At 45.6% G+C, this 72,089-nt stretch overlaps 1 protein-coding gene across 1 annotated transcript; it reads right to left on the bottom strand.

Annotated features, from left to right (window-relative positions):
• Window positions 1–14,448: 14,448 nt before the first annotated feature.
• On the bottom strand, window positions 14,449–61,022 carry LOC137547015 (vomeronasal type-2 receptor 26-like). The gene is made up of 4 exons (XM_068270541.1): window positions 61,017–61,022; window positions 57,261–58,043; window positions 19,346–19,469; window positions 14,449–15,341 (listed from the first exon to the last, which is right to left on the bottom strand). Exons 1-4 carry the CDS (start codon window positions 61,020–61,022, stop codon window positions 14,449–14,451), a joined length of 1,806 nt encoding a protein of 601 aa, XP_068126642.1.
• Window positions 61,023–72,089: the final 11,067 nt, after the last annotated feature.

The raw sequence follows: 72,089 nt of genomic DNA, 5'->3' as shown, positions 1-72,089 counted from the left end.
TGGCCGTCCATAGGTGGCGATACATGCTGCCGGACACTGCCATAAACTGTTTCCGTTGAGCTCCCCCTGCTTCTTACAGCAACTCATCTCCTCCTCCCCTCTGACTCCCTCTCTGAACTGTCCCCCTGTTCATCTTGTCTTCTGGGATCCCACGGGACATCCATGTCATGATCATCATCATCATCATCATCATCATCATCATCCACAGCTTCACTTGTATCCGACACCTCAAAAACTGCACAAACAACAGGTACTTCATCATCATCCTCACACCTTACGTCCATAGTGATGTCACCTAACTGAGACATATGAGTTGGTGTAACATCCTTAGCACCTTCATCTTGTAACAATAATGATTGTAAATCAGTAAATCCCCCACAAACATGTGTAAATAACTCCTGTGATATCTGATGTGGAGTGGATGTGGTGCTAGTAGCAGTGGTGGTGGTTGCCGGCTGAGCGTTAAGAAGTTGTGGAGTGCCCGAATCAGAGCAGGAGGAGGAAGATATGTCACGGCTCCATGAGGAAGCTGAGGAAAATGAGGTGTTCAGTGTTAAATAGACAACTACGGGGGCGTGGCCAAGATGGCGCCGTGAGCGGTTGCACTTAGTGAGAGCTCCGAGCACTTTATTAATCCTGCAGTTATCCTGCCGCTTACCCCTCCTGGAACATCGACCAACTTGAGGTGGACTGTGTCTCTGGCATCCCTGGCATTTATGTCCTGTTCTAAGACCAAAGGTACTGGCACAATGGACAAGTTTTTGTCTGGAGCTGCGCAAGAGGATAAAGGCCTCCCTCCGCGTACAAGATCCTACTCGGTTTCCCGTCAAGGCCTCTCGGACCAACAACAAGATAGAGCAGAGAGCGCTGGTGGCGATGATTGGAAGACATCATCCAATGCTTCCTCTCCTGAACTCACTTTGCAGGAGTTGCATGCCCAACTGCTCGCCGCCATTATGGATAGTCGCACCGCAGTTACCGGTATGTTGGAGGAGGTGAAGACGGACGTAGGGCTACTGCCACAGGACCTCCAGAACCTCAGAGAGAGAACTAAGGCAATAGAGACACGAGTATCCGACATAGAAGACAGACTTGTACTGCTTGAAAGAACTGCGCAACGAGTAACTAATACTTCAGACGCCACGAGGTCTAAAATGGACGACATGGAGAACCGATCAAGGAGAAATAATTTATGTATCGTAGGTATGCCAGAAAAGTCTGAAGGGGAGAACCCTGAATCGTTTATTGAAGCGTGGCTTAAAAATACATTTCAAGATGGTAACTTTTCTGCAGCATTCGCAGTTGAACGGGCGCATAGAATTGCAACTAGGAATCCTCCACCTGGAGCCGCGCCCAGGCCCTTCATACTTTGTTTATTTAACAGCAGAGATAGAGATATCATACTACGTGCAGCCATATTGAAGAAAGATCTTACTATTAATAATGCTGCAGTATCTATATTTCCTGATTTTTCTGCTGAAGTCCAGAAGAAAAGTGCCTCATTTATTGAGGTGAAAAAGAGGTTGAGGACAAAAGACATTGAATACTCTATGCAGTACCCTGCACATCTGTGAATTGTGGATGATAATAAAATCCTATTCTTCCAAACACCACAAGAGACCGTGGACTGGTTGGATGCTCGTCCTAAGCGTTAAAGTTGCAAGTATTATGTTTTCACTGATGGCCTGAGGGGAGAACTGTTGTACACAAAATGGGGGGAAAAGGAAGGCGAGATTGGGAGGGGGGTTTGAATATTTTCTTTAAATTTTTTATTGTGACTCTTGGCAGCTTGCTGGATAATTTGAACCCTGCAATAATATAGGAAAGAGTGCCCTTAAAGTGATATAGTAACAATTATTGCGTACTTATAAGATTAGAATATTCTACTATCACTAGTGGACTAAATATCGGCCAATAATATGCATCTGCAAATACTGTATTCAGTCTTAGGAAGTAACTATGTGCTGCATTCTATACTGGAGCATTGGGACTTTGCTCTTGGTGTTATTGCTAATTATCAAACCGCTGTCTATACATACTGACTATGCCAATTAATGTTATGTCAATGGTGAATTAAGGGGATGTATCTATCCTATTATGCCTTTATATGTTGTGGGGGTTCTGGGGGGTTGGGGGCGGGTGTTATAATGAATACGATGCTGTGCTCGGGGGTTAGAAGTTTATACTGTGTATATCTGATCTATAACTTATATCAGATGGATTCTTCCCTAAAGGGACAGTGTAGGCTGAGATGAGGATGGTTTGAAGTGTCTCTGCTCATTGCACTTAGTGCCAAGCAGTTATCACTGCTAGGTTCAGGAACTCTGAACTATAGCCCTCGTGTATAGTTTGTTGGGATCTAGGCCCATGTGGTTAGTTTGGTTCAAATTACAGGACCACTTGGGCAGGGTAATTGTTGTATTATTATTGTTTCTTCTTAGGCTGGTCACTCTCTCTCTAATGAAAATAGCTTTAGTGGACTTCATTATTTCTGTCGTTGTTGACCCCTGTCTAATAACTTTTAAAACATTGAATTATGGGTAAACTAAATATTGTGTCCTGGAACGTACGCGGTCTTAACGATCCAGTTAAGCGATCCCTTGTTCATTCCTATCTAAATAGGTATAAGCCTGATATTTTGAGCCTTCGAGAAACCCATTTGATTTCAGAAACCTGTGTCAGATTACATAAACATTGGGTGGGCACCCAATACCATTCTACATTTTCCACATTTTCCAGTGGGGTTTCAATATTAGTGCATAAACGGTTGAATTTTTAAGCAGGACGGGTGTTAACAGACGACAGAGGTAGATATGTCTGTATAGCAGCGCGTATAGAAAGCATGCCAATAGTAATCATTGGTCAATATAACCCTCCACCTGCAGCCAAGGCCCTATTGCATCAGGTGGTTTCCTTTGCTTTAAACTATCCTGAGGCAGGAATAATTTGTTTAGGTGACTTCAATATGCTTATGGATGCACATTTAGATAAATTTGGATCACAGAGCGGTGTTGCTAGAACATATTTGTCTAGATACATGGAGGAATTAGATTGGATAGATATTTGGAGGTTTAGAAATCCTGATATTAAAATGTACTCTTGTCATACAACTCAAAAGAATATGTTATCTAGAATAGACTATGTATTTTTGACTAGACAATTGATACCTATGGTTGTTGACGTCCAGTATTTGCCTAGGGCCATCTCGGACCATTCACCCATGTTACTACAACTAGAGGTTCTAGATGTCCCTAGACATATGCAGTGGAAGTTAAATCCATTTTGGATGTCTCAGCTCCCTGATCCGGACCGTGTGGCTGCTGAATTAGTGGAATACGTGGGTAGGGATCCACAGGTTGAGAATAAACACATTATTTGGGAGGCTCTTAAAGTCTTTTTACGAGGATCATTTAATTCTGCTATCTCTGGTATTAAAAAAACTAATAGACTTAAAGGAGAGGAACTAATTAAACAAGTGCGCAAGTTAGAAGAGATATATACAACACAACCTACAGATGAGAGTTGCAACTCTTGGAAATTAGCAACTAAATGCCTTAACGATCATTTAAAGATGCACGTGCAAAGGACACGTTTTTTCCAAAAGCAGCTATTCTTTGAATTGGGAAACCAATCTGCTAAGCTCTTGGCATATCTTGCACATGGCTGCAGGGGAACCACGGTGATAGTTGAAATTAAAGCCAGTGATGGAACTATTAAAACTACGACACCAGAAATATCTACCTGTTTTCTCGAGTTTTACTCTGAATTATACAGAACCCGTTTGAATAAAACCCCATTACAAATAGAGCAATATGTTCAAAATATTTCTTTGCCTACCTTACTAAGGAAGAATTTCTTCTATTAGACAAAGACATCTCTCTTGAAGAAGTGCAGGATGCAATTAATTCTCTAACTAGTAATAGGTTCCCAGGCCCTGATGGCTTCCCAGCTGAAGTATTTAAAAGATATAGTGACACTCTTGCTCCATTGTTGTTAAAGGTATTTCAATCAGTTACTGAGACAGGATGTTTGCCACATTCCTTTTATGACGCGACAATTATATTGCTTCCTAAACCAGGTAAAGATCTCCTAGATTGTTCTTCTTTTCACCCTATTTCACTATTGAACAGTGATTATAAAATATTTGCCAAGCTTCTTGCTAATAGAATTCAAAAAAATATTCTTAAACATATACATCCAGATCAAACCGGATTCATGCCGGGTAAATCCACCTCTGTCAATATTCGGAAAACTTTAGTTCATATGCAGATTGACCATGATTTTGGGGGAGATAGGGCAATTTTATCATTAGATACGGCGTGTGCTTTTGATACAGTGGAATGGCCCCTTTTATGGGAAGTTCTTAAGAAATATGGCTTTAGCTCAAAATTTATTAGTTGGATAAAGGCGTTGTATGCACACCCCCAAGCTAAATTATTAGTTAACGGATGTACTACAAAGGCATTTGATTTATGTAGAGGTACACGTCAAGGGTGCCCCTTGTCGCCATATCTGTTCACTCTTACAATAGAGCTATTAGCTGAACGTATTAAAACTCATGCTGATATTAAAGGGATAGGAATTAATTCATATACAGATAAAATTGTGTTATACGCAGACAATATGATTGTATATCTTAGAGATACCAATCAGTCCCTCTCTTCCTTGGTTAATACCATTGAGGAATTTTCTGAATACTCAGGTCTTAAAATAAATTGGCAAAAATCTGCAATACATTATTTAGATGGACAGAGTTCTCAAAACCCAGATGTGGCTGGAAGGTTGATAGAGGTGGATTCATTCAAGTACCTTGGAATATATATAGTTAAATCCCCTTTAACCTTTTATGAACTTAATATAGCACCACTATTGGATTTTGTTAAGGCTAAAACTAAAATTTGGCGTCACTTACCTCTCAATGTTATAGGTCGTATTAACCTGATTAAAATTATTATTTTGCCTAAATTATTATATACACTGGAGCATTCTATGACATGTATCCCTAAAAGATTTTTTGCTAAGCTAGACTCATTTCTATCCTCCTTTATATGGTTTGGTTCTAGGGTGAGGGTAGGGATAAAAAAGCTTCAATATCCAAAGGCACTGGGTGGATTAGCACTACCTAATTTTAGACTATATTTTCTTGCTGGTCAGTTGAGATACCTTCAATATTGGACAACACAACAACCTGCTATGCCTATATCAGAGAGTCTTTTAGCTCAATATGTACATGAAAAAGACCTTACTGCTTATTTAATGGCATCTAAATTACAAACTCTATGTACTACTACAATTCTTCATATTTTGGCCATTAAGGTATGGAATGCCACGAATGCTATTTTAAAATTCACTGATTTGCTGAGTACTGGGTCAATATGGCATAAAAGGTTGTTTGAGCATCTATACTCTTTTTCGGGATCAAGGGACTGGGAATGCAAAGGGGTGGTTAAACTATATCATATTTTCCAAAATGGCTTATTTAGAGAATTTGAAGATTTAAAATCAGCTTTTGATCTACCACAACACTATTACTTTAGATACCTTCAATTGCGTCATTGTGTAAGTGTTCAATTTCCTGGACATACTGTTAAAATGTCAGATCATCCACTCATAGGGATATTAAGGACACAAGCCATGCAGCGTTTAATCTCAGCTCTATATACCTCTTTAATTCAAGCTTTATCAGAAACACATTCAGATAACCTTAAATTGAGATGGGACGCTCATATTTCAGATATTGATGATGAGGAGTAGTGTTGGGCGAACACCTGGATGTTCGGGTTCGGGCCGAACAGGCCGAACATGGGCCAGATGTTCGGCATGTTCGGCCCGAACGCCGAACTCAATGGGAGTCAATGGGACCCCCGAACATGCCCATTTTGGGGGCCCTATGGGGTCGCAGGCATAAGGGGGGAGCATGCCCCGGTCGCGGGGGGGGGGTCGGAAATTCCCCCCACCCCCTCCGCTAGCGCTCCCCCCTCCGCCCGCTTCCCCATAAAAAAAGTTTAAAGCAAGTTCAATAGTACCTGGGCTGGTGGCACTGGCTGGCAGTGGAGTGAGGAGGAGGAGGAGTCCGAGTAGCAGAGTGACGTTGAGGCCGGGCAGCGGGCGGTTCAGCGCTAGTACCCTTGTGGTACTTCCGCCCTTTCTCTGACCTCACGTCCTCTGCGTGATGACGCATACGAGGACGTGAGGTCAGAGAAAGGGCGGAAGTACCACAAGGGTACTAGCGCTGAACCGCCCGCTGCCCGGCCTCAACGTCACTCTGCTACTCGGACTCCTCCTCCTCCTCACTCCACTGCCAGCCAGTGCCACCAGGTACTATTGAACTTGCTTTAAACTTTTTGTATGGGGAAGCGGGTAGAGGGGGGAGCGCTAGCGGAGGGGGTGGGGGGAATTTCCGACCCCCCCCGCGATCGGGGCATGCTCCCCCCTTATGCCTGCGACCCCATGGGGGGCAGTATTCGGCCGAACAGGGCCCTGTTCGGCCGAACAGGGGCCCTGTTCGGCCATGCATTCAGCAGTTCGGCGAACCCCGAACAGTTTGGCCGAACACCACCAGGTGTTCGGCCGAACTCGAACATCACCCAAACAGGGTGATGTTCTGCAGAACCCGAACAGTGGCGAACACTGTTCGCCCAACACTAATGAGGAGGAGTGGGAGGATGCGCTATTATCACCCTCACTGGTATCACCAGCAGCTCGAAATAATCGTATACAATTTTATATTATACAGCAAGCTTACTTTACTCCCATCATTCTTTCTAAATTTGGCAGAGGGGTACCCTCCTGTTGTCCTAAATGTAATCCAGTTAATGCAGATTTCTGGCATCTTCTCTGGGAGTGTCCCTTAAAGCGGAATATAACCCTGCATTTCAACTTTGTTCTAAAACATTATTTACAGCATATTATATGCAACCAGCATTTTTTTTTTACTAGACCAGCATTGGAAGGGTTAAACACAGAGGTTTAAAGTTCCGTGGAGAGATATGCAGAAGTTCAGATTGTTACATTCTATTTAGTTAAATGTATCTATTGAGAAATGTTACACACTCTTTGGCTGTCCTCCAGCTCCTTCTCAGTCAGAGAGAGTGAGTCACATTCCACACTTAGATACATTTATGTAAACAAAATGTATTTATTTCAGCTTCGGATGCGTCTGCAGAAATCTCCAGGAACTTTAAATCTCTGTGTAACCCTTCCAATGCTGGTCTAGTAAAAAAGAAAATGCTGGTTGCATATAATATACTGTAAATAATGTTTTAGAGCAAAGTTGAAATGCAGGGTTATATTCCGCTTCAATTAAAACATTTTGGGTACAAGTTACTACTTTTCTTTCCACTATTACAGAGATAGTTGTTTCAGTGGATCCCAAATTATGTATTTTAGGTTTGATGCCAGAAGATTATGCTAATAAATTTCAGAAAATACTGCTAAGAGAGACGTTATTTATGGCCAGGAAGGCAATAGTACTACATTGGATGGCTGCATCCTCCCCATCTCTTCAACAATGGCTTTCTCTGATTAATGACATGCTTCCCTATCATAAGTTGGTATATCTTCATAGAGGTTGTCCTACTAAATTTATCACAGTGTAGAGTGGCTGGATGGATTCACATTTAACAACTGTAGACATATAATTTAGGAATAGCAAGGAAATAAGCAGCGCTACTTAAAAACAGATTAGTGCCTACCTGCAAAAGAGTGCAAGCCCTACTTGTGGGGTCAAATACACACCGAGCATACACGTGACCTGTCTACCACTAGAGGAGGATGTTGGTTTCCATTAACAGCTTGCATGCAACCTATTAAGTACTCGTCCCTCCCACTGCGAAGAAGTCAATCCTCCATGGGAGGGGCCTAACACTAACTAAATCCTAACCTATGTATATGCATAGCCTGGGTGCGGCTAATCAAATAAAATCGAAAATTGCGCAAAAAGGTGGGTCAGCGCAACACCAGGCCGCCTCCGAATGGCCTCCATCAGAGATGCGCTGAGCCCCCCCAGGAACTACAAACGCACCTTGAACCCAAACAGAAGCTCTGCATATACACCAAAAGCATGGCTGTTAAGTGGGAGCAGCTGACAAAAAACGAATTACATTAGTACATAGCAAGGAAATAAGCAGCGCTACTAAAAAACAGATTAGTGCCTACCTGCAAAAGAGTACAAGCCCTACTTGTTGGGTCAAATACACACCGAGCATACACGTGACCTGTCTACCACTAGAGGAGGATGTTGGTTTCCATTAACAGCTTGCATGCAACCTATTAAGTACTCGTCCCTCCCACTGCGAAGAAGTCAATCCTCCATGGGAGGGGCCTAACACTAACTAAATCCTAACCTATGTATATGCATAGCCTGGGTGCGGCTAATCAAATAAAATCGAAAATTGCGCAAAAAGGTGGATCAGCGCAACACCAGGCCGCCTCCGAATGGCCTCCATCAGAGATGCGCTGAGCCCCCCCAGGAACTACAAACGCACCTTGAACCCAAACAGAAGCTCTGCATATACACCAAAAGCATGGCTGTTAAGTGGGAGCAGCTGACAAAAAACGAATTACATTAGTACATAGCAAGGAAATAAGCAGCGCTACTTAAAAACAGATTAGTGCCTACCTGCAAAAGAGTGCAAGCCCTACTTGTGGGGTCAAATACACACCGAGCATACACGTGACCTGTCTACCACTAGAGGAGGATGTTGGTTTCCATTAACAGCTTGCATGCAACCTATTAAGTACTCGTCCCTCCCACTGCGAAGAAGTCAATCCTCCATGGGAGGGGCCTAACACTAACTAAATCCTAACCTATGTATATGCATAGCCTGGGTGCGGCTAATCAAATAAAATCGAAAATTGCGCAAAAAGGTGGATCAGCGCAACACCAGGCCGCCTCCGAATGGCCTCCATCAGAGATGCGCTGAGCCCCCCCAGGAACTACAAACGCACCTTGAACCCAAACAGAAGCTCTGCATATACACCAAAAGCATGGCTGTTAAGTGGGAGCAGCTGACAAAAAACGAATTACATTAGTACATAGCAAGGAAATAAGCAGCGCTACTTAAAAACAGTCTCTCTTTTGCAGGTAGGCACTAATCTGTTTTTAAGTAGCGCTGCTTATTTCCTTGCTATGTACTAATGTAATTCGTTTTTGGTCAGCTGCTCCCACTTAACAGCCATGCTTTTGGTGTATATGCAGAGCTTCTGTTTGGGTTCAAGGTGCGTTTGTAGTTCCTGGGGGGGTTCAGCGCATCTCTGATGGAGGCCATTCGGAGGCGGCCTGGTGTTGCGCTGATCCACCTTTTTGCGCATATAATTTAGGAATACTGGGGTATAATACATGACAGAACTTTTCTTATGTGGTGAGATGTAGCTGGAGGGTATTTCCCTGTCAGGCTTGGAGAGAGAGTGACATGGCTATGTTAAATGTTAATATATGTTGAATTATTGCTACTGCCACACTACAGTTGCCTTAATAGTTTACTACTTACTGGGTAAAGGAAAGGTCTATAATATGTGTTAGAACGTGAGAGGTCCACTGCCCATAGGGTTAAGAACTCACTGTTATTGATGTGTTAACAGTATGTGAAAATGTATACATGTAGAGACCCTTTTTGTGAAATACCTGAATATATATGTATGACAAGGTGGATCTTGTTTAATTGTTTATGTACCAATAAACGTGTTTAAAAAAAAAAATAGTCAACTACATCCTGACAATCTTGGAGGTTGAGGGTACGTGCCTTCTGAACACTGTACTTTGGTCAAGGGCCGCACGAAATCACGCCAGCATGACCTCGAACAGACTTGTGGAGTGGCCTGCCTCTGCCTCTGCCTGTCATTTTTTTTTTTCATATTGGGGGTATGCAGTACTACTAACAATATTCAATAGTGATAGACAGTGTGTGTAATCACACAGAGGCACACAGTCAGTGTCAAATACACAGCAGCTGTTTGTGTATCACAGGGCTGTGTACTTTAACACACACAGACAGATATCCTATAGTACTTTCAATTACAAATATATTTGCAAGCTGAACACTGCTTATGATACACAGTGTGCTGGCTTGTAATAGATAGAAGAGGATGGTAGAACTGCAAGGCCCAGCAGTGACTGTGGCCTGGCCTGTATGCAGTGTGTCTCACACACAAACACAAAAAACAAAAGACTAGAACAATATGAGCCCTCAAAAGGGCTTTTGTTTTGGGGTGCTTTCAGCAATAAAGAACAGCCTACCTTACTGTCCCTGTCTCTCTGTGGGCTGTATGCAGTGTGTCACCCACACATAGAGCTATGCTATAGTGAGTTCAATCACAAATACAGTGGAAAGATATGCACTGGTATAAAATATATGCACTGGTAGATATGCACTGGTGCTGCCAATGGAAGACTACAATTTCCAGCTGGGACTGTGGGGTGTATTTATGCAGTGTCACCCACAAAGAGAGCTATGCTATAGTAGGCTCAATCACACATACAGTGGAAAGATATGCATTGGTGGCAATACATTGTGCTGGCGGACTACAGCAAGGGCCAGCTGGGATTGTGGGCTACGTCTATGCAGTGTCACCCACAAAGAGAGCTATGGTATAGTAAGTTCAATATCAAATACAGTGTGCTGTCAATGGCAGACTACAAATTCCAGCTGGGACTGTGGGCGGTATCTATGCAGTGTCACCCACAAAGAGAGCTATGGTATAGTAAGTTCAATCACAAATACAGTGGAAAGATATGCACTGGTGGTAACACAGTGTGATGGGGGACTACAGCAAGGGCCAGCTGAGACTGTGGGCTGTATCTATGCAGTGTCACCCACAAAGAGAGCTCTGCTATATTAATTTCAATCACAAATACAGTGGAAAGATATGCACTGGTATAATACAGTGTGCTGCCAGTGGTGGACTACAAATTCCAGCTGGGACTGTACGCTGTATCTATGCAGTGTCACCCACAAAGAGAGTTATGGTATAGTAAGGTCAATCACAAATACAGTGGAAAGGCACTGGTGGTAATACAGTGTGCTGGTGGACTACAGCAAGGACCAGCTGGGACTGTGGGCTGGATCTATGCAGTGTCACCCACAAAGAGAGCTGTGCTATAGTAAGTTCAATTACAAATACAGTGGAAATATATGCACTGGTATAATACAGTGTGCTGTCAATGGCAGACTACAAATTCCTTTTCTTTTTCAAATTTATTCTTAAGGAAACATATCCATCGTTGGTTGAGCATAATCAATTGGTCATTGACTTTTTACAGCTGGTTTTGGAAGAGAATTTTTTCCTGTTTGGGGGGAAGGTTTTATCACCAGGTGACTGGTACGTCTATGGGGGCGGTGTGTGCACCATCATACGCTTGTCTCCACCTGGGGTACTGAGACGCAATGTATATGTAACAGAATTTTTCCAATGCCACGTCCCCCTATGGATAAGGTTTATAGACGATGTGCTGGTGGTGTGGAGGGGCAGTAGAGAGGAACAAAGTGAGCTCATAGAATTGTTGAACCAAAATGATCGAAATATCGGTTTAACCTATATCTGTGATGAGAAGGGAATCTCGTTTCTGGATCTTAAAATTGCGATCAGAAACAGTTCTCTGACAAGTTTCACATATAGAAAATTGATTGCAGGAAATACAATCCTCCATGCCACTAGCCATCATCCCGGTCGCCTGGTGAGAAACATTCCATATGGGCAGTTCCTTTGTCTGAGAAGGACCTGCTCTGAGGAGGAGGAGTTTTACAAAGAATCTAGGGAGCTCTATGCACGGCTGAGAGAGCGAGGCTACCCACACAAAAATCGTGATCGAAAAACCCCCCTTGGTCCAAAAGAAGGTGACGAGTCAAACACCGCCCCTAGGGAGAGAACACAGTTTGGGTCCCATTGGGATGGTTTGAGGGAGAGTTTGACCAGGGTCTGGCCGATCTTGACAGCATCACCAGAGAATGCTAAAATCGTGGGACCAAAACTGTCTTTGTCCCTGGGTGCTGAAAAGCCTAGCTACGCTGCTGTGCCCCATCATGATAATACAGACTGTAATGGAGGTTCCTCAACCAACATCCAGAGGTCTTCAGGAGAGGAAGCAGTCTCCTTCTCCAGTTATTGCATGATACATACAATGAGAAACATAACTATTCAAACACACTGCAATTTTGCAAGTTCTCTCACTTAGAAATCATGGAGGGGTCTGACATTCACATTGTAGGTGCATTCCCCCTGTGAGAGACAGCTTTTAAAAAAAAAAAAATAATTCAGGAAATCGCATTGTATGATTTTTAAATAATTTATTTGTATTGCACTGCTGCACATAAGTAATTGAGCAACTGGCAATCAACAAGAATTCTGGCTCTCAAAGATCTGTTTCTCTGCCTTTAAAAAGTCCTCCTCTAGTACTCCACTCATTAATCTAAATTAGTAGCACCTGTCTGAGCTCTTTAAAGACAACTGTCCAACCTGCAGTCAGTCAGATTCCACCTACTACCATGGGCAAGACCAAAATGCTGGCAAAAGACACCAGAGACAAAATTGTGGACCTCCACCTGGCTACGAGGCAATTGCCAAGCAGCTTGATAAAAATAGATCAACTATTGGAGCAATTGTTAGAAAACGGAAGAGGATAAAGATGACTGTCAGTCTCCCTCAGACTGTGGCTCAATGCAGGATATCACCTCGTGGGGTGTCAGATGATAAGAAAGGTGGGGCCTGAGGAATAAGCCCAGAACTACAAGGGAGGAGCTGGTCAATGACATGAAGAGAGCTGGAACCACAATTTCAAAGGTCGCTGTCAGTAGAATATGTAAACCTAAACATTGTAACATTCTGGATGTGGGCACACTGCTTTCACAACTAGGATGGTAGAATGGCTAGTCATTAGTTTATAGAACCTGGTGCCAAGGCCGGTTCTAAACTTTTGAGCCTGAAACAAGCCCCTGATTTGGAATGATTGCACAGCATTTGACAATTTGCACCACTGTGCTTTCAGAAATAAAAATGCCATCAGTATAGGTAGGTAGGTGGCCAAATATAGGTGGCCCCAGTATAGAAAGCCAGGTATAGGTGCCCCCTATATAGGAAGCAAGGTGTAGGTGTCCTAGTATAGGAATCCATGTATAAGTAGCCAAGTATAGGTGCCCCCAGTATAGGAAGCCAGGTATGGGTGTACCTAGTATAGGTAGACAGGTATAGGTGCCCCCAGTATAGGAAACCAGGTATAGGTGCCCTCAGTATAGGAAGCCAGGTATGAGTGCCCCAGTATAGGCAGCCAGGTTTAGGTGCCCCCAGTATAGGTAGCCAGGTATAGGTGCAAACAGTATAGGTAGACAGGTATAGGTGCCCCCACTTTAGGTAGCCTAGTATAGGTGCCCCCGGTTTAGGTAGCCAGGTACTGGGTGGAAGGATATGTGTGACACTGCTGGGGGGGGGGGGGAAACAGCATAATTTTTCCCCCTTGATTGCCCCCCCCCCCTTGCAGAGCTGGAGCAGCTGTGTGCTTTGCTCCATGCGATGATGCGTCTGCTTCGGCAGCCGGGTCCTCTCTGGTTGCCTGATCTCTGTGTGACACATGTAATCACAAGACATGCAAGAAAACAGGAAGTAGAGGGGAGATGGTTGCCAGAGCTGACGCATCATTGTATGAGGTGTGCAGGTAAGTTATTTACAAAACGCACTGCAGCATCAGTTCTTCAGGGGGGCACAGGAGGGAGGGGCTCATGGAGAGGGAGGGCAAATGATGTCTGCCCCCCTCCCCACTTCTGCTGGATGGGCACATCTTCCATGCGTGTGTCACCCCTTCCACATATGTGCCCTCCGAGTCCTAGCGCTCCCCCAAGTAAAGGCAGCATGAAGCAGGTGCTGCTGGCCGGGTGCTAGGGACAGAGTTCCCTCTGATATCCCCAGGCAGCTGTAAGGACTTTCACAGACTGCCTATCTGAGGGTCATTTTACAATTCATCCTTTACGTTGCATTGCAGCAGGTAAAACCATTGCATGGCACAGCACATGAGTCCTATGGGCCAATCACAATGATTGTTATGCGTCGGGATAATGCAGTGGATGCACTTGAGTTAGTGTAACACTTGCACTTGCCTTGTCAGTGAAGCATACTTTCATTGCACTGTATGCCTCACTGTATGGTTGCACTGCCCAATAAATGTGTGATACAAAGTTTTTGATACTCTGGAATGCAATTGAAGAATAATCACAATGCACTCTTGATAGTGTGAAAAGAGCCTACAAATTGACATAACATCAAATATTTATACAAAGTGAATTCAAGTGAATTACCAAATATCTCTTGTTTTAAAAAAAATCAAACCATATTTTACAGTGCTCACAATAAAGATGTTTTATTCCTTCTGGTCTACTTAATATGGTGTTAATACAAATAAAGCAACAATTCCAAACTATCAGTAAGGTATAGGAAACATTCATGAGTTTAGTTTCCTGTTATTTATTTTGAAAACTGTCTGGTGTTTAATTCTGGTTTTAGGAGAATAATGTATAATTTAGGAAGAAATATACAGCCCAGTACTCCAGCACTGGAGGTCAGTATGGCAAATACCTCCACAGCCACCATGTACTTCCCTCTGGTGCTCACATAGGCCGGGATCATGGCAATCCAGACACTGCAGAACACCAGCATGCTGAACGTGATGTACTTGGCCTCATTAAAGCTGTCCGGTAATGTCCTCACCATGAAAGCCAGGAGAAAGCTCACAGCTGCCAGAAACCCCATATAGCCCAACACAGAGTAGAAGCCAATCACTGACCCCTCATTACACTGAATGATGATTACACCAGGAGAAGAGAACATGTCATACTCCTGAAAGGGAGGAGATACTGATAACCAGATTATACAAATCAGAATTTGTAAAGAAGAACATATAAATATAACATAAGGAGATAAGTTTGGGCCAATCCATTTTTTCCAGGGGCTTCCAGGTTTGGTGGCTTTGAAAGCAATGCAGACTGTGATTGTTTTAGACAAAACACAGGAGACAGAAACTGAGAAGATGATTCCAAATGAGGTTTGTCTCATCATGCAGGTTACATCTACAGGACGTCCGAGGAACAAGAACACAGAGAGGAAGCTCAGTAGGATGGAGGCCAGGAGAATGATGCTCACAGTCCGGTTATTGGCTTTCACTACTGGTGTATCCCGATAGGAAATAAACACTTTCAATACAATGGCAGTGATGGTGATGCCCAACAGAGAGACTACAGAAAAGATGAGGGTCAAGTAATCTTCTTCAAATGACAAATACTCGAATGTTTTGGGAATACATGATGTTTTCTTCTCATTGGGCCATTCTTCATCAGGACATTTCTGGCAATTTTCACTGTCTATAGATGAGAACAAGTAGTGGCTGAACAATAACTCTCAGGTAGGGTAACTTGCCTTCAAGATTGTAAGCTGTGTGTTTTCTCCCATTTTGCATGCATTAAAGAATGAAAAGACGTGATAGAATTAGGCTGTAGAGAGGACCCGAGAAGACAAGATACAGATGGAGGGGAAAGGTCCTTCCAGTCAGTGGCATAACTAGAGATTATGGGGCCCCACAGCAAAACTTTCATTTGGCCATGAGATGTAGGCACTCCTGAGCAATGCCGCCTGCCCCTACCCTATGCATAGGAGGTAACTGGGCAATTTACATTCTCATTCTACACTGCATATAGTCAATGGGCACAGAGTCATAGGATGGAGGGACACAAGAAAATTAACAGTGAATACATCAAGTACCACCGGGCCCCTTCTGCTCCAGGGTCCCTTAGCAGCTGCTATGGCTATTGCTACGCCCTTGCTTCCAGTTTATTCTGACAAATAGGAGATATGGTTATACCTAGAATCTGTAAGGTATTCAAAAATGCTGCTAATGACCTCAGTTGTACCAAAGGTGCATAATAAAACATACCAAATGAAACAAGCTTTTGTAGAGATGTAATATTTTCTTCAGTCATCCACAAGCTTTGTGATCTGGATGCAGCTTTGGAGGGGGAGGAACAGTTAGAAGGGTGGAGGTTATCTTAACTTATGGTTGAAGGAGATGGCATGATCAGGGCCAGATTTAGGCCAAGGCCACCTACGCCATGGCCTAGGGCACCATGGGAGAAAGGGCACCAAAGCAGCAGGTTCAACTGATGCAGCATTTGCAAGCTTTCAAATGCTGCAGTGCAGGGAGATCAGGCAAGCACCTGACTGCAGTACTCTGCTACTAGCTGCTTTCTGTGCACGTTTGCATTGTGGCCGGCGGATATGGACTTGGGCAGCATTAGAGACAGAAAGGAAGAGGAAGCTTCTGCACTGGAGAAGAGTTGAGAAATGACTGACACAGATGGCTGCTGTGGTGTGAAGGCGAGCTGGCTACCTATACTGTAAGGTGGGGGTGGAAAAAGGAGGCATTAAGGGAGTCATCTGGCTACCTATACTGGAGGGAAAGGGGTAAGGGGTCGTCTCGCTACCTATAATGGAGGGAAAGGGGTAAGGGGTCGTCTGGCTACCTATACTGAAGGGAAAAGGGTAAGGGGTCGTCTGGCTTCCTATACTGGAGGGAAAAGGTAAGGGAGTCATCTGGCTACCTATACTGGAGGGAAAGGGGTAAGGGGTCGTCTGGCTACCTATACTGGAGGGAAAGGGGTAAGGGGTTGTCTGGCTACCTATACTGAAGGGAAAGGGGTAAGGGGTTGTCTGGCTACCTATACTGGAGGGAAAGGGGTAAGGGGTCATCTGGCTACCTATACTGGAGGGAAAGGGGTAAGGGGTTGTCTGGCTACCTATACTGGAGGGAAAAGGGTAAGGGGTAGTCTGGCTACCTATACTGGAGGGAAAGGGGTAAGGGGTCGTCTGGCTACCTATACTGGAGGGAAAGGGGTAAGGGGTCATCTGGCTACCTATACTGGAGGGAAAGGGGTAAGGGGTCGTCTGGCTATCTATACTGGAGGGTAAGGGGTCGTCTGGCTACCTATACTGAAGGGAAAGGGGGAGGGGTCGTCTGGCTACCTATACTGGAGGGAAAAGGGTAAGGGGTCGTCTGTCTACCTATATTGGAGGGAAAGGGGTAAGGGGTCGTCTGGCTATCTATACTGGAGGGTAAGGGGTCGTCTGGCTACCTATACTGAAGGGAAAGGGGGAGGGGTCGTTTAGCTACCTATACTGGAGGGAAAGGGGGAGGGGTCATTTGGCTACCTATAATAGAGGGAAGGGGGAGGGGTCATCTCGCTACCTATACTGAAAGGGGGCAGCTGGTGACAGTGGCCTAGGGTGGTAAAGACTACAAATCCGGCCCTGGGCATGATAGGGATACAGAGAGAAAGAAATGCACATAAAGAGTGTGTGAGAGCAGGGATTAAAGGTTTTTTTTCTTTTTTCTCCTTTGTTAAAATTCAAATTTGTAAGAAATATTATCTGTTTGCTTTAGTTCATTTAGAATAAAAAAAAAACAGCATTCAGTGGACATTACTGAAGCTAATCCACCCATCCTATAACTACTGTACCTGTTCTATTAATCAGTAGCTAGGGAAGATCAGGGGAGTCAGTCCACTATGTTGGTGGTGGCTGGTGTCCTCTTGGACACTATGATCACGTATGTACAGAAAAAAAGCTGTATTAGCTTGAGCACTTTTCTGAGTCTCACTTACGGTGCCCAAACGCGGTACAGGAAAAACTTTCAATTTTCCAGTTTATTCGACTAAAACGGTCGAATTGAATGAAAGTCAAAATGAATCTTTTTTTTTTTCGATCAAGGAATACAAACAATTATCTTGTTGTTTTCAATAAAAATCTGTTTGGACATATTAGAAAAATCTTTATAATCGATCTAATGGAATAATCAAATTAAATTATCTAATTGAAAAAAACGAAAACAATGTACCATGTACGGACACCATTAGATAGTTGTGAATAAAAGCGTCTACTGCCAGTGATGATCCTAATCAGCTAATTATGATGACGTGAAGTTTAGTGTAAATTTTCACAATTACACCTAGACAAGTTGTTAATTGAAATGATTTTATATGATCATTCGGAATTACGTGTAATTTACGCATAATTTCATGCCGGCGTTGGCAGTGAATAGGAAGCCTCCATACATGCTATTGCTGCCAAAACTGCTACATATGTTAGGGATATGGTGGGTACAAGTCCACAAGAATTATTTTCAGAAAACCTAGTAGATTTAGAGAAAATTGATTTCAAATATGCAAAGAAAAAATGATTTTTAAACTCAGGAAAATGACAGTTTGAAAACCATTTTTCTTTGTATTTTTAAAATCGATTTTTGACCTGTACCCACTGTTCTCCTTAACCTATGTAGAAATGTTGGTAGCAATAGCATATATGGGGGCTTTGCTATTCACCGCCAAGTTCACAAATGCTTGCATTTACATCTGAAATGAATTACGCTTTTCCCCTGAAATTTTGGATTGCGGTTATGATGCGTAAATGCGAATTACGATGTTTAAGTACACTTTGGTGTAAATTCTGCTCATCACTTTTTTTCTGCTACTGATTAAATAATTAGTGCAGACAGGGTATGTGACAGGCAGAGTGGGACTAGAGTATCAACCTTATTATAATTGTTTTGGATAAGGATGGGCATGAATATTTTTGTGAGTAGTGAAATGGATCAGTGTGTATGAGCAGGGGGTCATGGCAGAGAGGGTTAGCTGACCTGTATTGCTGCCTCTTGTAACTGTGCTGCACGCTGCTCTCCATCTCCATGACACTTCCACCTTCACAGCTAAAACTAGCAATGAGAATGAAAAAGTGTCAGAATGATGGGGAGCAGCATTCTGCGCAGTGGTAAGAGGCAACACTACAGTTAAAGAGAAAGTGTAACCAAGAATTGAACTTCATCCCAATCAGTAGCTGATACCCCCTTTTACATGAGAAATCTATTCCTTTTCTCAAATGAATCATCAGGGAGCTCTTTATGGCTGATATTGTGGTGAAACCCCCTCCCCCAGTGTGATGTCAGTACCGGGGTGCTGACATCACACTGTGGGAGCCTTGTTGCATTGTGGGAAATAACAGCTGCGCTCTTCTGTGCTTTGAATCCGACAGGAGAAATGTGCTATACAAATGTTCGGATTATTAATATTACCCCAAGCACAGTGCGTTAAGCGCAGTGCCTGTGATAATGCGCTGCAGCCCTTGCGTTGGATCGGATAAACCCGGCGCACCGCAATTGATTGTAATCAGTGTGAAAGTCTCCAAAGACTTTCATTGCTTTTGCGGCCCCTTGGGGTAAAATAGGGTAACACAACGCAGGTTTACCCTGCAAGTGTGAAAGGGGCAGGATATTCTAGTTCCAGCCCTGTTGACGTAACAAATGCAAGTAAAAGCTTCTCACCTGTGATATTGGATATTTCCCCTTCTGAACACGGCAAACACTTATAGCAGCAGACATGGTGACTATTGCCAGGAGCTACTCTGAACCCAGGAAGACATCTGTCATTGCATCGGGATACTGGGACCTTAAAGGGAATGGATAATTATGTTATTTGTTATATTTTTATTTTTTTTTACAACATTTAAAGAAAAAGTACCCTCACTGAGTAAATACCATGACACAACACCATGGATAAAGTTGCAAAAATGGTACAACATTTATTGATACATGACTAGAGATGTCGCGAACGGTTCCAGGTGAACTTTGGTGGTTCGCATTCGGCAAGAGCAGGCAAACTTTTCCGGAAGTTCGATGCGTCCCATAATGCTCTATTGAGCAGAACTTTGACCCTCTACATCACAGTCAGCAGGCACATTGTTGCCAATCAGACTACACTCACTCCTGGAGCCCCACCCCCCCTTATAAAAGGCAAGGTCCTTGTGCCATTTTACTCACTAGTCTGCCTGCACTTATTAGTTAAGGGACAGCTGCTGCCAGACTCTGCTAGGGAGAGTTTAGTTAGGCTCTTATAGGCTTGTCCCTAGCTAATTGTTATTACTTTCCTTCCTCCCTTTCACCTCACTCCCCCTGGAGGGAGGAGGGTCTCATCTTCCAGGGAATTGTAGAACTTCAAAAGCCAGCTTATATACCTTGGCCAGGAATTGAACCCAGGTCTGAGTGCTTGGTAGTAAGCTCTCTTAACCACTATACCACCACCAACACTACATGTGGAAGGCAGCCTAGCATGTACCATTATGATCTATCCTAGAGAAAAATGAGCTTGCTTAAAGATTTGTAGGCTTTTAAAAGCCAGCTTACATACCTTGGCCAGGAATTGAGCCAAGGTCTTGGTCGGGAATTGCACCCAGGTCTGAGTGCTTGGTAGTTAGCTCTCTTAACCACTATTCCACCACCAACACTACATGGTGAAGCCAGCCTAGCATGTACTATTATGATATATCCCAGAGAAAAATGAGCTTGCTTAAGGATGTGTAGTATGTCAAAAGCCAACTCACATTGGCCAGGAATAGAACACAGTATCTGTGGCGCAATTGGTTAGCGTGTTAGGCTGTTAACTAAAAGGTTGGTGGTGCAATTACACCCAGGCATGGCCTTACCTTTTGTGTTCAACAGTTTTCCGAAGAGAACCCCAGATAGCCATGTAGATTCCTCTCTCTCTCTCTCTCTCTCTCTCTCTCTAGTAGGGATGGTCACCGCTTTCAGCGGAATTGTATTTTCCGCAATTTTGGGCAGAAATTGGTCATTCCATTCCGTTTGGTCGGAACGGTATTGCTTTTTCAATCCGGCAGAATTCCGAAATTGCCTGTGAAATTCTGCTGGTATCCGTTGATGCCATTGAAGTTAATTTTCAGCTTAAAACCATCAAGTCCTAGAGAGAGAGAGAGAGCAAGCTCATTTTTCCTCTTGGGTATATCACAATGGTACATGCTAGGCTGGCTTCAGCATGTGGTGTTGGTGGTGGTATAGCGGTTAAGAGAGCTGACTACTAAGCACTCAGACCGGGGTTTAATTCCCGGCCAAGGTATGTAAGCTGGCTTTTAAAAGCCTACAAATCTTTAAGAAAGCTCATTTTTCTCTAGGATAGATCATAATGGTACATGCTAGGCTGCCTTCCCCATGTAGTGTTGGTGGTGGTATAGCGGGTAAGAGAGCTGACTACCAAGCACTCAGACCTGGGTTCAATTCCCAGCCAAGGTATATAAGCTGGCTTTTGAAAGCCTACAAATCTTTAAGCAAGCTCATTTTTCTCTAGGATAGATCATAATGGTACATGCTAGGCTGCCTTCTGTATGTAGTGTTGGTGGTGGTATAGCGGTTAAGAGCGCTGACTACCAAGCACTCAGACCTGGGTTCAATTCCCGGCCAAGGTATATAAGCTGGCTTTTGAAATTCAACAATTCTCTGGAAGATGAGACACTGAGGGATACAGAGGGATACACTGTCTGATAATGTAGTGTAGGCCTGTAATTGAACATTGAATGAGATTTGTGACCTTAAAATAAGGGTTTATGTGAAATCTAGATTTTTGTCTGGGACTTTTGATGTGTACTTCACTCAATCATGTCTTCCTCCAGATATTAGATCCCTTGAAACATGTTTTCTATCATTTTTCCAGCCGGTAGAAATGTTTCTAAATTTTGAAGTGCGCCTCCCCATTGAAGTCTATTGCGGTTCGCAAACTTTTCCGTGAACCGAACCTTCCGCGGAAGTTCGCGAACCGAAAATCGGAGGTTCGTGACATCACTATACATGACACGAACTGAGGTTTAAAAACAATTAAAAGGTTCCCCAAATGTAGGTTATAACCATATGTCCTGAAAACATCAATACCTCAACAAGTGTATATGATATAAATATTTGCATAAAACATGAGATTAAATTGCTCTGGTTTAGCACAAAAGTATATGTGAATACCAAGAAGTGACCACAAAAAAGGCTTTAAGCTTGGATGCAACAGGATTGTGAGGGATGCAAAAAAGTTCCCCTAAGTGTCCAACCTAAATACAGTTGGCATATAAATTGTGCAAAGCTATTTCTCCAAGATTGAAGATAGTCTGTATCAAAAAAGGTAGGTATGCTTTAACAAGCAAATAGTGCACAGAGAATATCCGTGTCAAAAAATCATCCAGGGAAAACAGCTGTTTGTGAAAACCTCATAAGAAATGAAACACATCAATCATGTATGTAATAGTGCCAAAGAGTGACCTGGTGAAAACGATATGAGTGAAACAAAGGGCTTACCAGAGTGAGGGGGGTTAACCAGGACCGGGGAGCTCTGCCCTACGCACTCGCAGACAGCGTCTGCTTCAATGGAGGCTGCTGAACTAAAATCAATGCGTGCTTATAAGGAGGAAATGGAAGGTGGGGAGGCGCTGCGCAATTGCGTGCGGCCACACGTATCAGTTCCGGTCTGTGGAGCGCCGACATCAGTGCTCCAGAGCAGAATCACGTGACTCCCAGGCATGCGACCATAAGGTCGCACACCACAGAAAAGGATTACGTCCGGCTGTGCGACCATAACGTCGCACTCAGATAGTAAAAGAAAAGCGGTAAATTTATAAAATAATAAGCAGGTCACCCCACCGCACAGTTCAATAATATATTACAACTTTTCATTGGTAAAAACAAGGAACACTAAGAGCCCCAATAGTGTTATATGTACTGGTAAATGGTTACTAAATAGAGTAAATATTACTACTTACAAAAAAAATGTAAATATTAAGATGGTGTTCAGCTTACCGTCCCAGTTTTCCAAATGATTTCATTGGGCTCAATGGAAAAAGCATTTTCTCCCGTTGAAGATGCATTGAAAGACCCGGCAACTCTCCTCACAGCTGTTGTACCATTTGGGGTATCATGGAAGGTCCAGCTAGTCAGGATCAATGGAAAAGACAAGTCCCCTTTTTTGTTATGAGTTATGTGTTCTCCGAGTTGCATGTCAAGAGTTTTTCTCAAGTACTTCTGGAACTTTTAGTTTGTGAAAGATAGAGATTTTATTCTTTAATCTAAAGAGACATTTGTGTACATGTGTGTTATTGTATCCCTAAGCTGCACCATTTAACAAGTAAGAATCTGATCATCATGAATATTTCTTTATCCCCCCACTGAAGAAAAATCTCTTTTCTTGATGAATACATTCTAAAGTTTACATAACAATCTGATGGTAAAGTGACTAAATGCACAAAAGAAAAAAGGAGAAGGTAACCCCCCCCCCCCCCAAAAAAAAACAAAACAAAACAAAAACATGGGCTAATTCATATTCCTTTGCATTCTACAGTCAAAGTTAACTATAACATACAACTAGCACAGGACACGGGGGTTCTCCAGGGTGCTGAACTTCTGCTACTATTTGTGTAAACACAAATGAGGGCAGAACTGCTGGCACAGTTCCCCAAGCGTATAATTAACCCAAAAATCCAGATAATAAGGGATGGCCAGGCATAAATATACCAGACCCCATGTCCTTCAGCACAGGGGGCTTTCTAGCAAAGGATGCTAGAAAATAATCAAATCCCTTCAGAAAAGCACCCGAGCCCAGTGGAGAAGGGCCCCAAGCTGCTCAGCAGTCAGCACATCCAGGGCCCTCAAGGGGCCCCACATTCCTACACAGAAAGGGAGAGTGTAAGTGTTACCTACATTATGGGAAAGGAGCTCCAGTGGGGTAGCAATAGGGGTTGCAGAAGTAGTGGCCACATCAGGGCCCTTGGACCAGAGGGGCCCCGAGGGACCTACCCTCAAACACAGTATTAGCTCTTTATTGGTCTTGTGCTGACAATATACTCTTATATAGATGCTTTAAATAGCAGTGATCATTAATACACAGTTTCCCATCCCCTTTTTGCACCTATGACACTGTGTTGTCCTTGCTTGGTTTTGGTGCGCTGTATCCATTTTTATGTATAGAGTGTTTGGAGGGCCCCAATATAAAACTTGCACTGTGGCCCACAGCTTCTTAGCTACGCCACTTAGGATCTCCCTTACAAATGAAGGGAAAACCATTATAAATAGGTATTTTTCAGAACCCTTATTCATTCAAAAAGATGAAAACTATAATAGAATCAATAATAATAATAATAATAATAATAATAATAATAACAATAAAAAAATAAAATAAAAAAGAGATTTATCTTCAACAATGGACACTGCTTTGTATAAGCCACCTCTTACCAAATGCTGATATCAGATTCTGTTAGGTATAGTCACTGCACCTCGGTAAATGTCACATGAGCAGGCAGTGGACATAAAGTTTACTGCCAATTATGTAATGCTTAATCCTGATTGTTCAGGCAGTCATAGACATCACCGCGCCTGGAACTATAATTGGCAGAGGGTAGGGACCTCCAATCCAGCCCGCCCATTCACCTCTCTATGCCCCGGGGATGGTGACATCAGTGCTGTTCCAAGCATGGTGAGCCACAGGAAAGGGAGAGAGGTGGCAGTGGGGGATTTTATTAGTATATTGCACCTAAGGAATCCATCATCAGTGACTGCTAAAATACATTGGGCTTGATTCACTAAACCGTAATATCACACCTTATCAAAGATCACACCTTATGAAAAGACATCACACCTTATGAAAAGACATCACACCTTATGAAAACATATCACACCTTATCAAAGATATCACACCTTATCAAAGTCAACAAGCCTTATCAGAGTAGCATATCGAGCGCTACAAACGTATGCCTGCTAATTGGCAATGGCCCCCGTCCTGCCCTGAGCCCCTGCGGGCTCGTATCGCTCGCTGTGCTACTCTGATAAGGTGTAATATCTTTTCATAAGGTGTGATATTTGAGTTATCACGGTTTAGTCAATCAAGCCCATCGTGTAGAAATAAAAAATATTTCTTTCATCTATATTGTGCTTTGGTTAGATGTTAACCACTTCCCGACCGCCGTATAGACAATTGGCGGCCGGGAAGTGGTCCCCGCAAGGACCGCCGTATTGACAAATGGCGGCGGTCCTTTTACGGGCATGGGCGGTGCGATTGCGTCATTCGTGACGCGATCGGCCGCCGGGGACTGTCTCCGCCCACCTCGCGCTGTAACCCGCCGGCCATTCGGAAGCGCCGGCGGGTTACTAGCACCCGGATCGCCGCATACAAAGTGTATAATACACTTTGTAATGTTTACAAAGTGTATTATACAGGCTGCCTCCTGCCCTGGTGGTCCCAGTGTCCGAGGGACCACCAGGGCAGGCTGCAGCCACCCTAGTCTGCACCCAAGCACACTGATTTCCCCCCCCCCTGCCCCCTGATCGCCCACAGCACCTCTCAGACCCCCCCCCTGCCCACCCCCAGACCCCTGTTTGCACCCAATCACCCCCCTAATCACCCATCAATTACTCCCTGTCACCATCTGTCAACGCTATTTTTTTTTATCCCCCCCTGCCCCCGGCCCCCTCCTGATCACCCTCCCACCCCTCAGATTCTCCCCAGACCCCCCCAGACCCCCCCCTGTGTACTGTATGCATCTATCCCCCTGATCACCTGTCAATCACCTGTCAATCACCTGTCAATCACCAATCAATCACCCATCAATCACCCCCTGTCACTGCCACCCATCACTCAGCCCCTAACCTGCCCCTTGCGGGCAATCTGATCACCCACCCACACCAATAGATCGCCCGCAGATCCGACGTCAGATCACCTCCCAAGTGCAGTGTTTACATCTGTTCTCTACCCTAAACACCCACTAATTACCCATCAATCACCCATCAATCACCCCCTATCACCACCTGTCACTGTTACCAGATCAGACCCTAATCTGCCCCTTGCGGGCACCCAATCACCCGCCTACACGCTCAGATTGCCCTCAGACCCCCCCTTATCAATTCGCCAGTGCAATATTTACATCTGTTCTTCCCTGTAATAACCCACTGATCACCTGCCAATCACCCATCAATCACCCCCTGTCACTGCCACCCATCAATCACCCCCTGTCACTGCCACCCATCAATCAGCCCTTAACCTGCCCCTTGCGGGCAATCTGATCACCCACCCACACCAATAGATCGCCCGCAGATCCGACGTCAGATCACCTCCCAAGTGCAGTGTTTACATCTGTTCTCTACCCTAAACACCCACTAATTACCCATCAATCACCCATCAATCACCCCCTATCACCACCTGTCACTGTTACCAGATCAGACCCTAATCTGCCCCTTGCGGGCATCCAATCACCCGCCTACATGCTCAGATTGTCCTCAGACCCCCCCCTTATCAATTCGCCAGTGCAATATTTACATCTGTTCTTCCCTGTAATAACCCACTGATCACCTGTCAATCACCTATCAATCACCCTCTGTCACTGCCACCCATCAATCACCCCCTGTCACTGCCACCCATCAATCAGCCCCTAACCTGCCCCTTGCGGGCAATCTGATCACCCACCCACACCAATAGATCGCCCGAGATCCGACGTCAGATCACCTCCCAAGTGCAGTGTTTACATCTGTTCTCTACCCTAAACACCCACTAATTACCCATCAATCACCCCCTGTCACTGCTACCTATCAGATTAGACCCCTATCTGCCCGTAGGGCACTCAATCACCCGCCCACACCCTCAGAACGCCCTCAGACCCCAGCCCTGATCACCTCGCCAGTGCATTGCTTGCATCTATTCCCCCCTCTAATCACACCTTGAGACACCCATCAATCACCTCCTTTCACCCCCTAGCACACCAACCCATCAGATCAGGCCCTAATTTGCCCCGTGTGGGCTCCTGATCACTCGGCCAAATCCTCAGATCCTCCTCAGACCCCCTTCCGATCACCTCCTCAATGCATTGATTGCATCTATTTTCCCCTCTAACCACCCCCTGAGAAACCCATCAATCACCTCCTGTCACCCCCCTAGCACTCCTATCCATCAGATCAGGCCCAATACAACCTGTCATCTAAAAGGCCACCCAGCTTATGACCGGTTCCACAAAATTCGCCCCCTCATAGACCACCTGTCATCAAAATTTGCAGATGCTTATACCCCTGAACAGTCATTTTGAGACATTTGGTTTCCAGACTACTCACGGTTTTGGGCCCGTAAAATCCCAGGGCGGTATAGGAACCCCACAAGTGACCCCATTTTAGAAAAAAGACACCCCAAGGTATTCTGTTAGGTGTATGACGAGTTCATAGAAGATTTTATTTTTTGTCAAAAGTTAGCGGAAATTGATTTTTATTGTTTTTTTTTTTTCACAAAGTGTCATTTTTCACTAACTTGTGACAAAAAATAAAATCTTCTATGAACTCGCCATACACCTAACAGAATACCTTGGGGTGTCTTCTTTCTAAAATGTGGTCACTTGTGTGGTTCCTATACTGCCCTGGCATTTTAGGGGCCCTAAACCGTGAGGAGTAGTCTAGAAAACAAATGCCTCAAAATGACCTGTGAATAGGACGTTGGGCCCCTTAGCGCACCTAGGCTGCAAAAAAAGTGCCACACATGTGGTATCGCCGTACTCAGGAGAAGTAGTATAATGTGTTTTGGGGTGTATTTTTACACATACCCATGCTGAGTGGGAGAAATATTTCTGTAAATGGACAATTGTGTGTAAAAAACAAATCAAACAATTGTCATTTACAGAGATATTTCTCCCACCCAGCATGGGTATGTGTAAAAATACACCCCAAAACACATTATACTACTTCTCCTGAGTACGGCAATACCACATGTGTGGCACTTTTTTGCAGCCTAACTGCGCTAAGGGGCCCAAAGTCCAATGAGCACCTTTAGGCTTTACAGGGGTGCTTACAATTTAGCACCCCCCAAAATGTCAGGACAGTAAACACACCCCACAAATGACCCCATTTTGGAAAGTAGACACTTCAAGGTATTCAGAGAGGGGCATGGTGAGTCCGTGGCAGATTTCATTTTTTTTGTCGCAAGTTAGAAGAAATGGAAACTTTTTTTTGGTCACAAAGTGTCATTTTCCGCTTACTTGTGACAAAAAATAATATCTTCTATAAACTCATTATGCCTCTCAGTGAATACTTTGGGATGTCTTGTTTCCAAAATGGGGTCATTTGGGGGGTATTTATACTATCCTGGAATTCTAGCCCCTCATGAAACATGTCAGGTGCTCAGAAAAGTCAGAGATGCTGGAAAATGGGAAAATTCACTTTTTGCACCATAGTTTGTAAACGCTATAACTTTTACCCAAACCAAAAAATATAGGCTGAATGGGTTTTTTTAATCAAAAACATGTTTGTCCACATAAATTTTACTTTATTTGAAAAATGTCAGCACAGAAAGTTAAAAAAAATCATTTTTTTTGACAAAATTCATGTCTTTTTTGATGAATATAATAAAAAGTAAAAATCACAGCAGCAATCAAATAGCACCAAAAGAAAGCTTTATTAGTGACAAGAAAAGGAGCCAAAATTCATTTAGGTGGTAGGTTGTATGAGCGAGCAATAAACCGTGAAAGCTGCAGTGGTCTGAATGGAAAAAAAGTGCCTGGTCCTTAAGGGGGGTAAAGCCCACGGTCCTCAAGTGGTTAAAGAGGAATTCAACTCTGACATAATATTCAGTGTGTTTTCCTAATTGTTATTACCGATACAGTTATCAAATTTGCTTTGGGTCACAAGAAGTATTGTTGTCTGTCTGCAAATTACAAGTTCCCAAAGTACAGTTTATCCACTCTGAAAGTGAGCATGGCATTGTATTGCATAGCTGCTGTATTCATGTATTTAAATCTATCTAGTGATCACTTCTCGTCTCTCTCTGCTTCTGCTTTGTGTGCAGCTCAGTTTCAGCACTGATGCTAATGTATACCAACGGTAGCTAACAAAGGAATGTAAACAAAATATAATGTTATCATCTCTGCAGGAATGTAAACAAAAGATAATGTTATCATCTCTGCAGCAGGATCTTCAGTGTAGCTTTCCACTGAAGAAAAGAAGTGCTGTGTTTAACTGTCCTTTATCTGTGGGGTACCTCCGGGCTCTGTCCATGGCCCCCTCCTCTTTTCCATTTACATTCACAGTTTCAGCAACACAAAATGAACCTAAACTGAAGTAAAAATAAAACTTTAACTAACCTGACCGCAAAAAAAAAATCTCTATTACGCATGTATCCTGGCGACGGGCACGTGAACTAGGAGGCACATGGGCATAGCAGAGCATGCGCAATGACTGTCAACCCATAAGTCGGCTGGCCAAAAGAGTGTTATTGCCGGGGGGGGGGGGGGGGGGGCTTGGAGGATTACTTTAGTGATAGCGCAGTGTGCCTGCAGGGGGCTGGTAGATGTCCCAGTTAAGTTATATATATACATTGTGAGAAAACGCGGAAAAGCCGCCGCATATGCCAAGAACGAGGCGGCTGATTCCGCGTCCAAAGCGGCGGTTTGCACGCATGGACACGCGTCTGGTAGTATGGTGGAATGCGGAAAAGCCGCTGCATGTCCCGACAGCAAAGCGGCTGCTTGCATGCGGCGGCGTGTGCTTGGTGTGGCTGGGTCTGTTAGTGCACCTAGACAGATGGAGAGCTATGCACGCGCGGGCCTGAATGCAGGACCTTTATACCAGCAGGGGAAGTGTCAGCTGATCAGGAAGGTCAGCTGATTCCTGTAGGACTCATGATTGGCTGAAAGGTTCGGGCGGGGTAGCAGAGTCCAGCAACTATATATTCTGCTGCTTGTCAGTTGCTGGTTGTCTGCCATTGCTAACACTTGCGTGAAGGCACTCAGACCTTAGCTAGACCCGACAGTGTGCCAGAACCGGCTGGAGCTGGGAATCCACACTGAGTCAGATTCTTGATAGCTTAAAGTACTAATTGTATGGTATTATTTGTTAGACCAGTTCCAGGGTGTTGAGATCAAGGCCCTCACACCCCAGACTAGGAATACTGTGTATCCTCTGTGTATTCTCTAGACTAGTTCCAGGGTGTTGTGAATACGGACCTCACACCCAAGACTAGGGAACTGTATTATCTTTTATGTTGTGCTCTAGACTAGTTCCAGGGTGTTGTGAATACGGACCTCACACCCAAGAGTAGGGAACTGTATTATCTTTTATGTTATGCTCCAGACTAGTTCCAGGGTGTTGTGAATACGGACCTCACACCCAAGACTAGGGAACTGTATTATCATTTGTTATGCTCCAGACTAGTTCCAGGGTGTTGTGAATGCGGACCTCACACCCAAGACTAGGGAACTGTATTATCATTTATGTTATGCTCCAGACTAGTTCCAGGGTGTTGTGAATACGGACCTCACACCCAAGGCTAGGGAACTGTATTATCATTTATGTTATACTCCAGACTAGTGCCAGGGTGTTGTGAATACGGACCTCACACCCAGACTAGGTTGTGTTATTACTGTGTTATGTTAGCCCAGTTCAGGGCAAAGCCTTATATATTAGCAGCAGGGCTTCCTGCGCCCCAGCCTTGGTCCCTCGCTCAGGGGTCCACAGGCTACAGGAATCTCACCCACCGCTCAGGGGTGAATTCCTCGGGAGTATAGGCCACCAGCTCCTCTGGTGGTCTTTACTCAGAGTTGTTACTGTTGCACCAAACACTTACACTCTCTCAGGTGTCTAGAGGTTAGACATATCTGATTATTGACGATTCCGCAGATCCTCAATGATCGGGTATATCTGTATTTTTGGGGATACTGCGGATCGCCAAGGATCAGATTCTCTCTCTGGTTGCTGACACCGATCGTTACATACATATATACATATATACATACATATATACATACATATATGCATATATATATATATATATATATATATTATTTTTTTTTATTTTTTTATTTCAGTTTACTTTCCCTTTAATGGACTCATTTGGTTTTCAATACCACTTATATGCAAACTATACACCACCTCTCAGGCCTAGACCTTAACTCCCTCCTAACACATGTTCCTGATTGCTTGCCTGCTATATTCTCTTTCATTCTCACAGTAATCAAGCCAGAGTCTCCAAACTTGGCATAGTTGGTCACTTGGTGACCGAGGTTTTAACTTCTGGGAAAGTGGGTGGAGCATAAAACAAGCAAATCAAATTTCAGCTGTTCATTTTAAAAGGGAAAATGTAAACTGCAGCTATTCTTTTTTTTTTTTTTTTTTAAATAGTCAAATTTATTAGGAAAATAATAAAAAAAACATTTATTAAAAAATAAATAAACATTGGGGGAGCGATCAGACCCCACCAACAGAACGCTCTGTTGGTGTGGAGAAAAGGGGAGGGATCACTTGTGTGCTGACATGTACGGCCCTGCAGCGAGGCCTTAAAACTGCAGTGGCCTATTTAGTGAAAAATGACCTGGTCTTTAGGGTGGTTTAACACTGCAGTTCTTAAGTGGTTAATATTCAGAAAAGTGGGTGGATCCCACAATAGCCAATCATTGATTTTCAAGGGTAATATTTAAATTGCTGACATCCTTAAACTGTTAATGGCAGAGGTCTCAAACCTGGCACAGTTGGTCATTGGGTGAATGGGGTTTAGATTCAGAAAAGGGGAAACAAACAGCCAATCACACGTGTTTTATTTCAAAAGGAAAATGTAAATTATTGATGCCAAGGATCTGAGGAAGCGGACTGCGATCTGTGAAATGCTTTAACAGTCCAGTGTCTAATAAAAATGTTAGTTACCTCATATAGGCTTTGTCCTTACTGAGAGGTAAGCTCTTTTTATGGTTTATAATTAACTTCTATTGTACCTAATTGTTGGGGTGCACAGTAGTATACAGGAGCACTAGAGAGTGATAGCCCTAAGTGACAGGGGCGATCACTAATCAGGAGTGGTCATACAGGTAATGTCGGTAACAGATCAATCAGTCAGAGGTACAGAGTCGTTAGGCAAAATCGGCTTAAGTATTCAGGCAATAGTCGGCAACAGATCAGATTGGCGGAAGTACAGAATCGTTAGACAAGATCAGGGTAAGTATTCAGGCAGAAGTCGGCAACAGATCAGATTGGCAGAAGTACAGAATCGTAAGGCAGAGAGTAGTCAGAGGTACAGGCAAAAGGTCATACACAGTAATAATATAACACTGAACGGAAATGGAGAAAAACTAGACTTAACCAGGATTTCCTACAGTACAAGACCAACCTGCTGCAGTTCCACACTGCCCTTGCTCATGCAAAGCAGGAATACTTTACCAAGCTCATCGAAGCACAAGCTTCCAACCCCCGGCGTCTTTTTGCCACTTTCAACTCCCTGCTTAAACCCACCCCCCCACCCTCCGTTTCCTCCCTCTTTGCCACAGATTTAGCCACCCACTTCACCAACAAAATTGTCTCCATCCGCCAGGAAATCTCCAATCTACAATCTTCACCTCCCACCCCCTCCCAACCAGCTCCTCCTCCACCCTATCCTCCCCTCACATTCTTCACTCCTACTACCACCGAGGAAGTCAACCACCTACTGCAGACTTCACATACCACTATTTCCCCCCTTGACCCCATCCCTTCTGATTTACTCCAGCCTCACTTCACGGAATTGGCCCCAGTCCTCACTACCCTGTTCAACCTCTCGTTATCCACAGGCACTTTCCCCTCAGACTTCAAGCAGGCCACTGTACTACCCCTGCTCAAGAAACCCTCCCTCGACCCCTCGCTACCCTCCAACTACCGTCCTATCTCCCTCCTCCCCTTTGCCTCAAAACTCCTTGAGCGTCTGGTTCACAAACGCCTGACCCAGTACCTCAATGCCAACTCACTGCTAGACCCACTGCAATCTGGATTTCGGCCTGCCCACTCAACCGAAACTGCTCTCACCAAAGTGGTCAACGACCTTGCCTTAGCTAAAGCTGAAGGTAAATACTCCATTCTCCTCCTCCTTGACCTTTCAGCAGCTTTTGACACAGTAGATCATCCCCTACTCCTCCAGTCCCTCCAGTCCTTGGGCATTCACGATCTCGCCCTGTCCTGGCTTTCATCCTACCTCTCCAACCGCTCCTTCACGACCGCCTTCAATGAGTCCTCATCCACCCCCAACCACCTCTCGGTGGGAGTCCCCCAAGGTTCGGTCCTTGGCCCCCTACTGTTCACCCTATACACATCCTCCATTGGCAAGGTTATCTCCTCCATGGGTTTTAACTATCATCTGTATGCAGATGACACCCAGATCTACTTACACACCCCTGACATATCCCCCACTACCATGGACAAGGTCTCCTCCTGCCTATCAGCCATCTCCTCCTGGATGTCCGCTAGGTTCCTGAAACTAAATCTAGACAAAACGGAATTTATGATCTTCCCACCCCGGCCATCCACGAACCTCCCAGATGTGCATGTCACTGTTAACCACACTACCATTCGCCCTACCTCTCAAGCCCGTTGTCTGGGTGTCACCCTGGACTCCGCACTCTCCTTCACTTCCCACATCCAAAACCTCACAAAGTCCTGCAACTTCCACCTTCGTAACATCTGTAAGATTCGCCCTTTCCTGACCTCTGCCACCACCAAACTCCTCATCCATGCCCTCATAATTTCCCGCCTTGACTACTGCAATGCCCTGCTGTCTGGTCTCCCTATGACCCGAACAGCCCCACTGCAGTCCATCATGAATGCGGCAGCCAGAATTATCCAATGCTCCCATCGCTCCACCATGGCAGATCCCCTCCTTGAATCCCTCCACTGGCTTCCTATCCAGTCCAGAATCAGATTCAAGATACTGTGTCTGACCTACAAATCTGTCCACAAAACCTGTCCAACCTACATTTCCGATCTTACTCAGAGGTACACACCTAGCCGCTCACTCCGCTCTTCCAATGAACTTCGCCTAACCGCCCCCCGCATCACCCAGTCCCATGCACGCCTCCAGGACTTCTCAAGAGCTGCTCCAACACTATGGAACTCCCTACCTCCACCCATTAGGGCAGCCCCCTCTTTCAACATCTTCAAGAAAGCCCTCAAAACTCACCTTTTCACTCTGGCCTACTACCCCTCACAAGTGCTCTAAACCTACAGCTGAACTCTGGTCCCCTACCGTTCGTGTCCTTACCTCTCCCTCTAGATTGTAAGCCTTTGGGCAGGGTCCTCCTCCTTTTGTGTCCTACCTGAACATGCACCTCCATTACTGTGAACCCATCCTATGCATTTGAGTGAACCTAACTTGCCTAATCTCCATGCTCCATCCAGTGACTGAATAAGCATTACCTGGTACTCATACTGTGCTGTGTGATCTGGTTTTCTTGTATTCCTGTATTGTCATATTGCTGTATGTCACCCCTAAATATTGTCTGTAACCTAAATTAATGTTCAGCGCTGCGTAATATGTTGGCGCTTTATAAATACAATAAATAAATAAATAAATAATAAATAACAATAGTAATAATAATCCTAAGCTAAGTGTGAATCCCCGGGGTCCTGCCGGTTCAAGCACACAAGGATCTGATTAAGGTCTGAGAGCTTTCACTGTGAAGTTTCAGCAACAACAGACAATGAGTGAGTGACATCTCCAGGCTTAAATGCAGGAAGGCAATTCCAAGCGTCCCGCCCAGAACACTTCCACCAATCAGCAAGGAGAACAGCAGCCAGATGTCAGCTGACCGGCCGGTCAGCTGACTTGTCTCCTAAGTCCATAAAGGTCCTGCCGCTCTGTGCGCGAGCGTGCCGACTAGTGTTGGGCGAACACCTGGATGTTCGGGTTTGGGCCGAACAGGCCGAACATGGGCCAGATGTTCGGCATGTTCGGCCCGAACGCCGAACTCAATGGGAGTCAATGGGACCCCCGAACATGCCCATTTTGGGGGCCCTATGGGGTCGCAGGCATAAGGGGGGAGCATGCCCCGGTCGCGGGGGGGGGTCGGAAATTCCCCCCACCCCCTCCGCTAGCGCTCCCCCCTCTGCCCGCTTCCCCATACAAAAAGTTTAAATCAAGTTCAATAGTACCTGGGCTGGTGGCATTGGCTGGCAGTGGAGTGAGGAGGAGGAGGAGTCCGAATAGCAGAGTGACGTTGAGGCCGGGCAGCGGGCGGTTCAGCGCTAGTACCCTTGTGGTACTTCCGCCCTTTCTCTGACCTCACGTCCTCTGCGTGATGACGCATACGAGGGTACGCGTGATGCGTACCCTCGTATGCAGAGGACGTGAGGTCAGAGAAAGGGCGGAAGTACCACAAGGGTACTAGCGCTGAACCGCCCGCTGCCCGGCCTCAACGTCACTCTGCTACTCGGACTCCTCCTCCTCCTCACTCCACTGCCAGCCAATGCCACCAGCCCAGGTACACTACTATTGAACTTGATTTAAACTTTTTTTATGGGGAAGCGGGCAGAGGGGGGAGCGCTAGCGGAGGGGGTGGGGGGAATTTCCGACCCCCCCCGCGATCGGGGCATGCTCCCCCCTTATGCCTGCGACCCCATAGGGGGGCCGTATTGCGGCCTGTTCGGCCGAACAGGGCCCTGTTCGCCCGAACAGGGGCCCTGTTCGGCCCTGTTCGGGGGCATACAGAAGTTCGGGGCGAACCCGAACTTAAAAGGCCGAACACCATCAGGTGTTCGGCCGAACTCGAACATCACCCGAACAGGGTGATGTTCTGCAGAACCCGAACAGTGGCGAACACTGTTCGCCCAACACTAGTGCCGACCTGACCCGATGCGCGGCAAAGAGACCTGTTCTGCCCGAGGCCGTGAGGGATGCCTGCAATGATGCGGCGACAGCCGCCATGACGTCAGAAGCGGAATCGGCGGGTGCGCTGCTTTCCGCCGCTGAGGTAATTCCATCATTCATGTCAGCAACCTATCCAATGGAAAGACCCAAGGACCCGAGTGAGGATGGGCTTTACCTCACTGGCTAATATACTGTGGCTGCTGGACTTGCAACCCACATTTGTGAGCATTGCTCATATCCTTCTCTAATCTAAGAAAATTACCTTAACATCCTGCCCCATAATGAGATCCCAGTGTCTCTGTGTCTTTTTCTGTCTTCTCTGGAAGATCATTGGATTCCCCAGAATCCAACCCCTTACATCTTATCTTACTTTTGAGCTGGACAAATAGCAGATGGCAGTTTATCTAATATAAGGCCAAAACAAATAGGACTCACAACCAACAGGGTTTAAAGAGGAGCTGTCAGCCACACTGTCCCAGAAAAAAAAAAGACTTGCTCTAGTACTCACATATGTATTGCACTGTCCATGTTTTTATTTTAGTGATTTTTCTACAGTAAAAAAAAAGAAAAAATCCTTCTCAGCATTTCCCACTTTAAGTGTGGCTATTTTGAAGACAATCCTAATGTCATTTCCTCCCTTACTCTCCTCTGCCTGACTGTGTATGCATAGAAAGTGCATTGTCTCAGCATGAGAAATATTGGCCAATCAGAGAGGAAAAGAGGTGCAGGGATGCTCATCCGGATTCCAGATATCCGGGTAACCCGGATAACCAAACAATTTTATGCTATCCGGACCGGATAACTATCTGTGGATATTTGGCTGCATAACCGGGATATCCGCGGATATTGCGGCTATCCGGCTCTGAAATACTGTAACTAAGGAGATTATGTCCTAGAGCCAATCAGAGGGCTCCCAGCAGAAGCCCTAGCAACCAATCACAGAGGGATACCCTGGCCAGCCCCACCTGACCTCATTGGGCCAATCAGAGGGCTCCCAGCCTAAGCCCTGGCACCCAATCATAGAAACAAACACTGGCTAGCCCCTCTGTATAATAAGGAGGGCTGCCATGATGAGACATATTGTCTTGCTGAATGCTCACTGAGAGACATGCTCCAGTGCTGCTGGCCTAGCAAGGGCTGTACACAGTTATAAACCTAAAGCTGTTCAGTGATTAACCCCTTCACTACTATCACTGCACTATTGTTAAATCGTTAATTAGCATGATTGATGTCATAGTGTGACAGTCAGAGTGTGTGCTCCAGTGCTGCTGGGCCAAGGGCTGTACACAGTGATAAGCTGTTCAGTGATTAACCCCTTCACTATCACTACACTATGGTTAAATCGTTAATTAGCTTGATTGGTGACATTGTATGACAGTCAGTGTGTGCTGCAGACAGCTGCTATGTGTCTGTGTGTGCTGTGCACAGACCAGGCCAGCTGCTGACTGCTGGCCAGCTATTAGCCTTAGGTATAGGTTAGGTTAGGGATTAGCCGATAGGATGATTACTGTATTATTGTGTAGTTAGTACTGTAGTACTGCAGTCAGTGTGCTAGTAGTTGTTAGAGTAGTAGTACTACTGTGTTAGCTTTCTACAGAACTGGTGTGCTGTGAGCAGTGCCAGTGTGACAGTTAGTGTGCACTAGTGTCTTCTCCTCTGTTGTCTGACTGTCACTCGGCACGTGTCACGTGGCACTTGGCAAGTGCCACGTGACACTTGACAAGTGACACTTTGCAAGTGCCACGTGGCAGGTGGCAAATGCCATGTGACACTTGGCAAGTGCCACGTGACACGTGCCAAGTGCCACGTGACATGTGACACGTGCCAAGTGACATGTGCCAAGTGCAAAGTGCCAATTGCCACGTGCCACATCCGACATGCCCCTGGCACACGTTACACCTGCTGCTGCTCCATTGCCCTGCTCCTGCTGCCTGTGCAGCTCCCACCACCAGGCCAGGGTGCCACAGGCCACCACTGATACCACCTATATTTAACCCAAAACACAATTGTCTAGGCTGAAAACTGCCATGTCCCAGTTGTGCGGTTGGACTTTGGACACAACGTGGGCTGCACGACCGCTGTCTGGAACCTAGTCCTGATGTTAATTTACAGCCATTTTTTTTTGGGGGGGGGGGGGGGGATTTGAAGTCCCCACATCATCAATTAGTGTTCCCCTTTAAAAAATTATGATGCCACATGCCTCATTTACCCTAAAAAACGTTTTTAAAGCAATTTAAAGGGCACTTCCGATTTTTCTATCCGGATATCCGAATCCGCCCGGATAGCCCGGATAATGCGTTTGGATATCCGCATGAATGTGGATATCTGAACAATCGGATTCGGATATCCGATCCGTATCCAGATATCTGGGTATCCGGATCTGGATTGTAACGTCAGAAACTGTGGCGGCTGCGCATACGCAGGCTATGCCCGCAGCCGCCTTTGTTCCCTGTTTACAGGCCTTATCCGTCCCGGCAGCGTCAAGCACGCCGGGAACGGCATTGTCTCTTGCTCATAGGGTCTCTGTGTCGCGTGCGCGCGGAGACAGGACCTTTATGCTGGAAGAAGGTGCGTCAGCTGACCTGCCGGTCGGCTGGCGTCAAGAGTGACTCGCGCCTTTCGGATTGGCTGATTGCTAGGGGGCATGGCGCTGGGCTCTCCTCGGCTTCTTAAGCCTTCACAGATCATTGGCAACTGGTCTGTTGTTGCGAATACACTCGTGTTAGCGCTCAGACCTACTGAGGTTCCTGTTGATGATAGATGTACATGCAGTGTTTGCGATATACATCTATCTATAGTTAGTTATTATTACATTGTACTCTGATAACCTGTGTATGATTCTGGCTACTCTCTGACCTTGCTCTTGCTAAAACAATTCTGTACCTCTGCCTTTCTGACTTAAGTTGCTGAACCTCTGCCTGATATTAACTACTCTCTCGCCTGCTGATTTTGTACTATCTCTACCTGCCTGTTATCGAACCTTGCCTGTCTGACTACTCTACTCACCAGTGGGCCCTTGCCACTGGTGAGGTGCTCAAGCTGTTAGAACCTACCAGCCCCTCTGGTGAGGTTCAGACTTACTTGCATAGCTCCAGTGACTGATAGTACCTTGCCAGCACCTCTGGCAAGGTCTAGTTAAACTATTCAGTCATTTGTGCTGTTAGTACCTTGCCAGCTCCTCTGGCAAGGTCTAGTTAAACTATTCAGTCATTTGTGCTGTTAGTACCTTGCCAGCTCCTCTGGCAAAGTCTAGTTAAACTATTCCGTCATTTGTGCTCTTAGTGTCCTGCCAGCTCCTCTGGCAAGGACTAGTTAAACTATTCAGTCATTTGTGCTGTTAGTACCTTACCAGCTCTTCTGGCAAGGTCTAGTTAAACTATTCACTCATTTGTGCTGTTAGTACCTTACCAGCTCCTCTGGCAAGGTTTAGCCAAACTTCGTTAATTCTTTCATTATTAGTACTTTGCCAGCTCCTCTGGTAAAGGTATTGTTATTTGTGTTGGTAGACCCTCCAGCTCCTCTGGAGAAGTCTATACTGTTGCACCAAACACCACACCTTACTCTCAGCTTGCTATACTAGTATTATTGGTGATACTGCAGATCACCACATAATCAGGTATAGCATCTGTATTATTGGTGATTCTGCAGATCACAAATAATCAGACGTCTGAGTTACAGCACCCAATCGTTACAGAACAGCAGACCAGAAATACCATGGATACACTGGCTAGTCATGTGGAAGTGTTGATTAAGGCTGTTGATCGATTGCCTCTCACGGTTAGCACCCAGCAGACTCAGATTTACCAACTATCTCAGGCCCTACAAAACATTCCAACACATACTACACCAGTGTCATCCCCTCTTGTTCTGGAACCCAGACTACCACTTCCTGAGAGATTTTCTGGGCATAGGGCAGAGTTTCAGAATTTTAAAATCGGTGCCTTTCATACTTTGAGTTATGTCCTATGGCATCAGGGTCAGAAAGCCAGAGGGTCGTTTTAATAAAGACGTTATTATCAGGAGACTCGCAGTCATGGGCCTATAGTCTTCCAGATAACCATGAGGCTTTGGCTTCTGTGCAGGATTTCTTTAAAACAATGTCAGTTATATATGATGATCCCGATTTAGCAATAACGTCAGAGAGGAAGCTTAAGACCCTCAGACAAAGCCTTAACACTGTTGAGATCTATGCAGCAGAGTTTAGAAGGTGGGCAGTGACGGCCAGATGGGGGCAGCATGCTTTACTTGATTGTTTTTTATCGGGATTGTCTGACGCAGTGGCCGATTTGATGTTGGGACACCCCGAACCTAAATCATTGGACGAGGCCATCTCACTGGCTGTTAAAATTGATCGTCGAGTTCGCTACCAGAGGCGGGCTCGGGGTAAAGTACCCAGGAGATTTGCTTCTGGTACTTTCTCGGCTCAAGTGTCTTCCTCTCCACCTTGTGATGAGCCAATGCAGGCTGGGCAAACCAAGCTCACACAGGCCGAAAAAAGCAGAAGACGCAATGAAAAATTATGTCTTTACTGTGCTGAGAAAGGGCATATAGTGTCTAGCTGTCTCAAGAAGGCGGAACTCTATCGCCTAGGAGTAGCTGGAGGTACTACCCTGGGCGATCCAGTCTTACCTTTAAACAATAAACGTTTATTACTCCCATGCTCTATCACCTGGAGGGAGCAGGTTCACTCCACTCAGGCGTTTATAGACTCGGGTTCGGCTGTGAATGTTATAGCTTATGATTTTGCTGTCAAATTTGGTTTTCCTTTAACTCCTGTGGGACATCAGGTGCGGATTACCGCAGTGGATGACTCCCCTTTACCAATAAAACAGTCCATCACCCAGACTCCTGTGTTGTTGTGTCAGTTAGGAGTCTTGCATAAGGAATGAATACAGTTTCTGGTACTCAAAATGTCCACCTCCACCGTCATTCTGGGTATGCCCTGGCTTAAAAAACATTCTCCTGAGATCGACTGGAGTTCCAGACAGTTGTTAAGCTGGTCTCCTTATTGTCATCATCATTGTCTGGAGAATGTTACCTTAGCCGCTACTGAAATTCAAGTGGAGGGGACTTCTGAGTCGTCCTCTGAAACTCCTGAGATGGATTCCTTGGTGGATTGGGTACCTACATTAAGCCCATTTCAACAGGACATCCCTGAAGGGAAACCAGATGGGGTTCTATTCATTCCACTTCAGTTCAGATTTAAAATTCTTCACGCATTCCATACTCATAAAAATGCTGGTCATCCAGGGATTGCTCGCACACAGCAGTTGCTGGACTGTTGTGTCTGGTGGCCTTCGCTAGTGTCAGATTGTAAGGAATTTGTCAATAATTGCTCCGTTTGTGCTAGGAGTAAGTCATTTAGACGGGCTCCTGTGGGTACCTTACAGTCACTTCCGGTGCCTGAGCAGCCATGGACCCATGTGTCTATGGACTTTGTGGGCGAACTGCTTAGATCAGAAGGTAAAACAGTCATATGGGTGGTAGTCGATAGGTTCAGTAAGATGGAACCATATTAAATACTGGAGAACAGGTTATTTAATGTGCATTTACCCCTTTAGGGGGAGCAAAGGGTGCCAATATCCTTAACAACAAAACAAGGGAACCAGTTTCTCACAATGCTTCATAATTTATTGATTCAGCATACAAACCCTGCAATAAACAACCCCTACCCCCCTAAAAACAATGCCTATATTGGATTGGAGAGCTCCCCATTCACACCAACACATGCACATGCAAATATTTGCCTGGTCAGCACAAACAATGCTCAGTTGGAATAGCAATTCAAGATCTATCTAGTTTTCTTTGCAACATCGCATTTATCAAAGGAATTCTGTTTGAGATCTAGTCAGTTTAATTTCCGCATCACAGTTCCATATATTGCTTTAATCTTCCAAGGAAATACTAATGTCCATGGACTACACCTTCCTCTACAATGGGCTGCACTCCCACAGCATGGTCAGGGCTCCCTTGAGCTTTCTTAATCATGCATAGTCCTTATATGATGCTTATTCCAATGCTGCTCAGCAGCACTCACCACTTCATGTCACATCTCGTCTCTTATAAGATCATCTCAGCGCTTGTAGACTTGTGTCCGCGGCGTCCCGCGGCTTCCTCTGCCATCACTGAATGATACTCCACGAGTTGAGGGGTAATCTTCTCTGACCGGCCAGACTTGCTAAATCTATGTGCTGGTGGAGGGGTACATAGCGTCACACGCTCTCTTTCAGCGGCATGTACCACGCCTCGCATACGCGTTACGCCCACTAGTCGTCACGTGGGCTTCCTCAGTGCATCTGCTGTGGATGTGACAGAGGGGGCGTCGCCCGGCCCTTTTATCTCGTAGTGCATTTTTTTCTCTTCCTTACAGAACAGCCTACACCCAGGGGAGGAGTCAGCCACTTTTTCTTTTTAACACTTTTCTTTTTACAGGGACCCTGATACACAGTCCTTCGTCATTATTGCTTCTTACCCGACTTTGAACAATCGTTTCTAGAACATTATTTGATCATTCATATATCGTTCTCAGCAACATTTCTTGATCATATTTTAATCATTTTTGAAGCATTTATAGAGCATTTTTCGGTCCTTTCTAGAACATTTTTAGATCCTTTTTTTGGCATTTTTGAAGCATTTTTAAAACAGTTTGAGAACATTTTTAAAGGGTTTTTTGAGCATTTTCAGAGCATTTTTTGAGCATTTTTTGAGCATTTTTTGAGCATTTTTTGAGCATTTATTGAGCATTTTTTGAGCATTTTTTGAGTGTTTTTTGAGCATTTTTTTGAGCATTTTTTGAGCATTTTTAGAACAGGATTTTTTCATCCATCCACTGCTATCTTATGCAGTCCAGGTGCAACCAACATGCATGCCTCCACCTATATCACAACATATATTTCGGCATTGGTGCAACCTATTTTTCTTGCAGTACCAATATCCCAACTACTTAAAGTGATAGTATTAGTGGAAATTAGTATAAAATTGCTGTAAAATTACATCCATGGCAACGTAACCCGTGCTCCTACTAAACAAGGCAAGATCATATGGAACCTAATCTGGAAAAAACACCGCCAGATTTAAGTCTGTGTTTAGCCCTCCAGGGCAGTGATGCTCAAATACCCCTTTTCAAAATTCGAGTTAGGTCGAATTCGAATAGTAAATTATTCGAGATCAGTCGAATATTCGAGTCGAATAATTTTTACTATTCGATTCAACCTCGGAATTCGAGCTCATTATTCGAGTCGGTATTCGAGCTCATTATTCGAGCTGACTATTCGAAATGGCCTTAAATAGCTTCCAACACTTGTTTTGAGGGTGAATGATGCAAGAAACCTCTTTTTTTCCAAGTAACAACAGCAAGTGATTATGTGGGGATGTTCCTTTAAAAAAAAAAAGTTGAAAAGAGAAGTTGTGTCCAGAAATTTGTTCAGTACTGTATATACTTCTTCTTATTCTTCTTTATCTTCTATATCTTCTTCTTCTTCTTCTATATCTTCTTCTTCTATATCTTCTTCTTCTATATCTTCTTCTTCTTTTATATTGTCTTCTTCTTCTTCTTCATCTTCTTCTTCTTCTTCATCATCATCTTCTTCTTCTTCATCTTCTTTTTCTTCATCTTCTTCATCTTCTTCATCTTCTTCTTCATCTTCTTCTTCATCTTCTTCTTCATCTTCTTCATCTTCTTCATCTTCTTCATCTTCTTCTTCATCTTCTTCTTCTTCATCTTCTTCATCTTCTTCATCTTCTTCTTCATCTTCTTCATCTTCTTCATCTTCTTCTTCTTCTTCTTCATCTTCATCTTCTTCATCTTCTTCTTCTTCTTCTTCATCATCATCTTCTTCTTCTTCATCTTCTTCATCTTCTTCTTCTTCTTCTTCTTCTTCTTCATCTTCATCTTCTTCTTCTTCATCTTCTTCTTCTTCTTCTTCTTCATCATCTTCTTCTTCTTCATCTTCTTCATCTTCTTCATCTTCATCTTCTTCATCTTCTTCATCTTCTTCTTCTTCATCATCTTCATCATCTTCTTCTTCTTCATCTTCTTCTTCTTCATCTTCTTCTTCTTCATCTTCTTCATCTTCTTCATCTTCTTCTTCATCTTCTTCATCTTCTTCTTCTTCATCTTCATCTTCTTCTCCTTCTTCTTCTTCTTCTTCTTCTTCTTCTTCTTCTTCTTCTTCTTCTTCTTCTTCTTCTTCTTCTTCATCTTCTTCTTCTTCATCTTCTTCATCTTCTTCTATATCGTCTTCTTCTTCACTTATTTCTCTTTTCAAATTTTTTTTTTAAAGAAATGCAGCTATTTTTGAGCGTAACAAATAGCTGGTGGCACACGCATGTTGGAAGCGCCATTGTATGTGCTCCCTGGCAGTGGAAACACACAGACAGCGGGAGGTAAATTCAGCAGCAGGAGGAGGAGGATGAGTGTGTGGCAGCAGGCAGTCAATGAGGCAGGCAGCGTGACATAATAGCCCTGGTACCTAGCGGTGATACCAGGCCGTAAATGAACACAACAGGAGGTCCCAGACAGCGGTCGTGCAGCCCACATCGTGTCCAATACACAACTGGGACAACACAGTTTTCAACCCGGGCACCTCAGAAAAATTAAACCTTTTTTTTTTTTTTGGTTTTGTAGTTTTGGTTTTACAACCAATTACACAGATATAGCTATTTTTTGACGTAATAGCTGGTGGCAGAGTGGCAGCAGAAGGTAAATCTGTGTACCCTGGCGTTGGGAAACACAGACAGACAGACAGCAGCAGCAGCAGGAGGAATGGAGGAGTAATTATGTGTGCAGCTATTGTTTGACGTAATAGCTGGTGGCAGACTGGCAGCAGAAGGGAAATCTGTGTACCCTGGCAGTGGGAAACACAGACAGACAGCAGTAGCAGGAGGAATGGAGGAGTAGTGTGAGTGTGGCAGCAGGCAGGCAGCGTGACATAATAGCCCTGGTACCTAGCGGTGATACCAGGCCGTAAATGAACACAACAGGAGGTCCCAGACAGCGGTCGTGCAGCCCACATCGTGTCCAATACACAACTGGGACAACACAGTTTTCAACCCGGGCACCTCAGAAAAATTAAACCTTTTTTTTTTTTTTATGTTTTTTTGGTTTTGTTTGTAAAACCAATTACACAGATATATAGCTATTGTTTGACGTAATAGCTGGTGGCAGAGTGGCAGCAGAATGTAATTCTGTGTACCCTGGCAGTGGGAAACACAGACAGACAGCAGAAGGGCAGTACACAGCAGCCCACTGTAGGTGTAAAATGTGTGGCTGCAGGCGACGTAATAGTCAAACTGAACCAGGCTGGCTTAGTGAGCAGGAGCCAGGAGGTGGTAAAGGGTGGTAAGGCACATAAACGATGGTTCTTAGCCAGTTCATGTCCCCCTCTCGCCGACAACAGGGGCCAGGAACTCGCCTTCCACCCACGCCTGGTTCATCTTGAGAAACGTCAGTCTGTCCACAGACTTGTGAGACAGACGTGAGCGTTTCTCGGTGACCACGCCACCAGCTGCACTGAAGCAGTGCTCGGACAGCACGCTGGAAGGGGGGCAGGACAGCACTTCCAGGGCGTACTGCGCCAGCTCGCTCCAGATCTCCAGGCGCTTGACCCAATACTCCATGGGATCAACAGGGGCATCGCTGTCAAGCCCGCTGTAGGACCCCATGTAGTCAGCCACCATGCGGGTCAGGCGCTGGCTGTGACCGGTGGAGGATGCTGCTGCATGCACCTCCTCTCTAGTCACTGCTGCCGGAGCCTCTACAGTCCTGTAGAGCTCGTGGCTGAGAGACAGCAGGTCTGTGGGGCGCTTGCTGCTGCTGGATGCAGGCACCTGCTGCTGCCTCTGTGCTGGCTGCTGGACAGTGGGGGTGGAAGGCTGGGGGAAGGCTTCCTCCAAGCGCTCAACAAGGGCCTGTTGCAAGCTCCTTATTTGTTGCACTGGGTCTCCTCCTGTAGGCGGCAGGAACTGGCTCAACTTCCCCTTGAGGCGTGGGTCCAACATCATGCTGATCCAGATGTCCTCCCTCTGCTTCATCTGGATCACCCTGGGGTCTCTGCGCAGGCACGTCAGCATGTGCGCTGCCATTGGGAAGAGGCAGGCCACGTCTGCTGGCACATCAACGGCAGTGCTGCTGTCCTCATCCTCCTCCTCTGCCTCGTCAGCCTCATCCTCTCTCCACCCCCGCACCAACTCAGCTGCACTGTGCTGCTCCCCCTCATCAGCAGCAAGGTCAGGGACCTCCACCAAGTCCTCCTCCTCCTCCCCCTCAGAGGTGGACTGTGCAGCTGCTTGCCGCTCCTGCTGGTCCAAGGCTGCCGCTCCCTGTTCCAGCAAAGCATCGAGGGCCCTGTTCAGCAGACAAACCAGGGGCACCCACTCGCAGACCATAGCATGGTCCCTGCTCACCATGTTAGTGGCCTGCAGAAAGGGAGCCAGCACTAAGCACACCTGCTGCATGTGCCTCCAGTCATCATCGGGGACGATGGACGGGATGTTGCTGGTCTTGTCCCTTCTCCGAGCGGCGGAAACAGTGGCCAGGGCAAGGTACTGGTTGACAGCGTGCTTCTGTTCAACCAGACGCTCCAACATCGCCAGGGTGGAGTTCCAGCGAGTCGGAACGTCAAGGATCAGCCGATGGCGTGGCAGATCCAGCTCCTTTTGCACGTCTTCCAGGCTCGCACAGGCTGCAGCCGAGCGCCGGAAGTGACGCACAACGTTCCTTGCCGTTTCCAGCAGTTCGCCCATCCCCTGGTAGGTGCGCAAGAACTTCTGCACTACCAGGTTCAGCACGTGGGCAAGACAGGGGATGTGGGTCAGGTTTCCCCTGTCTATTGCGGCAACCAGATTGGCCCCATTGTCAGCCACCACCTCTCCGACTCTGAGGCCTCTGGGGGTCAGCCAAATCCTCTCCTGCTCCTGGAGTTTGGCCAACACATGGGTTGCCGTCAGCTTGGTCTTCCCAAGGCTGACCAAGTGCAGCCGCGCTTGGCAGTGGCGGGCCTTCACGCTGCTGCTGAGGCGGGGGGTTTGGCCAGGTGTGCCGGAGGATGGCAGAGGATCGGAGGAACCTGCTGCAGTTCCCCTGACCCTGCGGGGTGGCACCACCCACTGTGTTGCTGCTGCTGCTGTGCCCTCTGCTGCTCTCCCATCCTCACCCCCTTCCACCAAGCTGACCCAGTGGACAGTGAAGGACAGGTAGCGGCCTGTCCCGAAGCGGCTGCTCCAGGAGTCCATGGTGACGTGGACCCTTTCACCAACCGCGTGCTCCAGCCCTCGCTCCACATTGGCCATCACAAAGCGGTGCAGTGCAGGAATGGCCTTGCGGGAGAAAAAGTGTCTGCTGGGGAGCTGCCAGTCTGGGGCTGCGCAAGCAAGCAGCGCACGAATGTCGCTCCCCTCCTGCACGAGCGTGTACGGCAGGAGTTGGGAGCACATGGCCCGCGCCAGCAAGCCGTTCAGCTGCCACACGCGACGGCTGCTGGGAGGCAGAGCCCTAACCACCCCCTGGAAGGACTCGCTCAAAAGGCTCTGGCGTGGCCTTTTGCTGGCACAGGAATCAGCAGACACAGCGGAGGAGGCCACTGAGGACTGGCTGCCAGAACAGGCCTCAGTGTCGGCGGCAGGAGTTGCAGAGGGGGGAGGAGCAGTGCGTTTCCGCACTCCTGCTGGTGCTGCTGGAGGAGCAGGAGGGCGGGTGGCTGCTGTTGCTGCTGCTGCTGAAGGCTGTGCAGTGATGGGTGTGGTGCCACTGCCAGCACCAGATGCCTTCAGCCTCTGGAACTCCTCATGCTGGTGGAAATGTTTCGCAGCAAGGTGGTTGATGAGCGAGCTGGTGCTGAACTTTAAGGGGTCTGCACCTCTGCTCAACTTCCGCTGACAGTGTTTGCAAGTGGCGTACTTGCTGTACACAGTGGGCATGGTGAAATATCGCCAGATTGGTGACAGAAACATCCCCCTACGGCATGGAAGCGCTGCTGCCTGTCTCCCTGTGGTGGTTGGGGGGGGGGGGGGGGGGGCTTGGGTGCGGCTGGTGGTGGTACTGGCAGATGCTGCTGCTGCTGCTGCTGAGCCTGAGACACCAGCAGGCTGTGGGACCTGCCTACTGCTGCCAATGCTTGCAATGATGCGCCTCCTTGCAAGGCCCACAAGCGCATCCTCCTCCTCCTCCTCAGAGCTGCTGAGGACGACATCCCCTGGAGGTGGTGGCACCCAGTCTCTGTCTGTCACCGGGTCATCATCATCCTCCCCCTCCTGAAACATGTCCTGCTGGGATGATGACCCCCCAAACTCCTCTCCTGATGCATGGATGGGCTGCTTGACTGTCGCCACAGTCTTGCTGTCCAATCCCTCATCCCCCAAAGTGCCCATCAGCATCTCCTCCTCCAAATCGCCAACAACAGCAGACAATTGACTCATCATGCCTGGGGTCAAAAGAGTGCTGAATGACAGGTCGGCGACTGACGGTGAACTGGCCTCCTCCCCAGGCCCTGCTGGGCGGCTGCTGCGAACAGGGGTGGTGGTGGTGGTGGTGAGGGTGGAGGCCTCGGATGCAGAGCTGATGGCGGGCTGCTCATCCTCCGTCATCAGTTGCACCACAGTGTCTGCATCCTTTTCCTCAATGGGACGTTTCCGACCCGGCTGGAGGAAAATCGGAGCAGGTGCTACACGCTGCTGCTGCTGTGTCTCTGCAGCGTGAGTTGCAGATGCTCCTGCTGGGCGGCGCCCAAGGCGTCCACGGCCAGTGGCTATGGGAGGAATGTTAGCCACTGACGCTGCTGCTGCGGAACTGTGCATGGTGGCGCGGCCGCGGCCTGCCACAATGCTGCTCCCTCTCCTCCTGATTCCCTTGCTGCCCTTCCCCTTGCCCAAACCGCGCTGGCTGCCACTTCCAGACATCTTCGATGTTTTGGGCGTATAGACAAAAGTTTTTTAAAAGGGCGGGTGAAAAGTGGGGTACTTTAATGGAGTGGGTTGGTGGGTGAGGTGACTGAGTGAGTGTCCCTAGTACAGTAAGTAAGTAGTAACAGTCAGGAAGTACAACTAGCAGTTACAATAATCAGTAGTAATCACAAGTAAATTTAGTGTGTGTACACTACAGACAGTGAGTGCACGCACGCGCAAACACACGCAGGAGCTAGCCTATGAACAGTGACTGAGTGAGTGTCCCTAGTACAGTAAGTAAGTAAGTAGTAACAGTAAGTACAAACAACTAACTAATTACAATAATCAATCAGTTATCAGAAAGAAATAGAGTGTGTGTAGTGTGTGTACACAGACAGTGAGTGCACACACGCAGGAGCTAGTAGCCTATGAACAGTGACTGAGTGTCCTAGACTCCTAGTACAGTAAGAGTAAGTAGTAACAGTAAGTACAACTAACTAATTACAATAAGCAATCAGTTATCAGAAGGAAATAGAGTGTGTGTAGTGTGTGTACACAGACAGTGAGTGCACACACGCAGGAGCTAGTAGCCTATGAACAGTGACTGAGTGTCCTAGACTCCTAGTACAGTAAGAGTAAGTAGTAACTGTAAGTACAAACAACTAACTAATTACAATAATCAATCAGTTATCAGAAGGAAATAGAGTGTGTGACTGTGTGTAGTGTGTGTACACAGACAGTGAGTGCACACACGCAGGAGCTAGTAGCCTATGAACAGTGACTGAGTGTCCTAGACTCCTAGTACAGTAAGAGTAAGTAGTAACAGTAAGTACAAACAACTAACTAATTACAATAATCAATCAGTTATCAGAAGGAAATAGAGTGTGTGACTGTGTGTAGTGTGTGTACACAGACAGTGAGTGCACACACGCAGGAGCTAGTAGCCTATGAACAGTGACTGAGTGTCCTAGACTCCTAGTACAGTAAGAGTAAGTAGTAACAGTAAGTACAACTAACTAATTACAATAATCAATCAATAATCAGAAGGAAATAGAGTGTGTGTAGTGTGTACACAGACAGTGAGTGCACACACGCAGGAGCTAGTAGCCTATGAACAGTGACTGAGTGTCCTAGACTCCTAGTACAGTAAGAGTAAGTAGTAACAGTAAGTACAACTAACTAATTACAATAATCAATTACAATAATCAATCAGTTATCAGAAGGAAATAGAGTGTGTGTAGTGTGTACACAGACAGTGAGTGCACACACGCAGGAGCAGCTAGTAGCCTATGAACAGTGACAGTGAGTGTCCTAGTACAGTTACAGTATATAACTACAATACTAATACAATCAGTAGTAAAGGACAGCAGAAATACTGGTATAGAATAGAGAGAAATAAACAGAGGACAGGAGGACAGCTGCCCACACAGGCAGGCCCTGAGGCCTAAAGCTGTAAGCTTGCAGCAGCTGTCTCTGTCTATGTAACACAAAAGCTAATAACTAAAATACAAGGTCTATCTAACTAACAACAATATAGGTGTGTATAGGAGGTGTATGTGAGCAAAAACGCTAGGTAAATGACCACAATAGAACTCTTGCTAAGCCAAAGCACAAAGGAGCAACTCTCTCTCTATGCAAGTCTCAGGCAAGGACGGAGAAACGTAACATGGCGGCCGCTATTTATAGGGTAGGGGCTGGCCAGGGTCCCCCTCTGTGATTGGCTGCCGTCAGAGGGCCTGGGAGCCCTCTGATTGGCTCTAAGGACATCAATCTGGGCTATGACGCTATTCGAGCTCGGTACCGAGCTCGAATAGCGCCGTTTTGCTCGAATAGCTCGAATAGTGAATGGGCTATTCGAGTGTACTCGAATAGCCCATTCGAATAGCTCCAGCTATTCGGAGCTCGAATACCGATCTCGAATAGCTGAAAAAGAGCTCAAATATTCGAGCTACTCGAATATTCGAGCTCTGCTGAGCACCACTGCTCCAGGGTATAATGTGCCTAGGGTATATATCCACCTACTTTCTACCTGGTATAGCAACCTATCATAATCACCCCCTCTTAGGCTCTGTTTGGGTTTCACTATGCCTTTAAATCTCAATAGACTCGGATCACTATTGTGGAACACAGCAAAGTGAGTTCCCAGGGGGCTATCTTCATCTACACCTTTTATGTTGGCTATGTGTTCCCCTATGCGTTTTTTAGTAATCTACCTGTCTTGCCAATGTATTTGAGGCCGCACGGGCACGTTATCATGTATACAGCTCCCACTGTATTGCAGTTAATATAAGTTCTTATATCATATTGTTTGTCTCCTGCTGCATTTTCAAACTTTTTTGTTTTATGAACCAATTTACAGTAGGTACACTTTCCGCACGGGTACATTCCCACTGGTTTGGGGCCTATAAAGCCCCTACTCTCTTATAAGAGACGAGACGTGACATGAGGGGGTGAGTGCTGCTGAGCAGCATTGGAATAAGCATCATATAAGGACTATGCATGATTAAGAAAGCTCAAGGGAGCACTGACCATGCTGTGGGAGTGCAGCCCATTGTAGAGGAAGGTGTAGTCCATGGACATTAGTATTTCCTTGGAAGATTAAAGCAATATATGGAACTGTGATGCGGAAATTAAACTGATTAGATCTCAAACAGAATTCCATTGATAAATGCAATGTTGCAAAAAAAACTAGATAGATCTTGAATTGCTATTCAAACTGAGCATTGTTAGTGCTGACCAGGCAAATATTTGCATGTGCATGTGTTGGTGTGAATGGGGAGCGCTCCAATCCAATATAGGCATTGTTTTTAGGGGGGTAGGGGTTGTTTATTGCGGGGTTTGTATATTGAATCAATAAATTATGCAGCATTGTGAGAAATTGGTTCCCTTGTTTTGTTGTTCAGTAAGATGGCCCACTTTATTCCATTGGATGGACTCCCCACTGCACAAGAGTTGGCATGGCTCTTCATCCGTCACATTTTCAGACCACATGGAATTCCGGAAAATGTGGTGTCATATAGGGGAGTCCAGTTCGTGTCCAGGTTTTGGAAGGCCTTCTGTCGTCATATAGGAATGAACCTATCGTTTTCCTCCAGCTACCACCCACATACTAACGGGCAGACCGAAAGGGTCAACCAATCTTTAGAGCAGTTCCTTAGATGTTACGTGGCTGATGCTTAGATGGATTGGATCAAATTCTTGCCTTTTGCAGAATTTGCCCATAATAATTTGAAATGTGCCTCCTCGGGATTCTCCCCTTTTTAAGTAGTAACGGGGAGATCACCGAAGTTCTCTCCGCTGCCGGTGGTGTCATCACCTTTCCCGGCCTTGGAGGAGTGGCAAGGGACATTAAAAGAGACCTGGGGAAAAGTCAAAGAGAATTTGAAAAAGGCTTTTTCTACCCAGAAAAAACAGGCGGATAGGAAACGTTCTGTGGAGTGGAATTTTCTCCCAGGAGATTTAGTGTGGGTTTCTACTCGACACTTGGACCTAAAGCAACCCTCTGCTAAATTGGGTCCCAAATTCATAGGGCCATACCCTGTGACCAAAAGGGTCAACAATGTTACCTTTGTTGTCTCGCTCCCACCCAGCTTCAGAGGTGGTAGAATGTTTCATGTATCTCTTACGAAGCCTGCTGTGCATGTGGATTCCTCTCAAACCCCCATGGTGATTGATGGAGAAGCAGAGTATGAGATGGAGCAGATCTTGGATTCTCGGGTGGTGCGTAACTCCATACAGTACCTAGTCCACTGGAGAGGGTATGGTGCAGAGGAGAGATCGTGGATACCACTTTCTCGCATGCATGCAGAAGAACTCAGGAAGGAGTTTCATAGATTGCACCCTGATAGACCAGGTGGTTTGTGTCCGGAGTCCACGTCTAGAGGGGGGGTACTGTAACGTCTGAAACTATGGCGGCTGCCGACACGCAGGCTATGCCCGCAGCCGCGTTTGTTCCCTGTTCACAGGCCTTATCCGTCCCGGTGGCGTCAAGCACGCCGGGAATGGCAATGTCTCTTGCTCATAGGGTTTCTGTATCGCGCGGGCGCGCACGGAGACAGGACCTTTACGCTGGAAGAAGGCACGTCAGCTAACCTACCGGTCGGCTGCTGTCAGGAGTGACTCGCGCCGCTCGGATTGGCTGATTGCTAGGGGGCATGGCGCTGGGCTCTCCTCGGCTTCTTAACCTGCTGAGCGGTCTGGACGAGCTCAGCTCGTCCAACACCGCCAGAGGCTGCAGCTCAGGCCCTGCTGGGCCGATTTGCACCAAATAAAAAGCAGCACACGCAGCCGGCACTTTGCCAGCCGCGTGTGCTGCCTGATCGCCGCTGCAGCACGGCGATCCGCCACGTGCAGCGGTGAAAGAGGGTCCCCCCAGCCGCCCGAGCCCAGCGTAGCCGGAACAAACAGTTCCGGCCAGCGCTAAGGGCTGGATCGGAGGCGGCTGACGTCAAGACGTCGGCTGACGTCAATGACGTCACTCCGCTCGTCGCCATGGCGACGAGGGAAGCGAAACACGGAGGGCCGCTCATTGCGGCCTTCCGTGTTATCTCTTGCCGCCGGAGGCGATCGGAAGATCGCCTCCGGAGCGCCCTCTAGTGGGCTTTCATGCAGCCAACTTTCAGTTGGCTGCATGAAATAGTTTTTTTTTAATCTAAAAAAAACCCTCCCGCAGCCACCCTGGCGATTTAATCAGAACGCCAGGGTGGTTAAGCCTTCACAGATCATTGGCAACTGGTCTGCTGTTGCAAATACACTCGTGTTAGCGCTCAGACCTAGTGAGGTTCCTGTTGATGATAGATGTATATGCAGTGTTTGCGATATACATCTATCTATAGTTAGTTATTATTACATTGTACTCTGATAACCTGTGTATGATTCTGGCTACTCTCTGACCTTGCTATTGCTAAAACGATTCTGTACCTCTGCCTTTCTGACTTAAGTTGCTGAACCTCTGCCTGATATTAACTACTCTCTCGCCTGCCAATTTTGTACTATCTCTACCTGCCTGTTATCGAACCTTGCCTGTCTGACTACTCGACTCACCAGTGGGCCCTTGCCATTGGTGAGGTGCTCTAGCTATTAGAACCTACCAGCCCCTCTGGTGGGGTTCAGACTTACTTGCATAGCTCCAGTGACTGATAGTACCTTGCCAGCTCCTCTGGCAAGGTCTAGTTAAACTATTCAGTCATTTGTGCTGTTAGTACTTTTCCAGCTCCTCTGGCAAGGTCTACTTAAACTATTCACTCATTTGTGCTGTTAGTATCCTGCCAGCTCCTCTGGCAAGCACTAGTTAAACTATTCCGTCATTTGTGCTGTTAGTACCTTACCAGCTCCTCTGGCAAGGTCTAGTTAAACTATTCACTCATTTGTGCTGTTAGTACCTTGCCAGCTCCTCTGGCAAGGTCTAGTTAAACTATTCACTCATTTGTGCTGTTAGTACCTTACCAGCTCCTCTGGCAAGGTTTAGCCAAACTTCGTTAATTCTTTCATTATTAGTACTTTGCCAGCTCCTCTGGTAAAGGTATTGTTTTTTGTGTTGGTAGACCCTCCAGCTCCTCTGGAGAAGTCTATACTGTTGCACCAAACACCACACCTTACTCTCAGCTAACTATACTAGTATTAATGGTGATACTGCAGATCACCACATAATCAGGTATAGCGTCTGTATTATTGGTGATTCTGCAATTCACAAATAATCAGACGTCTGAGTTGCAGCACCCAATCGTTACACGGATCAATTCAGATTTTGAAAAGTGGTATCCGAGCACCCCTTCAGAGGTGTTGGAGGGGAAAACAGGAGGGAAAGAGGTTTCAGCCAATCAGGCTGCATCAGTTAAGCCTGCGGGGAAATAAAGAAGCAAAAAAGGACAACCCAGCATGAGCTGCAACTTCCTTTTTGCATACCAAATTTTTTTTGTGTACCAAATAAGAGTCAGGTGAACTGGGGAATGATCCTTTATCAACAAGAAAAATAATAGTGATTTTAACTTTTGGATTGCCTGGTTAGCATACTTATTACCGGTTTACCAGATAAATATAAAGAACTAGCTGACCCACGGCGTAGCATACGCCGCATAAGAGGGTAGAGGGCAGGAAGGGGGTATTGGGCAAAGCGGTGGGGAGGGGGGTTGGACCCCCCCCTCCTGCTTAAACTCAGCAGATATCCCCCCCCCTCACCTGGGTCCCCCATGCGCGCTCCCCCTCCTGCTTAAGCACAGTAGCAGCCGCCACTATTAGTAAGAGGCAGCGGGCGGGATGCCTCACCTCTTCCGTGTTCCAGCGTGTGTTCCACTGTCATCACTTCCTGCAATGCCACCCACTGTATTGGTGTAATTTACCTTTCTAAAACAGAAGGAAATCTGCAATAATTCAGCTATAAGTGAACATTTGTGGTTACCCACAATGCACTGCTACTAAATATGCAAACAATTCATTTTCACCCTTATTAAGCCAAGCAAGCATCCAGAACCACTGGCGTATAGCAAGCCTATAGCTTTAAATTTTACACAGTCATATCAAACCAACATGTGACAGTCTGATTCATACTTTTGGTCCTCATCTGTACAAGGCAAGGATTGATACGGCTGTATGAGATAGGGCTTGGACCAGTACAACAGAGTAACCAAGCAGCTCAGGGTGACCCAAACCACTCGGAATGTATAGGTGGATAAAAGGGACCAAAAAGACCTTCTACTAATAAAATCAAAGCTTGGTGTAATTTGCCTTCTTAAAACAGAAGAAAAACTGCAATAATTCAGCTATAAGTGAACATTTGTGATTACCCACAATGCACCGCTACTAAATATGCAAATTATTCCTTTTCACCCTTGGTAAGTTAAGCAAGCCTATAGCTTTAAGTTTTACACAGTCATATCAAACCCACATGTGACAGCCTGTGTTTTTTTTTGCTTTCTTGGCTCCTGTTGCACGCAACAGGAGTCCCGGGTAAGCAAGGCCTTTATGCCCATGCACGTAAAAAGCGCACCCCACAAAACGTGCATGGGCAGCCACAGGCGCCACAATACAGCAGGACCCTTCCGGTGTTCCCCGAAGGGAACCTTCCGCCTTTGCCTTCGGTGCAGGGGGTTTCTTGGGTCCTCCAACACCCGAAGTATAGAAGGACCCCAACCTGCCCAGCGGTTACCCAAAGGGCCTGGCCATGTGGCAACCGTGTCCACATGGTCCGAGTGGTTCTCCCAAGAGGGAGCCGGGGCGGGAACCAAAGTCCCCGGTGCTAGCAAGCTGGCCCCGGCCTTGCGACTGGAGTTATAAAAATTCTGCACTATCCCTAGCCAAAAGGCCAGGGAGCTGCATTAGTCAGCAATGCATATGGGCAGTACAGACCAAAGCACCATACTTCCACCTGGAATCTGCTACATCACAGGTTTTTTCAGGTACACCTAAACAAAGCCCTTAGCCCTTCAGCCTCAACCAGTTTTCAGACGTTTGGATCTCATCAGTACATAGCAGGAATTGATAAGGCTGTATGAGATAGGGCTTGGACCAGTACAACAGAGTAACCAAGCAGCTCAGGGTGACCCAAACTACTAAAAAATGTATAGGAGGATAAAAGAGACCAAAAAGCCCTTCTACTAAGAAAAAGCAAAGCTTGGTGTAATTTTCCTTCTTAAAACAGAAGCAAATCTGCAATAATTCAGCTATAAGTGAACATTTATGGTTACCCACAATGCACTGGTACTGAATATACAAATTATCCCTCTTTGCCCTTGGTTTGATATGACACTACTTCTTCTTCTTGCTTGGACCAGCCCCTTCTTCTTGCTTGGACCAGCCCTGGGGGCAGGGCGCTACTTCTTCTTCTTGCTTGAAGGTTGAGGCACTTACTCTATTATATATATAGATTGTTTTTTTATTTTATGCCTGACAGTTACACTTTAAGTGCTAGAGCAGTTGATTAACTGAAATTGTTAACCTGTGAACTAAATATGGGAATTGAATAGGTGTAAAGATACCACTTTTGGTGTCATTCATACTTAATGTGAGAAAGTGGGACTGCAAAGGGATGAATGCAAGGATTTTGCAGGATTCTAAATTCTGACTTTTACATTGGAATTTCCCAATTTTGAGTTGAAAGTTGGAATTCACAGAATTTCCACAAGTCAATTCCAAATGCAACATGAAATTACATTAGTGCATATGCAACTTTTTTTTTTCTTTTTTGCATCAATAGAGAATACAGTATGTCTTTTTCTCAAGGAATATGAATGAGAAAATTCTATAAAAATTTGAAATGAAATTGTAACCTTGTTTTCACAAATTCTCACTAACTATAACTAATCTTATGGTTAATGCACACATGTATTTACATTAAAAAGACACTGAAGCGAAAAACAAAAATGATATAATGATTTGTATGTGTAGTACAGCTAAGAAATATAACATTAGGAGCAGAGACATAAGTCTAATATTGTTTCCAGTAGAGGAAGAGTTAAGAAACTCCAGTTGTTATCCATGCAAAAGAGCCATTTAGATCCACAACTTTCAAAGTCTTCTGAAGCTTGTTATCTCAACTGTCAGTCACTGTATTTTCTTTTTCTCTGCAGAGGACAGTTCAAAAGTTCACTAGCATGCTCTGTAAAATCATGTAGAATGCTGAGTAGTGTGTAAACTGCAAGTATTAGGGAATGATGCAATGTTATAAAAAACACTATATAACTGAAAATAAAAATATGAGCATATTTTCTTTGCTACTAATTCATTATAACATAATTTTTGTTTCCATTCAGTGTCTCTTTAAGTACCATTTAGCAAATTTGCAATGCATTTTTGGAATCTGAGAAATTTTTCATTCGGTGTAACATCATGCAAAATTCAGGAATTTTGTCGGATTTGAGATACAGCAATCTTCACCATCCCTTGAGAATAAATTTGAATAACTATCACAGTTCTGATTCTTACCTGAGCTTTATATCTACGATCTCTGGATCTCCCCAGTTTCTGCATTTCATGCAAGGCATGGGCCATAGAAACCACTGCAAGGGTTATAGAGAAGAAACTTGCATAATTATAATTAATATCAAACAGTTCAGTGTCTAATGGGGATATACAGTAATGGTAGTTTTCCTTATTAATGTCAAATACTTTCTGAAATGAATGTTTTTCATTCTTGTCAATAGATCGAAAATAAGACATAAAGATGTCTAGAAGTATCGGGTCTTCAGGATGAGTGCATCGATTTACTTTCCGGAAAAACATTTTTAGGTCAGGAATTTCTCTCTCCATTGTTGAATAAATCAAACTACAGTTAAACACCTCTACAATTCCCGTTTCTGATTCTAAAAATATTTCATGGAGGATATATGTTATGTTATATGTGCTCGCTGTTCTTAAAGCAGTAAATGTAAAATCGACCTCAGATTTCCCACAGATTATTACCACCTTAGCAGTATATTTCTCATTCTCAAGTGTTTGTTTAAAGTTAACCCGAGAGTTTGTATCAATACTGTTTAGTTTGTAGACAAATTCAATGCAGATCTCATTCCTGGTCAACTCCTTGGTCAGTTCTCGCAGTTCCTGTTCCGTGTTGTCATCGATCCGTATAATGATTCCAACCCAGTTCCAATGAAACTGTTTCAGGGAGTAAACAATGGCTTCAAATCTCAGATGATCATTCTGTGCGGTGGTAAATAGGGATTTGTAACGGATGGTATCTCTTGAGAGAGGACTGGTTTCATAGCTAATCTGGAATATGGAAATATTATAACTGATGAGTTAGAATTTCTTTTTAGTGATCATTAAAGTCAGATCAGAATCTGAATCAATTGTATTTGGCCAAATAAGTTTGCACTTACAGAAATCTGACTTGTCAGTTTTTTGGTGGACACAGAAAATATGGTTCAAGGACAGACAATACAGATATTACAAGTCAAGGACAGTATATGAGTTAAAGTGGTAGCAAACAAGGAGGGATGTGCTCATTTTCAGTTTTGTGCTGTTCAGGAAGATGAGGGGGAGTTTCCTGCCAGTGATGCTCATCCAGATTTCGGATTTCCGAACTACCGGAATTTTTCCACTATCCGAATAGCAATTCGGATATTTTTTGAAATCCGAATTGACTAATTGGGCAGGGAGGGAGGAAAAAAGTCTGCTCCAAGAAGTTTAACGCCAATTTAAACAAAACCTGTATATATAAAATGTCAACATATATTTCTATGATCCTTTCATGATGACAAAAGCCAGAAAGAAGTAGGCAAAGGAGTGCCCATTTTTCCGTACAGCTAAGCGGTCTCACTCACTTTTTACTACAACAAAGCATCTGCTGTACAGCAGCAGAGTGGCTCAGTGGAAGCGTGCTATGCCCATAACCCAGAGGTTGATGGATCGAAACCATCCTCTGCTACGTGTGCTTTGGTTTTTACACCTTGCTTTCCCACACGGGCCAATCGGTGGCCATAGCCCCATAAGAGAAAGTGTCATTATAGCCTTTCTGTAACATAGATAGTAGTGTAACTATTTCAACTAATGTACCCTTCCTAAAGTTGAAGGTTGTATACAAACGTAAGCAGAGTGGTGCAGCGGAAGCATGCTGGGCCCATAACCCAGAGGTTGATGGATCGAAACCATCCTCTACTAGGCATGATTTCATTTTTGCACCTCGCTTTATAGCATGGGCAAAACGGTTCCCATAGCCCTGTAAGAGAAAGTGTAATAAGGGCCCTGCCGTAACACAGATATTATGGTAGCTAAGACTACTCCTGGGCCTTTCTTGTAGGTGAAGAGATGAGTGAACTGGGACACCACACTTAAAAAAAAAAAAAAAAGCAAAAAGCAAACAGAGAAGCTTCCCCATATTGGAGCATTGGATTTGGTAAAGTCTTAAGCCAATGTTGTGAGAAAACGCGGAAAAACCGCCGCGTGTGTTGAAAGCAAGGCGGCTGATTCCGCGTCCAACGCGGCGGTTTGCACGCGTAGGCACGCGTCTGGTAGTAGGGCAGAACGCGGAAAAGCCGCCGCATGTTCTAACAGCAAAGCGGCTGTTTCCGCGTCCAAGGTGGCGGTTTGTACGCAGCAGCGTGCCTTTGGAGTGGCTGGGTCTGTTAGTCCACATAGATGGATGGAGAGCTACGCGCGCGCGGGCCAGAAGTCAGGACCTTTATACCAGCAGGGGAAGTGTCAGCTGATCAGGAAGATCAGCTGATTCCTGCAGGACTCATGATTGGCTGAATGGTTCAGGCGGGGCAGCAGAGTTCAGCTACTATATATTCTGCTGCTTGTCAGTTGCTGGTTGTCTGCCATTGCAAACACTTTGTGGAAGCATTCAGACCATAGTCAGATCCTTACAGTGTGTTTGAACCAGGTGGACCTGGGAATTCACACTGAGCCAGATTTCCTTGTACTGTTATTATTATTTGTTAGACCAGTTCCAGGGTGTTGAGATCAAGGCCCTCACACCCAAGACTAGGAAACTGTATTGTCTTTATGTTATATTCCAGACTAGTTCCAGGGAGTTGATGATCACGGAACTCACACCCAAGACCAGGGAATTGTATTATCATTTATGTTATGTTCCAGACTAGTTCCAGGGTGTTGATGATCACGGAACTCACACCCAAGACTAGGGAATTGTATTATCATCTATGTTATACTCCAGACTAGTTCCAGGGTGTTGATGATCACGGAACTCACACCCAAGACTAGGGAATTGTATTATCATTTATGTTATGCTCCAGACTAGTTCCAGGGTGTTGTGACTACGGACCTCACACCCCAGACTAGGATTGTGCTATTTCCACTGCGGTGTCCCAATGGCCACAAATTTACGGAAAGCCTCTGACTCCACCAGCTTCTATGGTAATAGCTGGCGAGCTAATAGTTCCGCCACACCAGCTGTCCCAATGCGGTGTCCCAATGGCCACAAATTTACGGAAAGCCTCTGACTCCACCAGCTTATATGGTAATAGCTGGCAAGCTAATAGTTCCGCCACACCAGCTGTCAGACGCCGGGCAAGAGGGTGACTGGCAGAAATTGGCTTCTTCCACTCAAAGACTTCCTTCACGGACACCTGGCTACTGCTGTGGGCATAGGAGCAGGAACCGCTCAAGGGCAGAGTCGGTGTGGAGGAGGGTGGCTGTGAAGGTGCAAGGGAGAAAGCAGCTGAAGATGAAGCACCTGAAGGAGGAAGAGGAGAAGGAGGGTGGCTTGTCTTTTGGGTGCTGCTTTCTTGCCATAGCTGTTTGTGCCTTTTCTCCAGGTGCCTTCGTAAGGCACTTGTCCCTACGTGAGTGTTGGCCTTTCCACGGCTCAATTTTTGGAGGCAGAGAGAACAGATGGCTTTGTTCCAATCTGAGGTACACACGTTAAAAAATTTCCAAACCGCTGAGCCCCCCTGGGGTGATGGTGCTACGGTGGCATCAGCAGCTGACGTTGAAGGGCATGTTAGCTGGCTTTCCATAGCTGGCGATACATGGAACCGGACACTGCCCCCAGTTGTTTCTGAAGACGAGCTCCCTCTGCTTCTTTCATGGACTCGTCTCATCCTATTCCTCTCTGACTCCCCCTCTGAACTGTCCCCCCTGGTCATCTCCTCCATTGGAAACATACATGGCATCCGTATAATCGTCATCATAATCCTCCTGCCCAGCTTCGCTTTCCTCAGACACCTCAACAACTGCACCAACATCAGGTGCTTCATCATCCCCCTCCTCATATGTTACGTCCATACTATCGCCACCTAACTCAGATGTATGAGGTGGTATAACTTGCTTAGTGCCTTTATCTTGTTGTAGATGTATTGGCTGTGAATCAGTGATGTTCACACCAAATAACTCCCGCGAAATGTCAAATGCAGAGGATGTGGTGCTTGTAGTAGCGCTGGTGGCTGTGGGAGATGAGGTGTTCTGTGTTAAATAGTCAAGCACGTCCTGACAATCTTGGGAAGTGATGACACGTGCCTTCTTCTGAGCACTGTACTTTGGGCCAGGGCCCCACTAAATCACATCAACACAACCTGGCACAGACCTGCCAGGTGGCCTTCCTCTGGGTCTGCCTCTACCTCTTCCTCTACCTGCTTTGTCCATGTTGTCCATCTCGGGGGGAAGCTAGGTACATGCAGTGAGGTGGGTTCACTGAACACTAAAGGTAGTTAGATGCAGTGAGATGGGTTCACTCAACACAACAGCTAGGTGTATGCAGTGAGGTGGGTTCACTGAACACTAAAGGTAGTTAGATGCAGTGAGGTGGGTTCACTCAACACTAAAGGTAGGTAGATGCAGTGAGGTGGGTTCACTCAAAACAACAGCTAGGTATATGCAGTGAGGTGGGTTCACTGAACACTAAAGGTAGTTAGATGCAGTGAGGTGGGTTCACTGAACACTAAAGGTAGTTAGATGCAGTGAGGTGAGTTCACTGAACACAAAAGGTAGTTAGATGCAGTGAGGTGGGTTCACTGAACACTAAAGGTAGTTAGATGCAGTGAGGTGGGTTCACTGAACACAAAAGGTAGTTAGATGCAGTTAGGTGGGTTCACTCAACACAACAGCTAGGTATATGCAGTGAGGTGGGTTCACTGAACACGAAAGGTAGGTAGATGCAGTGAGGTGGGTTCACTCAACACAACAGCTAGGTATATGCAGTGAGGTAGGTTCACTGAACACTAAAGGTAGTTAGATGCAGTGAGGTGGGTTCACTCAACACAAAAGTTAGTTAGATGCAGTGAGGTGGGTTTACTCAACACAAAAGGTAGTTAGATGCCGTAAGGTGAGTTCACGCAACACAACAGGTATGTATATGCAGTGAGGTGGGTTCACTGAACACTAAAGGTAGTTAGATGCAGTGAGGTGGGTTCACTCAACACAAAAGGTAGTTACATGCAGTGAGGTGGGTTCACTCAACACAACAGGTACTAGTAAGTATATGCAGTACTGGGTAGTACAATGTGCAGCTCCCTGTCACACACACAGGTAGTCACTGAATGTGCTGGGCTGCTGGCAGTGGCACACACACAGTATGAATTAGCAAGGCTGTGTATGCAACACAAGTGTCACTTTGACACACACAGAAAAAAAAATGATCACAAGAACAGGATTAGCTCTGAAAAGAGCTGTTGAGGGGTGCTATTAAAGCAATAAGATTCAGCCAGGAGGATTCTAAGAAGCCAAGAGCCTAACTAATCTTTCCTTAGGAGAAAAAAATCAGCAGCAGCTTCCCCTAGTCTGTCTATGTGCAGGCACACGAGTGAGTGTAATGGCCGGCGAGCCTGCCTTACATAAGGGGGGTGGGGCTCCAGGGCTGAGTGTAGCCAGATTGGCTACAATGTGCCTGCTGACTGTGATGTAGAGTGTCAAAGTTGACCCTCATAGTGCATTATGGGGTGAATCGAACTTCCGGGAAAGTTCACCTTCGCCGGCGAAGGCGAACCACCCGAAGTTCGCCTAGAACCGTTCGCCGGGGATCCGTTTGGGACATCTCTAGTATAGTGGTGAGCATAGCTGCCTTCCAAGCAGTTGACCTGGGTTTGATTCCTGGCCAATGCATGTGAGCTTGCTTTTGACGCCATACAAATCCCTGGAAGACAAGATCCATGAACAGTTAGGGCATCCCCTCACCTGCTGAGGAGAGAGAGTGAGTTTTACCTTCCCAAACATTTTGGAAGCATTTTAAAGGCCTCTTCTGGTTTTCAATCCAGATATCCGAATCTGACCGGATATTGGGTTCGCATATCCGATTCTTCTCGGATACCCAAAAGTTCGGATTCGGATATCCGATTCGGATCCGGATATCTGGGTACCGGATCCGAATCTATTAGGATTTTAAAAAGTGTATCCGAGCACCCCTGTTTCCTGCACGCTTGTTCCCCCTGTTGGTCATATAGCCCTTGTCTATATGCAACTGAAGTCCTCTCCAATGATTGGCTGAATTGCTCAGCCTCTGCTTAACTAAGTACTGCAGACTAGGTGTATTTTATTTGCACTTATTATTGGCTGACTGGCAGTCTGCACACTAAGTGGCAGAGTGCTGTCTGGGAGTGAGCATTGCTTTTGTGTTTGGTAAGTTGAAGGAGTGGTGGGGGAGAGTTCCTGTTGGTGGCAGCTCTGGGGCTCACCTGCACTCCCCTATTGTGTTACATGCTGGTTTTGGGGTCCCAAGTAGTGGCAGAGCATGGGGCCCCACCTGTCATGTGCACTAGTGTTTGCGAAGATGGAGTGAGCAAGGTGAGAGGGGTCAGAGGCAATCTTGGGAAGATGGAGTGAGCAGGGTGAGAGGGGAGGGGTCAGAGGCAATCTTGGGAAGATGGAGTGAGCAGGGTGGGAGGAAGAGGCGTAGCTTGGGGTGGGCGGGGTAGGACATGTGCCCCCGGGTGCTGGGTCGCTAAGGGCGCCCAGCCATACTGTGTATTTTATTTATTTATTCATTTTTTTCTGCCAGTACTATACTACTATGCACTCGCCAGGCCGGGGTCTCCCAGTCAGTGACGTCCCCAGTGACGTTGCCGCACAGCGTCCATAGAGGTGGAACGCTGAGCAGAGCGGCAGAGAGCCAGCTCCATCCATTCGCTGCTGGCCGGGTGACGAGGTGTGTGAGGAGGAGCCGACGAGGCAGGGAGGGACAGGCAGCCAGGTCATGTGACTGCAGCGAGTCAGAGTGTGGAGTGGAGCGGCTTCAATTCATTCAGAGGAACTTAGAGCAGAGCCACCGCACTGAGCACTGCAAATAAATCCTCCATCTCCTTCTCTTCTCAAGCTGCAGCAACAATAGTGAGTGAAGTTGACATTAATCACTTCTGCCATAACTGTGGTGGTCAGTAGTAGTAGATGCAGAGAGGAGGGATGGGGGAAGCTAGCTGCTGAGAGATGCCGCTTGGAGACACGGAGTGCACAAGCAGGAACTCAAAGGAATTCAACCACGTAAGATCTGTTATCTGTTACTTGAAGAGATGAGAGCAGCTGAGCACATCCAGTAAAAGACACGCTGTCACAGGAGACCCTAGTGGTCAGACCTCAAATGGCCTTCCAAACGGTGCCAGCGCACGGATCGTGCAAACTCTGGTCGCAGTCAATGCGCAGGAACCGTTGGGAATTAGCCGCAGACAAACCAGAAGGGAGCCTATGAGATACGGTAATTACAAAATACACACTAATTCAGGGTATAACTGCCACCACCTCGGTTACCATGGGCCCGAGGAGCCCGCTGACTGACTAGTCCTGCGAATAAAAATGGTTAAACACACTCTATTCTGTCTAGCCAACAACAACCAATAGTAGCGTCTCTTCAGAGACCCAGGATCAGTTCTGTGCGTGCTGAATAGTAGGGTAGCTAGAACAACAACTGACGATAGCGTCGGTTTATTGAAAGCAATATAAATAATTAATATATACAGACAATTATTAAAATCAACAATAATTAAAACAGTAATAGCCAGTATGCAAAAATAAAAGAAGGGAGAAAAAAATACTTAGTTCCTGGAAAGATGTCCTTTAGTGGGAAAACTTGTAAAGTTCTTGGTTTCAATCAAAGTTCAGAGTTCAGACCAGGTGGATGCCAGCATATCCTCAAGCTGGCACAGATGAGTTCAAGATGTTTCAGGGTGGAGGACCCTGAGTTTGTCTCCTCTGCCATTCTTATGCCCCTGATCCAGTAGGAGGGAGTGAGGGCAGGGCCACACACCCACTTAGAACATGAGATGAGTCCTCCCCTTGTCCTGGGGACCAGAAATCATGTCTTAACCACATATGGGCTCTATCTCACAGAACCGTACAGGTCAGGGCAGATTTACTAATATTTTCAGGTCTGCCTCGATTTACCCAGCAGCCTGATACCAAACATGAGGGGTGGGACCCTTGTGGTATCATCAGGGCACTTTCGAACTGCCTAACCGACAGTTTACCTCAGAATGTTCTGAAATGTTCTCAGAACCAGCGCCAGACAGGGCCCTACATGCTCTGTTAGTTTGGAGGGTCTGCCAGCCTGGCAACACAGAAAATATGACACATATAGCAGTTTATGGAATATGATCTACATCTGGGATTGATAGCAGGTCATCCCTAGGTGAGGTTCTTTTTGAAGCTGGCAGCAGCAAGCCACATATCGGCTCCCCTGCTGGGGAAGGAGCCAGAGTGTCTGAGTTTTTCCACTCTAGATTGCTTCTGTCATGGTGCTTGTCACCTATACCTGATGGATGGGCCATCAGCACAGCTTGAAGCCAGGGACTCTCTGCAGTTAAGCTGATGCTATCTCCCTGCTGAGAAAAGACTCAGCTGCTCCTACACAATCAATCCAGATTTTATCGATCTGAAGCGCAATCGATGCAGAGAATCGAGTGCGATCGCTTTTTCTTCACGGGCGGTTCCAGGACGCGTCTGCGGCCCCGCAACCGTCCCTGACACACGCCTTTATTGGAACAGCATTAAAATGAGTTTCAAAACAACGGCATCAGTCTTGACACCTTCACTTGTTTGTCCCTGTATCTCCTGGTGGACTGATGCTGTTGTTTTGAAACTGATTTTAATGCTGTTCCAATAAAGGCGTGTTTTTTACTGGATGTGCCCAGCTGCTCTCATCTCTTCAAGTAACTGGTATGGTGAAACGGTTTTTGGGCTTGGAGCACTCCTGGGAAGCCTGTTTTGGTGGTCCTGTGCACCTTTTCTCTATACTACTGCTAAGATCTGTTATCTGCCTCTGGAATCATTTCAGTCCAGCCAAGCAGTGAGCTCAGGTTACTTTGCTTTACTGTTACTTTGCACAGCAAGCTCGACTCCTTCTTTATTTTATAGCCCTTTCATGGCTCTGCTATGGGTACAACAATCCCCTGGAATCACAAAGGCCAGCATGTCCTCTCTCACCAGTCTGAGGATTGCAGTTGAGTACATAGAACATTAATATATATTTCAGTAATAAACCTGCAACATGACCTGAAATATAGGACACTAGCCGACCCGCGGCGTAGCATACGCCGCATAAGGGGGTAGAGGGCAGGAAGGGGGTATTGGGCACAGCTGCGGGGAGGGGGGTCGGACCCCCCCTCAACTGGGTCCCTCATGTGTGCTCCCCCTCCAGCTTAAGCTCAGCAGGAATCCCCCCCTCCCTCCCTCCCTCACTCACTCACTCACCTGGGACCCCATGTGCGCTCCCCCTCCTGCTTAAGCACAGTAGCAGCCGCCACTATTAGTAAGAGGCAGCGGGCGGGGATGACTCACCTCTTCCGTGTTCCATCGTGTGTTCCACTGTTGTCACTTTCTGCAATGCCGCACACTGTATTGGTGTAATTTGCCTTCTTAAAACAGAAGGAAATCTGCAATAATTCAGCTATAAGTGAACATCTGTGGCTACCCACAATGCACTGCTACTAAATATGCCTATTATTCTCTTTCACCCTTAGCAACCCAAGCAAGCATCCAGATCCACTGGTGTATAGCAAGCCTATAGCTTTAAATTTTACACAGTCATATCAAACCCACATGTGACAGCCTGTTTCAGACTTTTGGTCCTCATCTGTACATGGCAAGGATTGATAAGGCTGTATGAGATAGGGCTTGGACCAGTACAACAGAGTAACCAAGCAGCTCAGGGTGACCCGAACCACTCGGACTGTATAGGGGGATAAAAGGGACCAAAAAGCCCTCCTACTGAAAAAATCAAAGCTTGGTGTAATTTGCCTTCTTAAAACAGAAGGAAATCTGCAATAATTCAGCTATAAGTGAACATCTGTGGCTACCCACAATGCACTGCTACTAAATATGCCTATTATTCTCTTTCACCCTTAGCAACCCAAGCAAGCATCCAGATCCACTGGTGTATAGCAAGCCTATAGCTTTAAATTTTACACAGTCATATCAAACCCACATGTGACAGCCTGTTTCAGACTTTTGGTCCTCATCTGTACATGGCAAGGATTGATAAGGCTGTATGAGATAGGGCTTGGACCAGTACAACAGAGTAACCAAGCAGCTCAGGGTGACCCAAACCACTCAGAATGTATAGGGGGATAAAAGGGACCATAACGACCTTCTACTAAAAAAATCAAAGCTTGGTGTAATTTGCCTTCTTAAAACAGAAGCAAATCTGCAATAATTCAGCTATAAGTGAACATTTGTGGTTACCCACAATGCACCGCTACTAAATATGCAAATTATTCCTTTTCACCCTTGGTAAGTCAAGCAAGCCTATGGGCCTGATTCACAAAGCGGTGCAAACTGTTTAGCATGGGTGTGCTAAACAGTTAGCACGTGAAGTGCCATTCGTGGACTTTTGCATGCGCAAAGTGCCTCGATTTGCGCGGAAGCGGTCTTTTGCTCGTGCAATTTGCCGCGAATCGCAGCACTTTGCGCACGCACAACTCTGCAATCGTGCGACTCACGGCAAATTGTGCGCGCAAAAGACCACGATCGCGGCACTTCAAGTGCTAACTGTTTAGCACACCCATGCTTAACAGTTTGCACAGCTTTGTGAATCAGGCCCTATAGCTTTACATTTTACACAGTCATATTAAACCCACATGTGACAGCCTGTTTCAGACCTTCAGTCCTCATCAGTACTTGACAGAGATTGATATGGCTGTATGAGATAGGGCTTGGACCAGTACAACAGAGTAACCAAGCAGCTCAGGGTGACCCAAACTACTAAGAATGTATATAGGAGGATAAAACAGACCAAAAAGCCCTCCTACTAAAAAAAAGCAAAGCTTGGTGTAATTTTCCTTCTTAAAACAGAAGCAAATCTGCAATAATTCAGCTATAAGTGAACATTTGTGGTTACCCACAATGCACTGCTACTGAATATGCAAATTATCCCTCTTTGCCCTTGGTTTGATATGACACTACTTCTTCTTCTTGCTTGGACCAGCCCCTTCTTCTTGCTTGGACCGGCCCTGGGGGCAGGGCGCTACTTCTTCTTCTTGTTTGAAGGTTGAGGCACCTACTCTATTATATATATAGATGCTGATCCTTGTGGTTCCGCAGAGCCTGCATCTTTTACAGATTTTAGTGAATTAAAAACAATTATTCCCAACACAAAACTGATGCTTAAAGTACCCTTGAACTAAGAGAAAAATTGACTGAAGCCAATGTTGGGCTAAATTGCCTTCTCATGAGTGTCCAGATGCTGCACGGGGTCCCTTCTGGTCGTTGAAGTATACAATGGAATCCTCCAGCTGAATACGTATGGACTTGCAATGGAAGAGAGCTGGAGAACAGGAGGGACACCAAGTACACGAAGCACCACAGGACACTCATAAGAATGGACTTGTACTTCATTTAAAGAGACACTGAAGTAAAAAAAAATATGATATAGTGAATTGGTTGTGTACTATGAATAATTACTAGAAGATTAACAGCAAAGAAAATATTCTCATACTTTTATTTTCAGGTATATAGTGTTTTTTCTAACATTGCATCATTCTATAATATGTGCAGATTACACAACACTCAGCATTCAAAATGAGTCTTTCAGAGCAGTCTGTGAAGTAATGACCTCTCCTCTGGCAGAGGAAAAGTAAATAGTCCAGGAACAGTTGAGATAATAAAAGTCAGATAACAGCCCTCTCCATGACTAACTTAGTCGGAGAGCTTAACCACTTAACATCTCAGTCGTTTTCAGCTTATGCATCCGAGCAATGTTCACCTCCCATTCATTAGCCTATAACTTTATCACTACTTATCACAATGAACTGATCTATATCTTGTTTTTTCCGCCACCAATTAGGCTTTCTTTGGGGGGGGTACATTTTGCTAAGAGCCACTTTACTGTAAATGCATTTTAACAGGAAGAATAAGAAAAAAAATGAAAAAATTCATTATTTGTCAGTTTTCGGCCATTATAGTTTTAAAATAATACATGCCTCCATAATTAAAACCCACGTATTGTTATTGCCCATTTGTCACGGTTATTTCACCATTTAAATTATGTCCCTATCACAATGTATCGCGACAATATTTTATTTGGAAATAAAAGAGCATTTTTTCCATTTTGCATACATCACTATTTACAAGCTTATAAAAAAAAAAAATAGAGAGAAATATTTCATCTTTACATAGATATTTAAAAAGTTTAGACCCTTAGGTAAATATTTATGTTTTTTTTTTATAGTAATGTTGTTTTTTTTTTTTTATTTAACATTTTATGTGGGCATTTTTGGGAGAGTGGGATATAAAAGTGTTTTATTTGGGAAAATATTGGTGTATTGTAATGTTTTTGGGCATTTACTTGTAGTTTTACTTTTTGGCCACAAGATGGCAATCTCGATTTTTTTTTACATGACGTCACTCTAAGCGTACAATGTACGCTTAGAGGGACACAGCTTCAGAAAGAGCGAAGCTTCCGAGAGAAGCTGTCGCTTTTTCAGCGGGGGAGAGGAATCAGTGATCGGGCTCCATAGCCCGATACATTGATTCCGTGGCTACCGACTCCGCGGCCGGGATTCAGAAAGGGGGCGGAGCCACAAACAGCCAGATTTGTTTATTTTTCAATGGGAATATACAAAGTATTGATACCAAGGACCCCAAAGCTGATAAACTTGATAATTAAGTGACTCTATGTCAAGGTTAGAAAAAATGGGCGGTGCCAACAACTAAATTTTTTACATGACAAGGTTCCCAAACTTTACACAATTGGCCACTGGGTGACTGGGATGAATATTCAGAAATGTGGGTGGAGCCTACAACAGCCAATCAAAATGTACCTATTGATTTTCAAGGGGAATATTTACATTGCTACCATTCTTACACTGTTAATGGCATAGGCCTCAAACCTGATACAGTTAGTCATTGGGTGACTGGGGTCCAAATTCACTAAAGGGGTGGAGCCACAAACAGCCAATCAGATTTGTTAGATTGATTTCAGCCATTCTGTTATTGGCAGGGTTCTCAAACGTAACACAGTTGGCCACTGGGTGACTGGGACTAATATTCAGGAAAGTGGGTGGAGCCTACAGCAGCAAATCAAAATTCACCTTTTGATTTTCAAGGGGAATATTTACTATGCTGCCATTCATGCACTCTTAATCTGATACAGTCAGTCCATGGGAGACTGGGGTTTAAATTCTGAAGGGTGTGGGCCAAAAACAGCCAATCAGATTTGTTTAATTTCAGTGGTAAAATGCAACTTATTGATGCCAAGGACCCCAAAGCTCATAAACTGGTCATTAATTGACTGTATGTCAAGATTAGAAATAGTGGGTGAAGCCAAAAACAACTAACTTTTTACATGGGAAAATGTAAACTGCAGCTTTTCTTACACTGGTAATGGCAGGGTTCTCAAACTTCACACAGTTGGTCACTGGGTGACTAGGATTAATATTTGGAAAAGTAGGTGGAGCCTACAAGAGCCAATCAAAATTCACCTATTGATTTTCAAGGGGAATATTGAAACTGCAGCCATTCTTACACTGTTAATGGCAGAGGCCTCAAACCTGCTGCAGTCGGTCGTTAAGTGTCTGGGGTTCAAATTCAGTAAAGGGGCGGAGCCAAAAACAGCCAGATTTCTTTGCTGGATAAACTGCTTCCAGTCACACAATTTTGATGCCAGGAACCCAAAAGCTCACAAACTTGATCATTGAGTGACTGTGTGTCAAGGTTACAAAAAGTGGGTGGAGTTAAAAACAGATTCTTATGGGAAATTGTAAACTGCAGCTTTTCAATGTTAATGGCAGGGTTCTGAAACTTTGCACAGCTGGTTACTGGGTGACTGGGATTAATATTCAGAAAAGTGGGTGGAACCTAAAAATGCCAATCAAAAATCACATGTCGCTTTTCAAGGAGAATATTAAAATTGCTGCCATTCTTGCACTGTTAATGGCACAAGCCTCAAACCTGGTACAGTTGGTCACTGGGTGACTGGGGTTCAAATTCAGAAAAGGGGACAGAGCCACAAACAGTGAATCAGATTTGTTTCATTTCATGGGAAAATACAAATTATTGATGCCAACTTAGGACAAAGTTGGTCAGTGAGTTTTACTGGGGAAATGTAAACTGCAGCCCTTCTTACACTGTTTATGGCAGGGTTTTTTGCAGTTGTATCCTTTGGAGGCAGGTGGTGGATGGCTTGCTCCAGTGGTGTGAGCCCTGGAGTGAGTTGTCTGCGCCTGTCCCCCCCCCCCCCTCTCTCTGGAGTGTTGTATGTGAGCCAGCCCTGAGCTCTAAAACTCGGGGTGACCCATGCTTCACTCCTTTCTCATGTGGTGCCCCCAAGTGAGGCCTGGTGCACACCAAAAACCGCTAGCAGATCCGCAAAATGCTAGCAGATTTTGAAGCGCTTCTTCTTTCTTATTTTTCTGCAGCGTTTCACCTAGCATTTTGCATTTTTGTGAAGCGTTTTTGGTGTAGTAGATTTCATATATTGTTACAGTAAAGCTGTTACTGAACAACTTCTGTAACAAAAACGCCTGGAAAACCACTCTGAACTGCCATTTTTCAGAGCGGTTTGCGGTTTTCCCATACTTAACATTGGAGGCAGAAACGCCCCCGCAATCCAAAATCTGCAGCAGCCTGGGAGTATGCGTTTCTGCAAAACGCCTCCCGCTCTGGTGTGCACCAGCCCATTGAAATACATTACCCAAGCGTTTCCACATTCGCAAGCGGATCGAAAAACGCTGCCGAACCGCTCTGGTGTGCACTAGGCCTTCATGTGCATGTAGCAGAACGCAATGGACATTAAGGTAAGTGCCTGTTTTTAATATTGGGAGGTGGGTGCGGATGGCTCTCACAGGTGCTGACCACACTTGTGGAGGGGGGGGGTCGGCTGCGCGCCCTCCCCCTCTTGGGTGCCGCTGTGGTTCCCAGGCAGCGAGAGAGCCTGGG

The sequence above is a fragment of the Hyperolius riggenbachi genome, chromosome 1 (assembly GCF_040937935.1).
Source record: "Hyperolius riggenbachi isolate aHypRig1 chromosome 1, aHypRig1.pri, whole genome shotgun sequence".
In the NCBI taxonomy this organism is placed as follows: Eukaryota; Metazoa; Chordata; class Amphibia; order Anura; family Hyperoliidae; genus Hyperolius; species Hyperolius riggenbachi.
This window is presented reverse-complemented; position numbering and strand designations above follow the sequence as displayed.

Excerpts from the sequence above, each read along its gene's own strand:
- LOC137547015 (XM_068270541.1), bottom strand. Across the intron at positions 19,470-57,260 it reads ATCGTAGATATAAAGCTCAG|GTCCCAGTATCCCGATGCAA; the intron begins GTAAGAATCAGA and ends ATTCCCTTTAAG. Across the intron at positions 15,342-19,345 it reads GGAAATATCCAATATCACAG|ACAGTGAAAATTGCCAGAAA; the intron begins GTGAGAAGCTTT and ends TCTCATCTATAG.